Source organism: Coregonus clupeaformis, unplaced genomic scaffold (genome assembly GCF_020615455.1).
Source record: "Coregonus clupeaformis isolate EN_2021a unplaced genomic scaffold, ASM2061545v1 scaf0290, whole genome shotgun sequence".
NCBI classification, from domain to species: domain Eukaryota; kingdom Metazoa; phylum Chordata; class Actinopteri; order Salmoniformes; family Salmonidae; genus Coregonus; species Coregonus clupeaformis.
In genome coordinates, this window is record NW_025533745.1 from 286,608 (window position 1) to 358,696 (window position 72,089).

Here is a 72,089-nt window from a genome sequence, read left to right on the forward strand (position 1 = left end):
AGCAAAGGACCTTGTGGAGATGCTGGAGGAAACAGGTACACAGTATCTATATCCACAGTAAAACGAGTCCTATATCGACATAACCTGAAAGGCCGGTCAGCAAGGAAGAAGCCACTGCTCCAAAACCGCCATAAAAAAGACAGACTACAGTTTGCAACTGCACATGGGGACAAAGATCGTACTTTTTGGAGAAATGTCCTCTGGTCTGATGAAACAAAAATAGAACTGTTTGCCCATAATGACCATCGTTATGTTTGGAGGAAAAAGTGGAAGGCTTGCAAGCCGAAGAACACCATCCCAACCGTGAAGCACAGGGGTGGCAGCATCATGCTGTGGGGGTGCTTTGCTGCAGGAGGGACTGGTGCACTTCACAAAATAGATGGCATCATGAGGAAGGAAAATTGTGGATATATTGAAGCAATATCTCAAGACATCAGTCAGGAAGTTAAAGCTTGGTTGCAAATGGGTCTTCCAAATGGACAACGACCCCAAGCATCCTTCCAAAGTTGTGGCAAAATGGCTTAAGGACAACAAAGTCAAGGTATTGGAGTGGCCATCACAAAGCCCTGACCTCAATCCTATAGAGAATTTGTGGGCAGAACTGAAAAAGCGTGTGCGAGCAAGGAGGCCTACAAACCTGACTCAGTTAAACCAGCTCTGTCAGGAGGAATGGGCCAGAATTCACCCAACTTATTGTGGGAAGCTTGTGGAAGGCTACCCAAAACGTTTGACCCAGGTTAAACAATTTAAAGGCAATGCTACCAAATACTAATTGAGTGAATGTAAACTTCTGACCCACTGGGAATGTGATGAAAGAAATAAAAGCTGAAATAAATAATTCTCTCTACTATTATTCTGACATTTCACATTCTTAAAATAAAGTGGTGATCCTAACTGACCTAAGACAGGGAATTATTACTAGGATTAAATGTCAGGAATTGTGAAAAACTGAGTTTAAATGTATTTGGCTAAGGTGTATGTAAACTTCCGACATCAACTGTACATACATGCTATAATTCAAGTCCTCTGAATTAATTAAGGCTGGGCAAAATGCAGATTGTGGGATTGTTTGTTGTAACTAAAACCTATAGAAATATAAACCTATATAAATATAACCCATATAAATATAACCCTATAGAAATATAACCCTATAGAAATTTAAACCTATAGAAATACAGCTTTTTTGCTGTGCAAGAACAGCAGATATATGAGTATGCAACCCTGTCTGGATGGTTGCCATACCTATCAGGAATGGAATTATTTTCTAGCCACCGTTATCCATTTGTTGACTGAGTAAAACTCAAACATTCTCAGTAATTACAGGTTTAGCTTGATACTGGACTCAGCAGCAGCAGTTTAAGCAATTAATGTTGTTTGGGCAGCTGGGATGCAACACAGCAAAGACCATTAGCAAACCATTAAAAAGTCATAACCACTGTGATCACCACCAGAATGCTGACACACTCGTTTGAGGACCTGGGATAAGGAAGCATTATTGTGAGATGTCTTGCTAAGACATACAGTGGGGGAAAAAAGTATTTAGTCAGCCACCAATTGTGCAAGTTCTCCCACTTAAAAAGATGAGAGAGGCCGGTAATTTTCATCATAGGTACACGTCAACTATGACAGACAAACTGAGAAATAAAAATCCAGAAAATCACATTGTAGGATTTTTAATGAATTTATTTGCAAATTATGGTGGAAAATAAGTATTTGGTCAATAACAAAAGTTTCTCAATACTTTGTTATATACCCTTTGTTGGCAATGACACAGGTCAAACGTTTTCTGTAAGTCTTCACAAGGTTTTCACACACTGTTGCTGGTATTTTGGCCCATTCCTCCATGCAGATCTCCTCTAGAGCAGTGATGTTTTGGGGCTGTCGCTGGGCAACACAGACTTTCAACTCCCTCCAAAGATTTTCTATGGGGTTGAGATCTGGAGACTGGCTAGGCCACTCCAGGACCTTGAAATGCTTCTTACGAAGCCACTCCTTCGTTGCCCGGGCGGTGTGTTTGGGATCATTGTCATGCTGAAAGACCCAGCCACGTTTCATCTTCAATGCCCTTGCTGATGGAAGGAGGTTTTCACTCAAAATCTCACGATACATGGCCCCATTCATTCTTTCCTTTACACGGATCAGTCGTCCTGGTCCCTTTGCAGAAAAACAGCCCCAAAGCATGATGTTTCCACCCCGATGCTTCACAGTAGGTATGGTGTTCTTTGGATGCAACTCAGCATTCTTTGTCCTCCAAACACGACGAGTTGAGTTTTTACCAAACAGTTCTATTTTGGTTTCATCTGACCATATGACATTCTCCCAATCCTCTTCTGGATCATCCAAATGCACTCTAGCAAACTTCAGACGGACCTGGACATGTACTGGCTTAAGCAGGGGGACACGTCTTGCACTGCAGGATTTGAGTCCCTGGCGGCGTAGTGTGTTACTGATGGTAGGCTTTGTTACTTTGGTCCCAGCTCTCTGCAGGTCATTCACTAGGTCCCCCGTGTGGTTCTGGGATTTTTGCTCACCGTTCTTGTGATCATTTTGACCCCATGGGGTGAGATCTTGCGTGGAGCCCCAGATCGAGGGAGATTATCAGTGGTCTTGTATGTCTTCCATTTCCTAATAATTGCTCCCACAGTTGATTTCTTCAAACCAAGCTGCTTACCTATTGCAGATTCAGTCTTCCCAGCCTGGTGCAGGTCTACAATTTTGTTTCTGGTGTCCTTTGACAGCTCTTTGGTCTTGGCCATAATGGAGTTTGGAGTGTGACTGTTTGAGGTTGTGGACAGGTGTCTTTCATACTGATAACAAGTTCAAACAGGTGCCATTAATACAGGTAACGAGTGGAGGACAGAGGAGCCTCTTAAAGAAGAAGTTACAGGTCTGTGAGAGCCAGACATCTTGCTTGTTTGTAGGTGAACAAATACTTATTTTCCACCATAATTTGCAAATAAATTCATTAAAAATCCTACAATGTGATGTTCTGAAAATTTTTTTCTCAATTTGTCTGTCATAGTTGACGTGTACCTATGATGAAAATTACAGGCCTCTCTCATCTTTTTAAGTGGGAGAACTTGCACAATTGGTGGCTGACTAAATACTTTTTTTCCCCACTGTATTTAGCCAATAAGACTCAGCAGCAAGGTTCACTATAGGTCTACTACTGGTATAGAGGACGCAGATACAGGCCATGTCCGAATACCCTTACCTACAGTATACTTGGGTTCTAAATACTGTAGTAGCCAATTTCGAAATTTGAGTATGCTTTAAATCCAATGATGTGTATAAAACCTGGATTGCTGATGCTATGTATTGGTCAATGAGAGGCTTTGAAGCCACTGGCCGCCATATTGGTAGTCCTCAGAAGGAGCAGTCCTCCATAGGAATGAATGTAATGCTATAGTTATCCATAAAACATTTCAAGGACATAATTACATGTATTTAAGTATTTCTTTGTTGTAGTGGGTACAAGAACATTAGCACTCTCTAAAAACTACTTTAAGGAATATGATTTTATACATATATTTTTTAAATGTCTTATTCACATAATGTAATTTTAAAGTATGCATTAAGGTGTCTGTAATAGAATATACTTGGCAAAAACGACTGTAGACATTAATAAATGCATTTCCATAGCTTCAGAATTTTTTTTTACAATGGAGGAGTACCAAAATGGCTGCGTGGTGACTGCAAAACAGCGCCCCCCCTGTCAGTCATTGTTTAAATGCCAGATGTGAAACTCATTTGGGCCTTTCATCTAGTATAATTGGCTGCATGCTATCGAGGAAGAGAATCATCTTCTCAGACCCATTTGTGTTTGACAACAACTGATAATCCGATGACAGGATGGGTTGTACCAAAATGAACGAATGGCAGGAAATGCAATCGCGCATTAGATGATGAATTCTCAGTATGTGTGAGCCCTAGTATGTTGATATGTTTTGCTTACTGCATCATTTTTACTCCAGTACATTCTAAATCGTGTGTACTACGATTAGCAGCCTATACAGTATGTCGTTTTAGTAAAAAGTAGGCAAGACAGATTTCGGACATTTAGTATCACTTGCTGAATTCATGGGGAAATAAATATACGCATGACTCTGGCTGCATTTACACAGGCAGCCCAATTCTGATATTTTTTTTACCACTAATTGGTCTTTTGACCAATCACATCAGATCTTTTTCAGAGCTGATCTGATTGGTCCAAAGACCAATTAGTGAAAAAAAGATCTGAATTTGGCTGCCTGTTTACATGCAGCTAAATCCTTCTTTGACTGGCTGGTTTAGGTTACCATTGGCTCATCCTGCAGTTGTTTAGCATGCATTTCACTCGCTGGGCTCATCTGAGTCAATATTTGTCAGAAGTTCAGGTTTAATTACAAACTCCCCGAACACACTGCCGAAATTCCACGGATTATCCAATTACCATTTTATTTCCGTGCTGACAAACAAGAGGGCTTCTTTGCGTTTCGCTAATTGCGGTAAGAAGTGGAAGCGGCGCTCAAGGGAAAAGGCTACGAGGAGGAATTGTTGAAGAAAGGAGAGAAGAAATAGAAAAGTAAATGTGTGGTGTGCCGGCGGCAGCGGTCGGATTTCCTCTAGTTTCATCATGAAACCACAAACTGGATCCCCCAGACAAATGGCTGGTGTGTGTGGGCGGGTTGCTCCCAACCACAGTGAAGAACAAAAACATGCTGGTCTTCTAGCAAGTTTCCACTTTTACTCAACCACTCACTCCAGACTGCTCTGCTACACTCTGCTGTCACGGTTCGTCTGTCCCTGAAATCACTCAATCTCTCTCAGGCTTTCCCTGACAATCACGTCCAAAATATTGTTTGCCAAGCTAGTATAAACTTTTTACCCATTAATATTGCCTTGATTTTTATATGGCAACACATTGGCACAAATGTATCACATTTTTCCCTTGACAATTTATGAAAGGATTCATCACAGTGCTCCTACAGGTGTTAGGGGTCAAAGGTCATGATTGGGTGTATTTTTTTCATTGCTATTTACATACAAATTAGTAGGAATTTAGACTTTTTCAACCCCTGTGGCATTTCATTTGAGAACACGAGTTTGTCTAGGTGTTGCGAAAACAAAGATTTGGTGTGTGTGTGTGGGGGGGGGGGAAATAGCAGTGCAGATGAGCAGAAGAAACAGAACGGTACAGAAGGTTGGCTGAATGCATAATTTATTCATCAATTTGCACCATTGAAAATATGAAAGAAAACAAATGAAGAACGGCAACAACACAAAACACAAAAGAGCATTATTTATTGCAGGAAAATCAGTCTGCCAGGAGATAGATTATTAAAAGACAGAGATGCATGTATATACATACAAACACTTCATATTAATGCATCAACTAAACAGACAACAACACACACCCTCAGGCAGTGAATCCATTGGCAGTAATCAATTTCAACATATTCTCCCTGAAAGCTCTGAGGTCTATATAAAACACTGTCAATAATTGATGCTCCTATCATGTGTTGTGATGTAGATTTTATAGTGTGAACATTCATGTACATTAGTGAGGGTGTTGAATTATTACACTTCAGCTATGATGGCAGCTAGCAGTAGGTTTTATTTGTCATCATAATAAAGCACATAGAACAACATTTCACGCTTTGATTCATCTCAGGATTCTAATGTTCAGCAAACTCACCTCAGTTTAGATGGATGTAGTGGACCTACGTTAGCCTTGAAGTGTTCCATCCATTTGTTAGCAGAGAAATGTCTTCCCTTTTCTTAAGAATTTCTTGAACAAGGTTGTTTGATAACCTGTGAATTACAGACTGGTTTTGGACGATATCTTAGGACCTTCTTTGGCTTTGTTACAGCCTTTAGTACTGGGCCTTCATTGGTGGGTCTTTGAGAGATGCCACTGTTTAGGCCTATGTGTTTGGCATTTCTGTTTAGAAGTCACTTAATGGTTACATGTAGGCCTAGAGTTAGACAGTAAACTCCACCCTAACTTCACCGCAGGGTATTTGCTCTGTGTGAAAAAGGAAGCCTTGGCTCTACTGGCCTGCACGTTGACCTCTCACCGTGTGTTTAGTGGCTTCAATCCCTACATGAACACATCTACCCTCACGTAGGAATAAAAAGCCATAAGACACAGCAGCAATCTCACAGGAGGAGGAGGAGGAGGAGGAGGAGGGACGGACGTTAACCGAGTCCTCACCTGAAGGAGGGTGAGGAAGAAAAGAGGGGGAGGAGGAGAGGGAGGTGGAGAGGATAAACTAGTGGAGGAGGAGAAGAACAGTGGGGCAGCAGGGACGGGGGTGGCAGGGAAATGGAACTGAGAGTAGGGAGTCGGGACATTAAGGGAACTAGCTACTAGCAGGAAACGGTCAACATGGACAAGTTGAGGCTTGGCTGGACCGTGTGTGCACGACTGCGCATGTAGATTATCAGTAATACACTTCTCATCAGATCTCAAAGTGTAACTCATCTCCCCTGTTTGCGTTTGAGAAACTGTCTGTTTATGTGTCGAGTTTGTCAGGTGATTGACATGTAGATCTCACTGACCATCCTCACTCAGGACCTCTTATGCTCAAACCATTAGGAATGCACCTCGGTTTCCTCCCTCACTTATGTACCACGACTAAGTTATGCCTGCGTGCGGGTTATTGTGCGAGTGTATTCATGCGTAAGCCAGGCACACGGCGATAAATATGCATGACTCTCTGCCGCTGATATCCTGTTTTGTATGGAAATGAGCTTGTGTAAGTTTAATAATGCAATCGCGGTGAATTGGAAAGCCGACACGTCGCAGAGCGGAATATTAAACCGGGCTCTACGCCTGCGGTCTCCTCATGGCTGGGATCAGACCTGGCTCTCCATACAGACACCCTGAGAGCCTTCGCCGGGGGCGGGGCAGACACCCTCTACAGCCCAGAGCTCTGACATGGGGGCCAACGTTAATGAGGGGTAAAACAGAGGGAAGGTCAACTGGATTCTCATTGAAAGCCACTGTTACAACTAGACCGCTGGGTGAAAACAGCAGGACTGAACAACAAGGGACTGGAGTCAAGTTGGTGATGGGAACTGGAGTCATGTGAGGTTGAGTTCGAGCGGGATTGGAGCTTTTAAACTCCTAGGGCATGATGGGATTATTGGGATTCATGGAGGGTGAACCTAGCACATCATTTGACCTGTTTTAGAAAGACGGGGGATGGGGGGGTTACACAATTGCAGGTACAATTATGGACGTGGTCAATGCGTAAAGACAAAAGAGTACTATATAGACCGATAACCTCGCTCTATCTCTATAATAGATGTCTTCAGAAGACATTACTTACCTGTATGTGAGATGGTGGCAATTTAGCCGACCCACCTGTAAATGTGCTAATTGCTGAAACAACTTCTTCCAAATGATTGGATGTTGTGGGGCCCTGAAAGAAGAATGGAGGGATGGATTATTATAATTATTATATAAAATAATATAAATGTAATGCTGTGACAGTTACTATCACCATTGCTAAACATCACTATTGTTAATGGCAGCAGTAAAAATAGAGTTAGTAGTACTGCCATTGGCAGCACAATTGAAGCCTCCTATAAGACTCTATGGACCTCATTTGATAGATGTGCAAAAAATAGGTTTTCTTTTCAAAGTGTCCTATTTTTTACCCCTCTCAATTTTGTTCCAAATGGTTCAGTATTACATGGCACACAATGAGCAGTGACATATTTATTGTAAAATGATCAATTGATCTGCCTCAAACTGGCGCTATTGGAGAGACAGATTGCTCAAACATTTGAGCTCCAGTAGCACTACATGAGAAATGGGCTATACACAACAGATGAATAATGACTCACTTTAACCATTAGAAGTGGACTCTGGAACTACCCCAAACTGCACAAAGGCCTTGCCATCTATTAACATGTTGTACATGAATAATTCAACCCCTATAAAGTGCTAATTAACGTGTAATTTATGTACTATCCACAGATTTGATTGGGCTCTGGCTCTGATGGATCTTTGGGTGCGATTTCACAGTGGGAACAGATGTATACTCGTGCATCTGAGAGAGCTAGGGTTGCCAGTGATCATTCCCACCCCACTGAGAACAAAATAGCCCTCATATATCCCTGTAATCTGCATTAGCACTGGAGCGAGAGCCCCGAGACAGCAGCTAGGAGGATGAGTAATGGGCTACTGCTGTAATGGCTGCCCCTGAGCCACACCCCAAAGCCAAGCCAAACTGCATGCAAGAGAATAGGAGATGTTAGGAGAAGGAAGCTCCCCTCAACACTGTTTCCAATAACCAGCAACTCCCCAACTATTAGGACACGTTTCACGATGATACACATGTTGAGCTAAAGACCAAAGAACACATCCAAGTCAGAAAACTGCCATAATACTGTAAGTCCCAAGAAATCATATAGCAACTCCTCACACAGACTACTGCACTCAATTCAACACAACCAAGACCTGGCCTGAAGACCCCTTCCCAACTTAGCCAACAATTCTCTGAAGAGTCCTTCCCTGCAGCAAGATAGGACAGCCATATCTGATGTTGGAGAAGCCAAAGCCAGCATTTCACCCTTGAGGATGAAATAGCCTTCAAAATGACATGATAAAATGCTCTTAAAAATCAAATCTTCCATTCAGCTACTTCCTCGTTCTCATTCTACCTCTCGTTCTCCATAGCACTCCCTCTCCCTTTGACTCCCCGATAAGTGAAAAGATTTTAGAGTAGGCAATAAAAGGCTCATCAGGACAAGCTGAAATTATTTCTTAATACGATGGCTTTTTAATGAGGACTGAACGAGTCGGACGCGTGGCTGATGGCAGGCCCCTCTTTATCTATGAGGGAAGGGCAGGAGGACTGATGGCACTTAAACACTCTGGCTGGCAACCCTCTTCACGGCGAATGTGTTTATGTGTGTGTGTATGTGTGTGTGTGTGTGTGTGTGTGTGTGTGTGTGTGTGTGCATGTGGCTGTGGATCATTGATTGGCCTTTATTCAGCCTACTCTAGTCATTATTCTTCACTCTGAAAACCATAGCTCTGCTATGATAGATCTACCATATGATGACAAACAATGTTATGAAAGACAAAAATATTGCCGTTAAAGCTGTAATATGTAACTTTTTGGGCGACCCGACAAAATTGACATAGAAATGTTAGTTATAGATCTGTCGTTTTAGCTTCTTTTACTTTCGGTTTTGTACACCAGCATCAAACAGCTGAGAATACTATATTTCTGGTTATGGAAAATATATTTTACAGCGGTTTAGATGGTACAATGATTCTCTACACTACAATTGCTTGTTTTGTCACATAAACTGAAATTAGGCAAACTATTAGAATTTTAGCAACCAGGAAATGGCAGAGCGATTTCTGCATAGTGCACCTTTAAATTGCTCTGCCTTTTGGTGAATGACTCGGCAGATGTATAGCAGTAGGTTACAACCAACATATTTGATTTTTTTTACCTTTATTTAACTAGGCAAGTCAGTTAAGAACAAATTCTTATTTACAATGACGGCCTATACCGGCCAAACACAGACAACGCTGGGCCAATTGTGCGCCGCCCTATGGGACTCCCAATCACGGCCGGTTGTGATACAGCCTGGAATCGAACCAGGGGGTCTGTAGTGATGCCTCAAGCACTGAGATGCAGTGCCTTAGACCGCTGCGCCACTCGGGAGCCCAGTACATAACCGTACGTACTGCATTGATTCCGACTGGAATTGTAAAACTTTGTTTGTAGAATTTTTTTCTACACCACTTTCTTTTATTCTTCCAGCATTCCTGTATGTCTGTCCTTCCTGTATGTCTGTCCTTATTTTACGTTCTTTCTTATTCTCTCTCACATCTCTCTCGTTCTTTCATTTCTCTCACTCTCTCTTTTCTTTGATGGCTCTCACGGTGGATTAGTGGTCAGAGTTGGCTGACTTTGCCATGAAACCTGGAGGTCAGATTAGAACGAAGGCGTCACAAGAGGAAGAAGGGGTGAGCAATAGCAAGATGGAGCAGAGGAGGAGAGAGACTCCCTGCTAGGCAGACAACAAACGAGCTTGCGAATCGCCCGCCTGGGCGTCCCGCCAAGCCGCTCCCCCCTCACATAATCAGAGCCTGGTGCGGACACAAGGTCGTTTCAACACCGGCTACGCCTCCCCAATTAGCATGCAGCCCGTGGCGCGGCCTGTCTGGGAGCAAACACGTGCATGGTGCATCGCTGCCCTAATGAGCTGCCAGTCAGCGAGGTACAGGCGGAGGCGCAACATAAAAACTTTCCCGGAGTGTTTGCGTGTGGACTCAAGGGCGGAAGAGGAGACTCTAACCTTGATAATACCGTCCAGCCATGTGCTCTACAGGTCACCCTGTCAGCTCCCTTGGAGAACAAGTGCTAAACTTGTGGTGCATTTTACTCCACAATACTGCCCAAAGATCCTCAGAACTGTGTCTGAGCCACGAGAGCACTAGAACTTTCAAAACTCTGTCAATATTGCTTATACATATTTGCAAAGGCCCTTTCCAAAGACACAAACTATCTTAGCATGTTCTGTCCCATTGACAAATAACAGTAAGCATTTCACTGTAATGTCTACACCTGTTGTATTCGGCGCATGTGGCAAATAAAATTTGATTTGATTTGATATTAAATGTCCGTTTTCAACCGAAAGTGACTCTCTGTTGTGAGCCAGATATACAGAAGTTTTCCTGTTGTGTTTGAATCTGTAATACTTTACATATTTCAGAATACTGTCCTTCAGCAGTTTATTAGTCTGCCTCAAGTGATGATGTGGTCTACACAGAATAACAGTAATAACACATTCAGGCCAAGTACACCGGAATGCCTCTGTAACTGGGTCTGTCCCTAAGAGACATTATTTACACACAACAAAGAACAATATTTCGACCCGAGCCGTCTCTCTCTGTGCTGAGGATCGATGGTAGGAGGCAGTGGGGGATCTTTACTAGATAGCAATGTTTTTTTGGCTAAGTGAGGGTCAGCTTTCCTAGAAGCTCTGTAAACTGTCTGGAGCGTTCATGATTCAACATTTTGCTAAACAAACACACCACATATTGCCCATTATTCTGTTCATGTTTTATGTTAGACACCTACTTTTTTTAAACCCTTACCCTAAAAGAGTTATCTGTCTCAGAAAGTGTAGCTTAAACCATTTTTAACGAAGTATATATCAAACCCTCTGTAATGCGTAGTGGTACATACAGTATATTCCTTAACTATTCATAATGGTTGGTAAAACAGGTCCCTAGTCTGGGACTTTGCCAAATGTAGCATAACCCTTACGTCACCCTTTAGTATGACATACAATATATACTTTGTTTAGCTTTTTATTCCAACAATGATCAGTGACTATAAAACTTTTTTTTAAAGTCTAAAGAAGATACACTGTAACTCCTGTTATGGGATCAATTCGCCAACCATTTGACATCATTCGGCGCCCCTGAAATTGATTGAAGGGTACGTTTCAGTTTTGCCATCGCTAGAGACATTTGCCAATTCAAACAATGAAAACAAACATAACAACAGCTGTTGGTTCATCAACATGCCGTGGCATGTTACAAGCATATTGAGAGCTGAATGCAAAGCTATGGCTTGCAGGCACACAAAGTGTATGCATGGTATATTACACTGATATATTTTAGTAAGTGAGGGGCTTTAAGGGGGATAATTATCCAACAGAATTTTCTGCATCCCACACGTTTGTTCCAGATTCATCCTCCGCACCAATCTGTCAAGACAATCTGTTTGGTTGCCTTGCCCAAAGTGTGATCAAACAGCCTGAACCAGCAGACTTGGAAAGGAAATACAAGAACTCACTAGTTTGATAATCCTTTGAACTCTCAATAAAGCACAGTGTCATTCGCAAACATAATAAGTGATTTGTTTATTTGGGCATGAATGACTTAATTCATTAAATAATTTCTTAATCCACCCCACTGCAGACGGAGGGATGTTGGAAGATGGACTGTTATCTAATGGGACCATCTCTGATAGAATGCAGCAGGTTTATAACATGCTGACAGCACTGAATAACAAGAGTACAACAACACAACGAGTACAACATTAAGGTGCATGCAACTTTTATGTATGGTATTATTAAGGTGAACATTATGCTATGCTTAATGTACCCTACGAACCAATGTGTTGTGGCGTTTACTGCTTCAAATCCTCTGTAACAGTTTCCCATCATTACATAATCATACTACTGAATGGCACCTCTACAATCAAGGCTATGCGAAAGCCAGTCACGCCTCGTAAAGCCCCAACGGAGTTCGCTAACTGTCTTTTTTATCATTGCATCCGCATAGTGCCGGTCCCCGTCGGCAAAGGGGCGTTCTGTTATTGCTGAGCCAATCACCCTGCTAACTGTTTTCTGGCCCCTATTTCCCTGCCACTAATCTGCCACCTCCCTGATGCAGCCACTAAATCAGCTTTCACTCCTGAGCTGCCACCCCATGACGACGCAGGGAGCATTCCAGGGAGTCTCGTGGAGCAGCCAGAGCCCAGGGTTTCCATGGAGATGTGAGCGTTAGGACGTGGATGGGCTAATGATGGCGCTATCTCCACTCTAATGGTTCTGGCAAGAGGCCAGGGTTATTAACACCATGAGATGACCCTAACAAGGAAATCAGCCAATGACGGAGGGCCTCTGCTGTCCAAATACACCTGCTGTATACTACATGTTTTGCATGTGTGAGAAAGAGATAGCCGTTTTAAGGAATGCAGAATGTTGAGGCCTTACAGCTCTCAGAATATATTACAACTTATGTGTTACAAACACAGTAATCTTTGATGTTATACCAGGGTTTCCCAAACTTGGTCCTCTGGACCTCAAGGGGTTCAGTTTTAATGGTATAACACAGGGTATCCCAAAATCGGTCCTCGGGACCCCAAGGGGTGCACGTTTTCGTTTTTGCCATAACACTACACAGCTTGATCAAAGCTTGATGATTAGTTGATTATTTGAATCAGCTGTGTAGTGCTAGGGCAAAAACCAAAACGTGCACCCCTTTGGGTCCCGAGGACCAAGTTTGGGATACCCTGTGTTATACCATTAAAACTGAACTAAGGAAAACTTTACCATCCTCAGAACAGAATTTAGAGTGTCCATTGGGCTGTAACAGTGTGAAATCTTGTTGGTAAGAATTACTCCACAGGATCGAATGGAGGGCTTCTCTCACCACTTGAGAGTGACAAGTGGTGAGAGATGTAGCTAAGAAGTAAATAAACTCAGTGGAAGGTGATATGAGTAATGTGTGACAAGTTACGGCTAGCACACAGACACACTTAGCCCCCCGTTATCGAGCAGCACAGACGTGCACAGCCACTTCCAAGCCCCCCCCTCAGCCACATCCATCAGAGAAATGCACCTTGGGAGATTGAGAGGATGGCACCGACGCCAAGCCCACCATCTGCCGTCATTTAGAAATAAATGACGGCAGATCTAGGGGGAGCGCTCCATCCGCCTGTCTGGTTCTGCTGCCAGCCCCCGACGTGGTGACGGATCCGCCCAACCTTCCCTTCCAAAATCGATGTCTGAGACCCTGGCTGTCAGAATGGAATGCACCTCGGAGACTGACTTTGGTTGGCCGAGCACAGTCTTTTTCTCTGGAGGGTGGGCATTTGGAACAGCTGCACTGCCACTGATGCCACTTTGTAAAGGTACTCACTAATACCTTACAATTGGTCAGGTTTATCAAGGCAACATGATAATATTTCGTGAACTATGCATCTAAACAGCTGTATGTTAGAACTGTATGTAAGGAGCACCTTGGGGAACATCATTGCTCTAGGAACATCCTCTCTTCCCTGGGAAAAGCACTAAAGTTCCAGTTAGCTAAGTTCACACACTGACACTGAGCCTCTATGTCACGGAGCCACCAAGCCATAGCAGTCTGCTGATGGGAGGTTGGCTTTATTAATTTCATGGATTTGGAAATGAGTCGTGGTGATAAGGCTATCGCTCCCTCATCTGGGGCTGACGGGGGCGTAATTAAACAGATAGCCAAAGATGATGAGGAAGTGGTCTGGAAAGCCTGGGAAATATGAGGGCGGAATCGTCGGCTCGTTTACGCAGGAGGATGATTAGATTGGCGCTTAATTGCCGCCGATGCTATTTTTAGGGGATCTGCTCACTTGAAGCGTTCCCCCACTCTGTCATCTGAACGGTCAAGGTCAGCCCACTGCTCCCCTACTCAATTGTTAAGGATGGGTGGTAGGCGATATTGAGAAAAGGTGCCCACGAATCTCCACCCACCTCCCTCATCACGTCTCTGCCGAGATGTCTCTGAGATTGGGGTCATGGGTGGGTGAATCGCAGCCTAATGGAAAAATCCTGGATGATGGTTGGAAATGGCATGGTGGTGCCTAGTGAACTTAAAGCACCCCCTGGAGAAGTTATCTATAGCAGAACTGTGCTTATCAGTGGTGCTTATTGATCTCTGTTATCGATCTCTGCTAGAACTGGTTGACCCCCCTCTCCTCACTAAGAGTCTCTATATCCCTATACCGCAGTGGGCCTAAGCAGAATCACCTCTGTTTCTCTCTGAAGCTCTTTCAGAATGCATATAACAGTGTTCCTAGGGTTGTAGATGCAAGATTTGGTCTAAACTTAGTCTTCATTGGTTTTTCTTCCGACCTTATCTGATACATAAGTTGTGCATTATCTTGATCAGCATTTTCCTGATATATGTATATTATATGTCCTCTTACCCTGGTCTGTTCTCTTTCTAAACAACCAGATATATTTCAAGACAGGCTGGTGAACTGCTTGCTCTTACAATAGAGGTAGAGCAAGTACATTATCAAGCTCCTTTGTGGTGCGTAGTCAATAGAACTTTAGCTACCTCTGGTGCTGAACCACACCTTTCTGCAAGCCAGAGAACAGAACAAAAAGTTACTTGGGTATTGGAGCCACACAATAGCACTTATTTGCAGAATAAACAGTTCCTGTAGTGTTGCATGAAACAGAAGGTTTGGGTGGTATTACTGAAAGAAAACATTTTGATAAATTGTCCCCTGGCTAGATCAATATCATAGCCTGATTGTTGCGACATAGCATCGAATACTGCGAGACAGAGATGGATAACTGGATAACAGCATAGATGCCATTGTGTATTTTTCACAAAAGATATTGGATGAGAGCTTCTTGAGCAAAAAGTCTTCAGGAAAGGTTATTGGGTGAGGTGATTCATACATACGGACACATAACACGATTGGAGGGTGTGAGTCTTTCGAGAAACAGAGAGGACGATTGGATGAGACGGATGTGAAAACGTGCTGTTGACGTCTGTCTTACGTTCACACTGTCTGCCTGAACGGCCATGGTGTCTGTATTGCATGCCATTCTCCAAAAGGCTCTGCGAAACGCTAAAGCCGTCCATAAAACCATAATCCCGGGTCTGCAGACACAGAAGACAATAGAGCTTTATCGCTTTGGGTGACACACTCTGTGTGTTTCCCAGCATCCTCCGGGCTTATCGCGCCACGGCACCCATCGTATCATCCCAATATCCCAAGCACCGGGGCAGCCCTTACAGCTGGAGAATGAGCCGACTTGTCAGACAGCAGTACAAAGAGATTCTGTAGAGCCATGGATTAGAGAGAGAGAGATAGATAGATGCAGGGAGGGAGAGAGAGATGCAGGGAGGGAGAGAGATGCAGGGAGGGAGAGAGAGAAAGTCAGAGGGAGAGCGGTTCCTAGAGAGAAAATGAAAAGGATGTTGAAAGCAAGTTCTCCCTTGTACCTTTTGCAGTCGTTCAGTGAATTCTGGGCTGACCAACTGAATGTTGCTACAGGTAGTAACTGTCTTTAATCAGTCAAACAAACAAGCAAGCATTCAATCAAACAGGATGAAAGAGAAAACACTTTATTTGTGCAATAAAGAAAACACCTCCTCACCCGTCCACAATCACACTCACTCACACACACCCGGACGCCAATGCTCGTAGAATCCCAATATCACCAAAAAGCTTTATGGTGCAGACGAGCACGCACGCCATCCCAAGATCCCACACTTCATTACGTGCCCAGCCAACCTTGACAGGAGTAAATCGATGCAGGATAATAGCCAGCAGACACCTCCTCCCTCCATCCCACCCGCTGGTTTTATCAGCACTGCAGATCATTCTGCTTATCAGGCTGGGCCAGTAATAATTATCCAATATAAAGTCTGTTGTGATCACTGACAGCTTGGCTCTGCTCTGTGTGGTTATGTTAAGCTCACTCTCCTGGTCTGTCTGCCGTGTGTCAGACTCCTTTCCGTTTGGGGCTGTTCTGTTTTATGTATTTTCAGTTTGTTGAGATGTTTGTGTCTGTGAATGACAAAAAAAGCCCTGCACACGGTTAATGCTACCCAGTCTCATGCGCTCCATTTTTCAACAATGACATGGGGTTGGGTTTGGATGCCCAGTTGGCTACAATTACAATTATAAAATGCATGTTTATAACTTAGCCTATATCGGGACATATCAAATTCTTGTCATATTGTGGTCCAATCTCTTTATCTCCACTATTAACATTATGCATCATTCAATGTGTGCAAATTTCTTTGAGTGACAGTTAAGGCATCTCCAATAACCAAACACAGGGGTTTTGCTGTGGAATTAAAAGTGAACAAATCAATTATCGGGAGCTTGAGATGTGAAATGGGAAAGGAGGTAGAGCAGAAAAAGACAGGGTCAAAGTTCAATATCGCAAAGTTTTGCAAAGTTTAGAATTAAATAAAGAAAATATCTAGTGTGAAGAACCAGTCAGCTCTGTCAAACGAACCATTTCAACATTCTTAACACATAATACAGTAGTGTGAAAGAAAGGGAATTCAGATATTTCAAAGAGCTGTCAAAAAGCAAGGTTGGCTCAGGTGATGATGACCTGTCAGCAAAGTATTGATCAGAATTGTGATCAAAGACGGCATCCTTTCACTTTACCAGTGGGAAGCAAAATCCCAACTGAAGGTCTTATCCATAATGGAGAGATCACAGTTGGTGAGGTTTTTAAAATATTTTTGTCATTTTTAGCAGACAGTCTTATCCAGAGTGACTTACAGGAGCAATTAGGGTTAAGTGCCTTGCTCAAGAGCACATTGGCAGATTTTTCACCTAGTCTACTCGGGGATTCAAACCAGCAACCTTTCGGTTCCTGGCACAACCATCTTAACTGCTAGGCTACCTGATATCCAATCTCATGGTGTCTCAAAACTCTAACATTTCTTCCTAGCCTCATTCCATTCCCTGGTTGGAGCCTTGTGTGAATACATTTAAAAATGCACTCTTCCCTTTTCCTTTCCCTGAGGTAATCACTGATAGGCATGACTGGATTGGTGAAGAGCTCTTTGAGTGCCTGCTGCTATAGCTAACACCACTATCTCCTGACAGGACGGGGACTAAATAAATATCAAAAGACTTACAAATAGTAAAATACCACGTCGAAAGAAAATTCTACTATGAATCCACTGAAAGTCTAAAAACATGTTAAATAAAGCCTACAGCACATAAATGTACTGTAAAGTCAATTCAATCACTCTTCAGCTGTTTAGTAAGTAAATTCCACTGCAGTTGGGCTAGATGTAAAGTAAACCTATCCGAGGCTGGTGTTGTTACAGAGTTAATATTGCAGCAGCTGCAACTCTCAGTGTGGCGGCCATTAAGACGGGGGGTGATCGAGGGGGTTCTCCAGAGAGGTATCTAATGAAGGAACATCGCTCCTCGACATCTGCATCCCTCCATCCCCGTTTACTCCCCTCCCTCTACCGCAGCATCACCATCGCCTCCCATCTCTTCCTCTCCCTGGCTCTGCAGCTGGCGCCTGTTAGCTATGTTTGTTTTCAGCCGTTTTTCGGTGGGGGGTCTGGAGAGTAGGAAGGAGGGGTGGTCCCCCCTCCCCCCAACACCTTCTCCTCAGGGCTGCTCATAAACCCTCCATCCATCTCCATTATGCCCCAGAAAATGCTATTTGTCACTTTGCGGGGGAAAAATAATCAATATGTCTTGTGGGGGCAGCGAGCGCATTAGAGGAAGCAAATTGATGTCTCTCGCACCATCGCGCCTCTCCAGCACACTGCACCCCAACTAATGGGAAACCTCACAGGTCTGGCAGACAGGGACACACGGCCAGTATGTGTGTGTGTGTGTGTGTGTGTGTGTGTGTATGTGTGTGTGTGTGTGTGCACGTGACTGAATAAGTGAGTTAGTGAGCATGCCATAAGGAACTGGTAAGTAATGCATTTGCCCAATGTTTTTGGCTGTGTGGCTATATAACTGTATCTCTGTATGTGTGTGGCTCCTTCTTCCCTAAGCCTTATATCTACTAGCCATCTGGTACCAGGTCTCTTGGCCTGTCTCTTTCAGTCAGAAGCAGATAGCCCTGTCACAGGGCCTCCACGGAGCACATTAAAGAGCACCTTCCAAATGGACACTGTGTCAGTTTGGGAGGTGCTCTTTAAGGTGCTCCTTAACCCCCTCCTCTGATTAGTGCCTTGCAGACAGGAGTGACTCCCACTCGAGTAGACACTGCCAACATCTTTTAGAATCTACCATAATAAATCTCTCTCCTCTTCCTGGAATGGCAATGGTGGTTCCAGCCAGCTTAAGACACTTGTCTTTAACAGCCCCAACCCTGGGTAGGTTGAGACAAGGTACGTGGTTGGGTGTCTCAAAGATAAAGATTGGTCGCAAAATGAGAAAAGACACACACACACACACGCGCGCACACACATACACACACACCCACACAGAGAGAAAGAATCATTCTCAGAATCTGTCAGAGCTCAGAAGGCTATGTGTCTCATTCCAAGCTCTGGATGGGGGCTGGCACCACAGGATATTCTATTATTCATCTATTCGCTGCTGAGGGCTTTAGGGCCTGTCAATCACAATTTACCTGGGCTGACCACACACTCCCACTCCCGCCAGCTCCCGCTAGTTCCCCCCTGCTCAGACACACACACACACAAACACGCGCACACACACACACACACACACCAGCTCTGACCACCTCCATCTTGCACATTAGATGTAGCCCTTGATCCAAGGAAGGTGATCTAGAGATTACGTCCGCCTTACAATACACATTTGTTTGCCTTCGAGCAGCCAGCAAACAAATTCATCACACAGACTCACAAAGGGTTGACATTGCAAGGACTTTTGGGAGGCATGTTATTGAGAGGAAATAGGATTTTGTATATTTATGAAGCATTCTCTTGAGTATTTACCATTATAAATGGAATATTTTTAATGTTTTAAGCACCATATTATCCAATGACTTTCAGAGATTAGACAATTAACAACTTTACTTCATTAGAATTTCTAATTTCATGCAGCAACAAGAACACAATTCAAAGTTGAATATTTTAAAAGTTTACAATGTATGCACACATCTCTACTGAAAAATATGTTTTTTAAGTAAGCACAGATCCACCAGGAATAGGTGGATACTTAGGCTGTGTTTACACAGGCAGACAAATTCTGATATTTTTTCCACTAATTGGTCTTTTGACCAATAACATCAGATCTTTTCACATCAGATCTTTTTCAAAGCTGATCTGATTTGTCAAAAGACCAATTAGTCATTATAAGATCAGATTTGGGCTGCCTGTCTAAACGCAGCCTAATCAAACCTTCTTCACAGTTAAAATGAGTTAAGACGATGCAGTAGGTAGATAAATATAGACTAATGGTTTCAGTATTGATGCACACAGACACACACATGATGACACACCTATGGTAGAGCTGAATGGTCCTCAGGGCCTGTTCTGCTCCAGTCAATGTCAGTCTGTCCCACACACCGGCCATAGTAGAATATAAACTTCAGTCTACCTGCATGACATAAACAGAAGAGACCCATTATCAAAGACAGTAAGACATCTCTTATCTTTGTCATAAAAAACGGTATACTGTACAATCTTCTCAGTCTCACACATTTAAACACCTTCCCTTCCATGTAAATTCAGAACACGTTATCTAAGCGCTATTATAAACTGGGTGGTTCGAGCCCTGAATGCTGATTGGCTGAAAGCCGTGGTATATCAGACCATATTTTTACTGCTCTAATTATGTTGGTAACCATTTTATAATAACAATAAGGCACCTCAGGGGTTTGTGATATATGGCCAATATACCACGGCTAAGGGCTGTGTCCAGGCACTCCGTGTTGCGTCGTCCATAAGAAGAGCCCTTAGCTGTGGTATATTGGCCATATACCACACCCCCTCAGGCCTTATTGCTTAATTATCCCACCATCTATCTCAAAGGGATGATGCGAGCAGATTTGGATCTCATTCTTTTGCTGGTCTCTAGTTGATGCTGACAGCATGTTTGCATGGCCATTTGTCTGCCTGTCCCTGCCTGACTATGGCAATATGTTAAGACTGTCACATAGAAACCTGTGCCTGATTGATGATGACAGCATGTTTGGTTTCTCGTCTGTCTTTATGTTCATTGCTGATGATGATTAATGAAAAACAGTTGAATGTCATGACATATATGAGATTGTAAACTGGGTGGTTCGAGCCCTGAATGCTGATTGGCTGACAGCCGTGGTATACAGCACATTCGGAAAGTATTCAGACCCCTTCCCTTTTTCCACATTTTGTTACGTTACAGCCTTATTCTAAAATTTATTAAATACAAAATATTATTCATCAATCTACACACAATACCCCATAATGACAAAGCAAAAACAGGTTTTTAGAAATGTATATATATATTTAAAAAAATAAGAAATACCTTATTTACAAAAGTATTCAGACCCTTTGATATGAGACTCGAAATTGGCTCAGGTGCATCCTGTTTCCATCGATCATACTTGAGATGTTTCTACAACTTGATTGGAGTCCACCTGTGGTAAATTCAATTGATTGGACATGATTTGGAAAGGCACACACCTGTCTATATAAGGTTCCACAGTTGACAGCGCATGTCAGAGCAAAAACCAAGCCATGAAGTCGAAGGAATTGTCCGTAGAGCTCAGAGACAGGATTGTGTCGAGGCACAGATCTGGGGAAGGGTACCAAAAAATGTCTGCAGCATTGAAGGTCCCCAAGAACACAGTGGCCTCCATCATTCTTAAATGGAAGAAGTTTGGAACCACCAAGACTCTTTCTAAAGCTGGCCGCCCGGCCAAACTGAGCAATCGGGGGAGACCCGATGGTCACTCTGACAGAGCTCCAGAGTTCCTCTGTGGAGATGGGAGAACCTTCCAGAAGGACAACCATCTCTGCAGCACTCCACCAATCAGGCCTTTATGGTAGTGGCCAGACGGAAGCCGCTCCTCAGTAAAAGGCACATGACAGCCCGCTTGGAGTTTGCCAAAAGGCACCTAAAGGACTCTGACCATGAGAAACAAGATTCTCTGGTCTGATGAAACCAAGATTTAACTCTTTAATCTGAATGCCAAGCATCACATCTGGAGGAAACCTGGCACCATCCCCACGGTGAAGCATGGCATTGGCAGCATCATGTTGTGCAGATGTTTTTCAGCGGTAAGGACTGGGAGAATAGTCAGGATCGAGGGAAAGATGAACGGAGCAAAGTACAAAGAGATCCTTGATGAAAACCTGCTCCAGAACGCTCAGGACCTCAGACTGGGGTGAAGGTTCACCTTCCAACAGGACAACGACCCTGAGCACACAGCCAAGACAACGCAGGAGTGGCTTTGGGACAAGTCTCTGAATGTCCTTGAGTGGCCCAGCCACTCTAGGGAGACCTGAAAATAGCTGTGCAGCGACGCTCCTCATCCAACCTGACAGAGCTTGAGAGGATCTTAAGAACAATGGGAGAAACTCCCCAAATACAGGTGTGCCAAGCTTGTAGTGTCATATCCAAGAAGACTTGAGGCTGTAATCTCTGCCAAAGGTGCTTCAACAAAGTACTGAGTAAAGGGTCTGAATACTTTTTTAGATGATGAGGGAAAAAAACGATTTAATCCATTTTAGAATAAGGCTGGAATGTAACAAAATGTGGAACAAGTCAAGGGGTCTGAATACTTTCTGAATGCACTGTATCAGACCGTATACCACGGGTATGGAAAACATTCATTGTTACTGCTCTAATTACGTTGGTGACCAGTTTATAATAGCAATAAGGCACCTCGGGGTTTGTGGTATACGGCCAACATACCACGGCTGTATCCAGGTACTCTGCGATGCCTCCTCCCTAAGAACAGCCCTTAGCCGTGGTATATTGGCCATATACCACACCCCCTCGGGCCTTATTGCTTAAATGGAGACTGATGATGACTAGGAGAAGTTCTCACTGGCTGCAAATCCAGGATGAGGGAGTCAGCTTTATCAGCAACTTACGAATGAGTGCATATGAAAAGGCGTAGGTTAATAGCTACATATGCCCTGGGCCAATTGTGTATGGGTCTCCCGATTTAGTGGCACAGCTAGCACTTACATTATGCACCATAGTAGTATAAGCTGGATTGTGATAAACTAAGTACAATGTAAGTATTATATAGCAATTTGCAATATGCAAGAGGTAATGTATAATCAATGATGTGCAGTTCAGTTCCAGTGGTAGAGGCAAAGGGGTTTCAGTGAAAGAGACATGGCAGTGTCTGTAAAAGTTTAGGTGAAAGAGACATTATCGTTCTAGTATAAAACGTAAGAAGCTTCCCTCATGTCAAGTCATTGTCATTATATCCCCATAATCGTTCCGTTCTGATGGAATAAGGAGCAATATTTGGCAAAGGTGCCATTTTCAAAAGAAACATTTTTTCACGTCACAGACAGAATGAGATCGAGACGCCGTATGGTAAATCTCAGCTTTGGCTGATGCCGACAGTGAAACTGTGGCAATTAGAAAAAAACAGTGTGTGAGTTGGCTGGTGCATGCAACCGCTGGGCACAAATGAGTCTAGCAGCCCGGGTGACACAGGCAGGCTGTACGCAGCAGCCTAAACACGCCTAAGACCATTGTGCCGCGGCTAATCCATTTCCACTCTAACAAGCTGCTGCCTCCGACTGAGCCATCCAACTAGTCGTTTTTCTCTCGTCTGTTGGGCCTCGTTCCGGTCCAAACTCAGGCTGTACTGGGATCTGTGTCAAGCTAACATGATGGCTCGGTTACAAAAAGCGAAGTCACTTCCAAGTGAAACAGTTACTGGTTCAGGGACTGCCCACGTTTATTGCTAATATTACAAGTTCAATGAAAAGCTTTACGACTTGTGGTGATGTGTAATATTCGAAGCAGAGCAATGGATGTGCCATGCAGACTCAATAATAGTACGTTTGAACTGATACCAGCGCAGTGAACATTCTTTTGATGACTGAAATATCCAAATGTGCATTTCTCCAGCATAAGAAGAACATACTCTGTACCTCAACTGGGAGTTGTGTGCGGTTACTGACTTTCCTCTCGACGTTTGATGCTGACAGGTGGCAAATCAACTACAGCGCAACCTCAGACGTTCTGACACATAGCAGCATCAAGTACCCTGCAGCCAATGTGAGATGATGGGAGTTTCTCTCTAACCAGTCGAGCATGAGCATCAAAGTAGCCACAGTAAACCGCATATATTGTACAGACAATGAAAACCGCCCTTTCAATTTAACACCATTATAACTCCCTGGAGAGACCGTAGAGAAGATATTAGCACGTCTCCAGTCTGGTATCATAAATGGGATCATGCGCTTCATTTTTTTTTATTATTATTTTTTTTTTATGACATGTAAACCCCATTTATTCATTCTTTCAAACGCTGTCACAAAATCTATTCTCTACGATTCGTTTTGGTGATGGAGTGGATTTTGTACAGACAATCTGGTCATAATCGGTAGACCGACTGTCCAAATCAGTAGTTCCTTTTCACATAGTTTAATAATTCATATGATTGTATGAAAATGTATGCACTCACTAACTGTATAAGAGCGTCTGCTAAATGACTAAAATGTAAATGTAAAATTGTGGCAAATACCAATCTGGATGTTAGTCCAACAGAGGCAGATTCTTAGCAAGAGCAATACCTCCCATGAATGAACTTCCCTCACTAGAGACAATCAAAACGAGCAGAAATTGTCCCCCTCTAGATCGTGGGGTCTCTACAGCTGGTTTAAACAGTCCAGAGCAAGGGGGCTCCCAAAGCCAGGTGGAGGCTTGAAGAGACCTTACAAGGACTCACAGAGAGGAGACATGAGGCTCTCCTAATGAAGCCCCTAGAGACCGACAGGAGTGACATACTGCCTTTAAAAGCTCCCATCGAGACTGGAGGTAAGTCCTCCACTTCATTTTTTCTCTATTTTTCTATTTTCTCTGCCTCTAGCCGAGTCACGAAATAGGCCCGTGACTCTGGAAATTAGAAGAAAGTGTTTATTAAAATAAATTTAAAAAGGAGGTCCTTTTTCAAAGAGAAATATGTTTGGGCCAATTTCGGCCTGTCTCTGTCTAAGATGGTCCCACTTTACAATAAGTGTCCCTCAGACCATGTTGAGTGTAATTACATTGTGAGTTAATTTGCAGATCCTTGAAATAGGATGCATGCTGCAAACAGGTATAACTGTGTAACAATGTGTAACTAAACTGTAGCTGTCTATGACACTACCATGTAAATACATACAGTAGTTAGTTTTATTTTGGTTTATTCTCTTAAAGTCAGCAGCAGACCTTGGTTCAAATACATGTGCATTTGATGATTTGTCATTTAAATACTTATTTTCTGTGTATTTGATTATTTTCAAATAATGTGACCCAAATCCACTACTTCTATTGGAAGTATTTGAACGTGTTTTCAAATAATTTGCAATAAATAGCATACTATTTTAAAGTATTTTAAAATACCACATCAACAATCACCACATCTCACATAACATCAAGTCATAGGCTACGCTACACCATCAGCTATTGTTTGCTTTTGGATGCAGTGACCCCTCCCCCTCCTCCACCCACTCCCTGCCAGGGTGTTGTGATATGAGATTATAGATTACAGGCTGTTCAAAGTGACTGCTGCTTGCAACTTTTCTGATTGGCAGAGGGAAAATCAACAAAATAAACCTCCAGCCAAGGACAAGGCATGTCAATAACTGCCAACCTCAGCTTAGAGGAGCTTATAACAGGGTCTCATTTCCTACGTTAAAACAATGAGCCTGGCTCAGTGCAAACAACAGAACAAGAAGCCAAATCCCACTCACCTTCATTTTGAACAAATACAGTTGGTGTTTGAGCCACAGCAAATATTAGCATTACAACTAGTGATATGCTAGCTGACTGTTTCCCTGTCGTTTAGTTTCCAGAAGCCTCTGTTAACAAAAGTGGAATAGACAAAGAACTGGTATTTATGTGTATTCCATTTTTAAAAGTAACTACCTGGAATGTGCGTCAATGTTTAAGTAAATCTGGACAGGTCCTTTTTGTTGTCTGATGCGATCTGGTATAGCCTGCTAGTAACAGCAGTGTTGTATGACATTGGTAATTTATAACTAAGTATGCTACAGCATATACTATGAAAGCAAACTCTACATGTGCTGACATTATGTGGTCACCAAACACTTGGGATATTGCAAATACCAATGTTGGTGTTCTACTTGTTTAGTATCCTGGTGGCAAGCTCTTCCTGTGTGGTATACTAGTAGTTAACATAGGCTAGAAAGGCTACGCCAGTGTGGCTTTGGGTATAGCACGCCTCGCTCTAACCCTAGTTCTGCCTCTGGTAGAGTTGCTTCTCTGGTCCCCCACACATTGTGGAAGGATGAGTTTCTCGGTGGTAATGTGTGCAGTGAAGCCTCTATCTAGGGAGCGTAGACTTCTATTAGAGCCATAAATCATGTTAGTGGGAGTGGAGGGTGGACAGGGGGAGGTGGAGGGTGGACAGGGGGAGGCAGAGGGGGCTCAGGGTCGTACATCTCATTACCTGAGGCTGTTGCTCCCCGTTCTCAATCACTCCCATTATCAGCTGACCTGGACCAGCAGAGCAGACACTACCTCAATCAGGCCTGGGGAGATGTAATGTTTGCGTGTGTTGTGTGTGTGTGTGTGTGGTGAGAGAAATGACAGAAAGCATATAGTGCCTTCAGAAAGTATTCACACCCCTTACTTTTTCCACATTTTGTTGTGTTACAAAGTGGGATTAAAAATGAATTTAGTTGTCATTTTCTGTCAACGATCTAACAAAATACTCTGTAATGTCAAAGTGGAATGAAAAATTAAACACTAATATACTGCATCTTGATGTGATAAGTATTCAACCACCTGAATCGACATGTTAGAATCGCCTGGACGATTACAGCTGTGAGTCTTTCTGGGTAAGTGTCTAAGAGTTTTGCACACCTGGATTGTGCAAGATTTGCACATTATTCTTTAAAAAAAATATTCGAGCTCTGTCAAGCTGGTTTGTTGATCATTACAGTAGCCATTTTCTTAGAGTCTTGCCATAGATTTTCAAGCCGATTTAGTCAAAAACTGTAACTAGGCCACTCAGGAACATTCAATGTACGTCTTGTGGTAAGCAAACCAGTGTATATTTGGCCTTGGTTTTAGGTTTTGTCCTACGGAAAGGTGAATGCTGTCTCCCAATGTCTGGTGGAAGAAGCAGACCAGGTTCCCTCTAGAGTTTTGCCATTCTATTTATTTTTATCATTAAAAAAGTCCTAGTCCTTGCCAATGACAAGCATACCCATAACATGATGCAGCCATCACCATGCTTGAGAAATATGAAGAGCGGTACTCATATGTTGTGTTGGATATTGCCCCAAACATAACTGTTATTAAATCCCATTGGCCTCATGGTGAAATCCCTGAGCGGTTTCCTTCCTCTTCGGCAACTGTTAGGAAGGACGCCTGTATCTTTATAGTGACAGGGTGTATTGATACCATCCAAAGTGTAATGAATAACTTCCACCATGCTCTGGGAGGAGCTTTAGCACATCAATAGGTGCCATTCTTCTTGCGAGGCATTGAAAAAACCTCCTGGTCTTTGTGGTTGAATCTGTGTTTGGAAATTCACTGCTTGACGAGGGACCTTACAGATAATTGTGTGGGGTACAGAGATGAGGTAGTCACAAAAATCATGTTAAATACTATTGTTGACTAGAGGAGTCCATGCAACTTATTATGTGACTTGTTACTATCACAAATAAGTTCACACTCTCCTGAACTTATTTAGGCGCCATAACAAAAGGGTTTAATGCTTATTGACTCCAGAGACTTTTCAGCTTCATTCATTTTGCAAGTTTCGAAAAACATAATTCCACTTTGACATTTATGAGGTATTGTGTGTACGCCAGTGACAAAAAAATCTTAATGTAATCTATTTTAAATTCAGGCTATAACTGAAGGTACTGTATGTCTGACTAGGTCCAGGGTCATTTAACCTCCATACAGTATATCCATTAGTTCTAATGTGTCCATGATATTCATGGATCTCCTTAAGTGCACGAGGGTCATAGTTTGCAGTGTGATTTCCTTCTACGGTCCACTGAAGTACTTAAAACCTTTTTTATACGTCCCACCACAACAAAATGTGGAAAAAGTCAAGGGGTTGAATAATTTCTGAAGATACCGTATATGTGTGTATTATGTTTGTGGGGGTTCATGTGTTAGAGGAGTCTTATGCTGGTTGTCATACAGATCAGCTGTTACGATGCTCATAACGTCAGTGGGGCGAATGGATTTGAACATGAAATGTGTTCATTCTTCTTAATGTGTTTCTGCATTTCCATGTACTGTATGTTGCATTTCAGCTCGTTTAATCCTTTGATACATTTTTTGTCTTCTCACTCCAATTCTCTCTATCGTGTTCGCTGACTTTCTCCATCTGTCGTCTTTATTGGGCCTCTCTGACCTTTTCTCAGTCTCTGTCCTGTGCTGTTTGCTTTTCTCAGAGTGGAGCTGCAGCTGTGTGGCGTTGCCCTTGGTTTCTCTGTTGTTAGAGCACTCCTGCCATCAATCTAACAGCGGGGAACACAGACTAAATGAATGTCTGGATTCCAAAAAGAGCAGAGAAGCCAGTCTTGTGTTGCTTACACACATGCACACACGCACACACGCACACCACAGGAGGCTGCGGAGGGGAGGACGGCTCATAATAGTGGCTGGAATGGAGTGAATGGAATGGCATCAAACACGTGGAAACCAATGTGTTTAATGTATTTGATACCATTCCACCACTTCCACTCCAGTCATTACCACGAGCCCATCCTCCCCAATTAAGTCAACCTCCTGTGACTTAAAAACACACACACACACAAACACACACAGATCTGTATTCACAAACCCAATCTCTCTATTTTTCTCCCCGCTGTTGGCTACTTGCTACTTTATTGACATTTTAGCAGACACTCTTATCCAGAGCGACTTACAGTTAGTGAGTACATACATTATTTTTTTATTATACTGTCCCCCCGTGGGAATTGAACCCACAACCCTGGCATTGCAAGCGCCATGCTCTACCAACTGAGCTACATCCCTGCCGGCCATTCCCTCCCCTACCCTGGACGACGCTGGGCCAATTGTGCGCCGCCCCATGGGTCTCCCGGTCACGGCCGGCTCCGACAGAGCCTGGATTCGAACCAGGATCTCTAGTGGCACAGCTAGCACTGCAATGCAGTGCCTTAGACCACTGTGCCACTCACGTCCTCTTTCAAGCACACAACAATTAATTACCAGGTGGAGGCAAACCGCACTGCAAGTTCACTTAGAATGTTTATGCTGTATCAGGGGTGTTGACGGCATTCAGACAACATACCCTGCAAGCTGTCCACCAACAATGTCAATGGATATTGAGGCAAAACAACACCTGTTCTAACAATACACCTTGACAAATATTTTTAGTAAACCTGCAGTGAGGTGTATGTTTTTGGGGCTATAGTCACCTAGAGCGCGCATACACACACACACACAGGTCTCGTTAAAGACCCCTGTAGGGTCAGAGTGCACCGTACCCGGGCCACCCAGCCATCCCACAATACCCTGGGGCCTCAGCCCAAACACAACAAATCACTGCACAACGCCTGCTGCCGGCATCCTAATGCCTGGATCTTTACACTTCAAAAACACAATTATGCTAATGCCAGGAATCATTTGCCATTCCGGGACTGATTTAATTCACCCTTTTAGCGAGGAAAGCTAATTAGAGGGTTTAATTAACATGTGCGACACAAACCGAGAATGGGGCGGCGAGCCTGTCGATCGTAGAGAGCAACTGGCACTACTGAAGACGAGGGAAGAGAGAGAGAGAGAGAGAGAGAGAGAGAGAGAGAGAGAGAGAGAGAGAGAGAGAGAGAGAGAGAGAGAGAGAGGGAAGTCTGAAACCCATGCAAATGAGGAAAGGGAGCGCCATAGGGAGTACTAAGTGAAGCTCCTCCATCCATCTGCCAGGGAATCAGAGCACTGTCCTGTGATATCTACTGCTGCAATGGTTTGGTAAATATCACAGTGTGACTGAGCCAACGGCCGTTTCAGTAACACACTCTGGGTGACATTTTACACTAGCAGTGCAGTCTGGCCAATGAGCAACAGGGGGGAAAGAATCGCAATACAATATAGCATGAAACAAGTGGTGACATCACACCAATGGAAAGGAGGCATCCTAGTTATGCAATCTAACCCAGGCCAACAGGTGATCAAAGAAACCCTGCTTTATAATCCCATTGGGGACATCTCAGTCACACACCATAATGGAGTCTTAAAGGCCCCACAGTAGTAGCTGTGTAATACATCGGCTGGAGTCATCACAATGACACCCTACGATCCTGGCTGAAGGATATTTGACAGGAGGGAAAATGGCACACCTTTGTATGCATTGCATTCCACTCAGCCTGGGGCAGGAGAACGTTTTTTCCTTCATCTTCATGGCACAGAACAGCTCCTCGTCTCCTCCACCTGAAATGACAATCATAAAGAATACATTAATGAAGGAATAACTTCACTTTATCATTTTTTAATGAAATGACCAATAGGGGTTTTCAACATCAAACCAAAAACCAACTTGACAATGGCTCAAGATGTGCCACTTTGGGCACATTATCATATGGTACACTCTTAGAAAAAAGGGTTCCAAAAGGGTTATTCGGCTGTCCCCACAGGAGAACCCTTTTGGGTTCCATGTAGAACCCTCTGTGGAAAGGGATCTACATGGAACCCAAAAGGGTTATACCTGTCCTGGAACCAAAAAGGTTATATCTATAACCAAAAAAGGTTATTTAAAGGGTTCTCCTATGGGGACACCCGAATAACTCTTTTAGGTTCTAGATAACAGGTGGTGCTCTGTCACCAACACAGCCCAAAGATGAACAGCAACAGGAATATCTTCAACTGTGAAGTGCATCACTGTAGTGATCGACTTCAACAGTTTGTCATTTTGATAAGACTTGCTGGGGTCTTGCTATCCGTCAAAACACGATTTTTATATGATATCATTCACCGGCATTCATCCCCGTCTTCAAAGAACTGTGAACATGAAGGCAATGGGAGAAAAAAAACCTCTGATAACTTCAATCGACAGTCTGCACCATGCAACGCTCATTAAAAAACAATACGAGCCTAGAGGAATAGAGCAGCGGCAACAATGGCGGTATAACAGGGTGGTTGGATGTGAGGGCTTTGTAGTGAACCTGATTAGAGGGAAATTGTTTTCTAACGCTCTCAGCTAGGGTCTGCCTCCCCAAGTGGGAAAGCTCTTGTCAGCAGTAAAGGTAGAGTTTCAGAAACTATTCTGTCAGTCAGAGATGCCCAACATGAGGTGATGCTCCTGAACTTGTCTGCTGGAGTACAAAGAAAGAGGAGGATCTGATGATGCATAACAGGATGATGGGTTAAATGGCTGTTGAAGAGGGGGACTTTGTTAGAGTTCATATCCGCTTGATCGGGTTGATGTTTCACTTGGCACTAACACAGGCAATCCAAGTCTCCTCGAACATCTGGGAGGTTTCCTCCAATGAGCCTCAACTCCTGGTGGTCTAACGTCACTGACAATTCTTCCCAAAAATAATGTCGGCAACTTGGGCTATCAAGTTAAGTTCAGTTAATTAAGATGCAAGTCAAAGGAGTATTTGGTTGATGTTTGATTGATGTCGTAGTTAAACTGAGTGAGCACTCGGACCCTTGTCTGTATTGCATTTGTGTCTTTGCATTCGTTAGACTGTGTCGACTAGGCTCTAGACAGGAGATATGTCAGTGACCGAACCAGGACAGGAATCCCCTGGCAACACTCATCCCACACGATCGATAACCACTGTGACAACCGCCGCATCCGCCTCGCCTCGCCTGCGGTCGCAGTCCACAGAACAAGCCATCCTGTGGCCTGAGACTGACGATAACAGCCCCGGAGAGGCAGCTTGATTTACGACCGGAGTACCAAGATTGAGGCACCCCCATCCACCACAGCCGCCCCCACAAACGACCTGCCTCCAGTGGGGCTTAGCCTGATGCTCACACCAGTCTCCCCGCCTCCACGCTTGTCCACCCTCCAGTGTCTGTCTGTCTGCCATTTAACAAGGCTAATATGCAACATAGCTCAGGTTAAAGTACCTGCCCTGGAGGTGTCTGGGTAATCAAACTGTAATTTTCTGTGTTAGAATGGACGTCACATAGTGCAGATAAGAAGACTACATTTTAAACGGTAAACACGAAGGAGGAATTCATATATCCCTCACCTAGATTAACTCGACTCCCCAAGTTTAGGGTGTGTCAGTCTGTCGGCCAAATGGAGATATTCGCATACCTCAGCCCCCACCATTGTCCCATACCTCAGCCCCCACCACCACCACCCCCTACCCACCGACCCCCCTCTCCTGTTCGTCAGTGGAGGTTGATGAGCGATTGAAGACGCTCTGCCTCTATCTCTCTCCCGAGCCGTATCAATATTCATGGGGCTGTCGGGCGTGTGTGCGATGCCTGTCTCATTACCCTTTGATCCCCCTGCGAAGGCTGTCGGAGGCCCAGCCGCACTAACAACACAGGCAGCGTTTGAAGTGAGGAGAGAACAGCTGCTCACATTCATCTCCAAACACTCTCTCTCTCTCTGCAGAACACACACACACACATACAAAACACATACGAAACACATACGAACACATACGTTCATTCCCACCCGCAGGCATGCACAGCTATGCATGAAGTAGATTGAGTCTGTGATAAAACATCAAACACAAGTGAACAACCTCTATGTAGACACCTCACTGTGCCAAACAGTAAAATAAACAGTACAGCCATGACAAGTGCCTTGTTAATTTACTCTTCCATCATATTGTCACATAGAACTAATCAACAAGTTATCACAGTAACGAATTACCGTAGTTGCGTGGGGTCATTGCTGTATTTAAATACAGTAAAGAAAAAGCAGGAAAACTAGTTGCTCATAAATCATTTCAGTTTAGTTCATATCAATGGTATTATTCAGATCCCCTTGGATTTTCATTACAAATGCAATTCCACATCTACATATATTATGTTAGTTTCACTTACTTCTTTATGCCCTTTCAACTTCGTAATATCTAGCAATTAAATGAAATAAAAATGGGGAGAAGTTGGCTTATTTGAATATTAATTGGTTTGACAGAGTAAATGTGGATTTTTATTGCAGTGATTGGTTATTTAAAATTAAACTCTTAATAGAGCATGCCAGCTTGTAGTCCTAAAAACCAGAAATTAGTTACCTCTGGTTCGTTCAGCCATTGGGGAAAGAATGGGGTTTTGCGATAAACATCAAAAATAAGGTCTGAGGTTAACAAAGGCTTAGGAGATAATATCAGTCATTTAACATGACCTTTATGAATTATAGCCTTCAATTGCCTTCAAGCCTTCAATTGTTTTTTTGTTTTTTTTTACATAAATGCGAAAAAATTCACAAAAAGTGACGTGATGAAGATTATCTCATAGAACAAAACTTATTAGATCTCTTAAGCCTGTGTTTACCACAGACCTTATTTTCGGTGTTTATCCCCCCCCCAAAAAAAATCCCCATATGCTTTGTCCAACAAGCCATGGCGGAGTTAGTGCCTACAAAAAGACGCCATTACTATTGCTCTCTATTGCAGTAAATTTTACTCTAAAGCTTTTTTAAGTTCATCACACAAATTTCAACCTAGAATTTAAATAGGTCTCTGACCTCATTTGTAATTCTAACCAACCCAAACTATGATGAGAACATCTACAAAAAAAACATGAAGATTCAAATAATAAATCTATTATAATCCTATTAAATTTGCATGACTCCATTTTATACTCAGTACATTCTCGTGCTCTCTTTATACCTCATAACATACACATTGGCAAATTAGTGGTGTGGACTACATAGGAACTAATATGTCCCATTGTTGTAACCATCAGTTGTGGTGTTGATAGGAATTGCTTCATGAAGACTGAACAGAAATAAGAGGTCAATAAAATTTGACAAGCCTAGAAACAAATCAAGGTTTTAGTTGAGAACACCCTATGAGAACACCCTATGAGAAAATTATATGAAAACACCCTATGAGAACACCCTATGAGAAAATTATATGAAAACACCCTATGAGAACACCCTATGAGAAAACCCTATGCTGATTATGTTCCAGTGACCAAATAACCTCAGTAAGTCTCGTTAGTTCATCAAATTGATTTTTCGATTCATGATCATATAATTGAATAAGCTAATTATTTCCCCTGGGCCTGGCTCACTAAAGTAAGACGATGCACCCTTTTCAGCCTTGTATGTGAATGTTAGACAATAAAACACAGCTATTTGTCTGACATTCTCGAGAGAAATGCAAGGACAAATCATGGGTCTCCATGTAATATTGACTGCACAGTCCCATTCACTCAGAAGCAAAGCAGAGAGCTGTAAAACACATTTTACCTATTCAAAAAGAGGGCATTGTAACAGTGCTATGGTAACCATGCTGGTAATATTAAATGTAGCTCAGCTGGTAGAGCACGGCGCTTGTAACGCCAAGGTAGTGGGTTCGATCCCCGGGACCACCCATACACAAAAATGTATGCACGCATGACTGTAAGTCGCTTTGGATAAAAGCGTCTGCTAAATGGCATATTAAATATTAAAATAAATATTAAATAAATTAAAATATTTTCTACTACTACTGGAAATGCCCATTAAAATCAAGACAAGTACAATTTCTGTAACTGCAGTACATTAATCTGAGGTCCAGGCCCTTATCGCAAGAGCGGAGTTGTTAATCCGTGTCCTGGCTAAACTCAGAACCTGGCCCCTCAGTCCATCGTGGCCATATAGCCTGGTCTCCAGTGTCAAATTAGCATAACCACTTCGCTGTGACAGTGGATATGTGGCGAGAGTGCTGGCACAAAATGGCTGCCATGCATCACCCAGGTGGGTTCTACAATATGTTTAGTTTCTCCATTCGACAAATCCTGAAGAGCTACTGGGTGTGCAGGCCTGTGTTCCAAGTAGTATGAGTAAATCTGATGATCTCATGAGTTGGACTAATAAGGGCAGGGCAAGGCGGGGCTACAGTAGGTTTACTAAAAATGAGAATACTTTGTTGACCACACTCTTTTTTTCTGTCTCTAATACAGCCTGCTAGGAACAATTCTGTTTCTAGAGATGGTACAGTGAATAATGAGAACGATAGGAGATGGTAAAGCATCAGCTCTGAGGAATACACCCCAGCTGGAAGTTATCCCTAAGTACAGATCTAGGATCAGATCTGAGGTATACATCCCAGGTGGAAGCTATCCCTAAGTACAGATCTAGGATCAGCTCTGAGGAATACACCCCAGGTGGAAGTTATCCCTATGTACAGATCTAGGATCATCTCTCCCTACCCCAGCCCTACTCTTTAAACTCACCAATTGATCAGTGTGTTATTAAAAGCAGCTTAACTCATTAACACAATATATGACACCAGGTTTGTTTAGATGTTAAATCGAGAATTACTGAACAGCTGCTTTCAGATCAGCCGCTGCATTGTCCATTGCTCCCAGAGGGAGAGGTTGGAGATCGATACAGCCGATCTTCAGAATAACGTTAGCCACTTCCTACTGGCGCTAATGAAGAGCGCTGTCTACAGAGAGCGAGGTAAACCTTTCTCAAGGGACCCACCGTTACCCATGATCACATTATGAGAGACGGGCATTGAAACAGATGTAGCAGATTGAGCAAACACACACCTAAATACAGTACACACATTCACACGCACGCATGCACGCACGCACACCTAAATACAAACTCATTACAAACACTCACGCAAACATAAGGCAAATTGACCTTCCCACTGTTGTAGTATACCTCTTAAAGAATTAGATTTAGAATTAGATGCTCATAATGTTTCAACAGTAACTCATGTGATAAGCTCTTTATAGCACTATATATAATACTCTTCCAAGGCACTCGCATCTTCAGTGCTCTTCTCTCTTCTGAATTTCAAACGTGCATTGATTCCTTTCCGTACAGCTATATTCAACATATTCCTCAGTGTTTACATGACCTTCACAGGGCTAATGATGTGGTTTTGTCCCAGTCTGATCACTAGAAATAGACTTCGATTTCGGACGTTTGAAAAGGTCCTGAGAACATCGATATATGCCTTCCTCTGCACTCACCCAGCACTGGGCGTGAACTCACGATGCTCAGAGCCGGCGTGCGCTGCTTAGACCACTGCGTCACCGCAGTTCACAATGCTCTAGCAAGCCGTGAGAATACTTGATGATAGTTGATGGAAACAGGGCATTGTTTTTTATTATTTTGTTTTAAGCCTTCCCCAAACCATAGCCCTAACCTTAACCACTCAGAATGAATGCCTAAACTATTAACCTTTGAGTTGTTTCTGTTTTAACTCTGTAACCACACGGAATTAACCCTGTAACCACGTGGAATTAATGCTTCCAAAATAGACGTTCATCCATAATACGTCGAATTTCGAAGGGAAACTGAGATTTGGTTGTTTTGTCCACCTGCTGAATTACACTGTGCCCTATGGTGACTGTGGGATTGGCCCTATGGTGACTGTTGGCAAATTATTTGACTGCTTGTAAAACAGTTTCCATATTGACTGATAGAAAGGTATCATGACTATATTAAAATAAATGTTGCATTTAATATTACTCACTCTGATATAGAAACTTGATATACTGCAATATTGCAACAACATGAAAAATAATTATTTGACAGACATTTGAATTTTATTTCACAAAGTTCAATCAGTGTCCATTTGGAAACTGTCACAATGATTTTCTTGGACATATAGTTGGAGCTAATAAATAAAAATTGAGAATAGAGCTGATGAATAGATTATACATGTAAACTCACCCACACTTTAGGTAGAACAACATGTAAGGATAGCAACCTGGCCGCAGGATGACGTTTCATGTCAATGAGCTAGCTATGTGAATAGCCTCACTCCGCAAATATGTACATCGGTTAATTCATTATTTTTTTCAAATGTTTTCGTCACTGCTCAACCAACTTTATATGAAATCGATCAATGTATTTTACCTCAGACCACAAAGGAAACAACCATGTGGACTATTTAGTAATATAGGCTCCACCAATATGTTTATTATTATATATAGCAGCATTCGTCCTGTTCGTATTAAAATGTACACCAAATATATCCACAATCACACAGGTTGTAAACCAGCAAAAATAAATTCTCTCTTGGCTTAGAGACGCAGAGACACCGCTGACGTAATGTTCGAACTTACCAATTCTCTCTTGAATACAACCCAACACAAAAGCTCAAAATGATGCAGACACTCACAAAACCTACTGCAAACCTACTGCAAACCCTGTGTTTCCTTTGTTGTTGACATAATGCAGTAAGTACATACATTCTGGTATCTTTTTTTAGCCGACTCAAATTGTCTCCTAAAAAAGCGCACATGACAAACTTTCCTTTATGACACACGCGCACACGTGGACACACACATACACACATACACACACACACACACAGTTTCTTCACTTGGGTCACTATCACCAGCACATTTTAGGGGTTTCATGCAGATGTAGACATAATAGTTGCACAATACTCCAGGTTGAATAAAGCACCTTCTCTTTCCTACACACACACACACGTGCACGCGTGCGCACACACACACATTCATCCAACCTGCCATTGACTAGCCTGCTTTGTACTCTGTAGAGTTTGTCACTCCCTCGCTATAGAGCTAAGCACACAAGAGCCCGTCTGATCTGAGCTAAGTGTAGGCAGTCAGGACAGCTGAGGGACGTGGTGGAAACACTGCAGAGAGGGTAGAGAGGAGAGAGGAGAGGGTAGAGCGGAGAGGGTAGAGCGGAGAGGGTAGAGGGTAGAGGGTAGAGCGGAGAGGGTAGAGAGGAGAGAGTAGAGGGTAGAGGGTAGAGAGGAGAGGGTAGAGAGGGAGGGTAGGAGGGTAGAGAGGAGAGGAGGGGGGAGAGCGGAGAGAGGGAGAGGGGAGAGGAGTGGAGAGGGTAGAGAGAAGAGAGAGAGGGGAAAAGGAGGAGGAGAGGGTGGGAGAGAGGAGAGTGGAGAGAGGAGAGGGTAGAGCGGAGAGTGGAGAGGGTAGAGAGGAGAGCGGAGAGAGGAGAGAGGAGAGGGTAGAGAGGAGAGCGGAGAGCGGAGAGAGGAGAGAGGAGAGCGGAGAGAGGAGAGAGGAGAGGGTAGAGCGGAGAGTGGAGAGGGTAGAGAGGAGAGCGAGGAGAGAGGAGAGAGGAGAGAGCAGAGAGAGCGGAGAGAGGAGAGAGGAGAGAGCAGAGAGAGCGGAGGGGGACATACCTACAAGGCTGTGCCGAGGCTGTGGAGTCACAGTGGTGAGATTCATCTTGACGAGCAGGACGGATGGATCAGTGCTCCTCAACGGCTCTCAGCTGAAGACTTGACATCCTTTAACGGAGAGGAGCGCTTTCCTCTCTTCTCTATCTCTCTCTCTCTCTCTCTCGCTCCCCCACTCTCTCTGCCTTACGTCTCGCTCCCTCCCTTCCCCTACTCCCCTCGTTCTCTCCTCCCCTCATACTACCACCTCTTATTCCCCCCCTTTTCTAACCCACTCTTTCTCACTCTCCTACTCTGCCCACTGTTTCTTTTTAACTTGTCTCTCCCTCCCTACACAACCCTTCCCCTCTCAAATTTTAGAAGCGCTTTTATCCCAATGAAATTCTGATGTTGTATGAATATTTGAGAATTATTTAGAGTGGGTCCTGAATGGAGGGAGTTGACTAAGTATTGTTTGTCCCTCTACGTACGTAGGATGGACCCCCTTTTTCCAGTCCTGAGTGTGTTTGATTTAGGAACAATGAACTAAGTGTAGAAACAGGTTGAGGTGTGTGTGTGTGTGTGTGTGTGTGTGTCACGATCGTCTTGAAAATGAGCAGACCAATACGCAGCGCGTTGAGCGAACATGCTTGACTTTATTCACATAAAGTACCAAAACAAAAGACGAATCGTAAAGTCCAACGTAATCAATGACTAACTGGAACAAAAACCCACAACCCACATGAGAACACAGACAGAATAAATATGGCTCCCAATCAGAGATAACGAGCCGACAGCTGACACTCGTTACCTCCGATTGGGAGTCACCACGACACCACAATTAACACACCCAAAACACAACCAACCGAATACACCCTTACAACCAACCCCACAACAAATAACCAACAAAACAAACACACCCTGGTTCATTCACAACGTCCCGAACCAGAGCGTGACAGTACCCCCCAGTGCGAACCCCGGACGCACCAACATAAAGACAAGGGGAGGGTCTGGGTGGGCGTCTGTCCACGGTGGGCTCTGGGCCCCGGTCGTGATCCCCACCCCACCACAGTCACAAACTGCTTAATAGAGCACCGGACTAAGGGACAGCACCTGACTAAGGGCAGCACCGACTAAGTGGCAGCACCGACTAAGTGGCAGCACCGACTAAGGGGCAGCACCGATAAGGGGCAGCACCGGGCTCGGGCAGCACCGGGCTAAGGGACAGTACCTGACTAAGGGGCAGCAGGACGAGGGGCAGATCCGGCTGGCTGGCTCAGGCGGATCCTGGCTGGACGGCTCTGGCGGATCCTGGCTGGCGGAAGGCTCTGGCTGATCCTGTCTGGCGGAAGGCTCTGGCTGATCCTGTCTGGCGGAAGGCTCTGGCTGATCCTGTCTGGCGGGAAGGCTCTGGCTGATCCTGTCTGGCGGAAGGCTCTGGCCGATCCTGTCTGGCGGAAGGCTCTGGCTGATCCTGTTAGGGGAAGGCTCTGGCTGCTCCTGTCTGGCCGGAAGGCTCTGGCGATCCGTCTGGCGGAAGGCTCGGCTGCTCCTGTCTGGCGGAGAGCTCTAGCGGCCCGGGTCTGGCGGACGGCTGTGAAGGCTCATGGGAGACGGGCGGCTTTGCAGGCTCGGGGCACAGACGGGCAGTTCCTGCGGCGCTTTGGCAGACGGACAGTTCAGACGGCGCTTGGGCAGACGGGCAGTTCAGGCGCCGTGGGCAGACGGGCAGTTAGACGGGTGGGAGACGGACAGTTAGGCGTTGGGCAGACGACCGGCTCTGAGGCGCATCGTAGGCCGGTGCGTGGTGCCGGAACAGGAGGTACCGGGCTGAGGACACGCATCTCAGGGCTAGTGCGGGAAGCAGCAACAGGGCATGCTTGGCCTGGGGACGCACCGTAGGCCTGATGCGTGGTGCCGGAACTGGAGGTACCGGCCTGAGGACACGCATCGCAGGGCTAGTGCGGGAAGCAGCAAGAGGACGCACAGGACTCTGGGGACACACAGGAGGCTTGGTGCGTGGTGTAGGCACTGGTGGTACTGGGCCGGAGCGGGGAGGTGGCGCCGGAAATACCGGACCGTGCAGGCGTACTGGCTCCCTTGAGCACTGAGCCTGCCCAACCTTACCTGGTTGTATACTCCCGTCGCCCGACCAGTACGGAAGGAGGGAATAACCCGCACGGGCTATGTGGGCGAACCGGGACACCATGCGAAGGCAGGTGCCATGTAAGGGCCCGAGGAGACGCACTGGTGGCTTGATGCGTAGGACCGGCTTCATGACCTCCGGCTCAATGCTCAACCTAGCCCGGCCGATACGTGGAGCTGGAATGTACCTTACCGGGCTATGCCTGCGTACAGGAGACACCATGCGCCTACTGCGTAACACGGTGTCGCCCGTACTCTCGCTCTCCACGGTCAGTCCAGGGAGTAGGCGAGGTCTCCTACCTGACGCCACACTCCCTTTTAGCCCCCCCCAAGAAATTTTTGGGTAGTACTCTCGGGGCTTCCAGCCTCGCCTCCGTGTGCCTCTCATACCACCTCCTCTCTGCTTTAGCTGCCTCCAGCTCTTCACGAGGGCGGTGATATTCCTCCGGTTGTGCCAAGGACCCTTTCCAGCCCGTATCTCCTCCCATGTCCATGAATCCTTTGGAGGCGTCCATAAATCCTGTGTAGGCAGGTCCTGTTGTCGCTTGTTACGCTGCTTGGTCCTCTTGTGGTGGGTTTTTCTGTCACGATGTCTTGAAAATGAGCAGACCAATACGCAGCGCGTGAGCAAACATGCTTGACTTTATTCACATAAAGTACCAAAACAAAAGACGAATCGTAAAGTCCAACGTAACAATGACTAACTGGAACAAAAACCCACAACCCACATGAGAACACAGACAGAATAAATACTGGCTCCCAATCAGAGATAACGAGCCGACAGCTGACACTCGTTACCTCCGATTGGGAGTCACACGACACCACAATTAACACACCCAAAACACAACCAACCGAATACACCCTTACAACCAACCCCACAACAAATACCCAACAAAACAAACACACCCTGGTTCATTCACAACGTCCCGGAACCAGAGCGTGACAGTGTGGGTGTGGGTGTGTGGGTGGGTGGGTGGATGTGGGTGTCTGGAGGTCCTGAGAAGCTGGTCAGTATGATCAGTAGTGATCGCTAATCGCCCCATCCTTCAGAATAGCAGAGATGCTGATCAGTTCTTGCCAAATCCTTGAAATCTGCGGCTTAGTGCCTATTGACTGTCACACACAAACACATTTATTTTTTTGCCAATGCTGCAATATACTGTGGAAGAGGAAATACAAACATTACACACACAGGTAAGCTTATGGCCACTGTAGCAGTTGAATGGTAGAGTAGTGGAGAGGTCAATTCACATATACATGCACTCACACTCAGAGGATTGAGCTGATGATGGCAGAAAACGTGAAGTGCTCTCCCTGCCATTATCAGTGCCAGAGGGAGAGTGTGTGAGATCATCTCTGGACTCTGACTGCAGTCGGTGTTCCACCTTCCACCCCCCTCTGTTTGTGCTCTTCCCTTCACTCCCAAAGAGAGCTCTCACACACTGCCTCATCCCATGTTTCCATAGTTACTCTTTCCTCCTCGCATAATCAAGAGCAAAGGAGTGGGGGGGAGATGAGGGAGGAAGATAGGAAAAGGAGAGAGGAGAGAATGAGCGTAAAGGCTAGAGAGAAAGGGAGAGAAAGGAGAGGGAAAGAGCTGGCTGCAGAGGGAAAGAGAGAAGAGAGGGAGGAATGGGGAAGGTGAGGGAGCTGAGAGAAGGGATTTTGTAGTTGAGTGGGAACTAAGGGAATGTAGTTGAGAAATACTGTATGCAAAGATTGTTTTGACTTGTTGTGTTAAAAATATTTGCTAGCATTTTCTCTGGCATCAATTTCAAATGTAACAAAAATAGACATGCAATACCAGTTATGTAAAATAAACTGTTGATGTACATTTAAATGTCCAAATCCTCTCAATGAGTATCTTAATCTCTACCTTTGAAATCTGAAAAATATTGTTACTGCATTTATGACAGAATGTCAGACTGAACCACCACAAGGCAATCTGGATCAGAGTGATCCCAATCTTATCTTGACGTTTTTAAACACCTAATTGGAACATATAATAAAAAATGTGAAATCCCACAAAAGCTTTAAAAAAAACAGCCCCTGGGCATTAAAGGTATATCCCACCTGCCTTAATAGATTTTTTAAAAATATTCTCAATTGAAAGCACTTTCTCAATCTAGGCTTAATCTGTGTCTGGGAAACCAGCCCTCAGAGTATGCCTATGGTGGTATCACCCTTGTGCTGTACTCAGAGTACAAAAACCTGTCTGCCTCTGAGAGGATAACCCCAACTCTATCTCTAGGATGAACTTGCTGGACTCTTCTGCTGTTATCCCAGGTATTCGTTTGGCGGCAGGAATGATTGACAGCTGGCTGATTGAGAGCTGTGGTTTCTCTGCCCTAAAGCCTTGGTTATCGGTGAGATTCAGCCAATTATAGCTCAAGGGCATGGAGACAGGGCACGGAGGGATGCTGCCAGTGCAGGTGCTTCTCTCTGCCACCCGCACTCACACAGGAGGGCCATCAGCGCACAGGCACGCACAGAGACAGGACACAGAGTTTACGGGACACAGGGAGAATCTGAAACAGGAACAGAGATTGCAATACAGACGGAAAGAGATGGAAATTGTGTTGAACACAGACACAACATGGAGAGAGAGTCAGACAACACATGCAGCTTTATGAAGACATCAGTTAGGGGGATTTACAGTGAAACAGAGGACAGACACAAACCAAACACACAAACACAGTGAACGTTGATAGAAGATGGACAGAAACGTAGATACGCACAATCAGGCACAGAGATAGGGGATGACGGGAGACGCAAAACAAGGCGCAGAGATAAAAAGACAGACAGTCAGATACGACGTGGAAGAGGGTGAAAAAAGACAAATCCCTGAGAAAAAACGATCTACGTCTAGTGTGTGCGTGTTTGTGCGTGTGTGTTTGCAGGAGCTTGAGTGTGTGTGTGTGTGTGTGTATAATATATACAGTACCAGTCAAAAGTTTGGACACACCTACTCATTCTAGGGTTTTCCTTTATTATTACTATTTTCTACATTGTACAATAATAGTGAAGACATCAAAACCATTAAATAACACACATGGAATCATGTAGTAACCAAAAAAGTATTAAACAAATCAAAATATATTTTATATTTGAGATTCTTCAAAGTAGCCACCCTTTGCCTTGATGACAGCTTTGCACACTCTTGGCATTCTCTCAACCAGCTTCGCCTGGAATGCTTTTCCAACAGTCTTGAAGGAGATCCCACATATGCTGAGCACTTGTTGGCTGCTCTTCCTTCACTCTGCGGTCCAACTCATCCCAAACCATCTCAATTGGGTTGAGGTCGGGTGATTGTGGAGGGCAGGTCATCTGATGAAGCACTCCATCACTCTCCTTCTTGGTCAAATTGCCCTTACACATATTCAATTGAAGTCGGAAGTTTGCATACACTTAGGTTGGAGTCATTAAAACTTGTTTTTCAACCACTCCACAAATTTCTTGTTAACAAACTATAGTTTTGGCAAGTCGGTTAGGACATCTACTTTGTGCATGACACAAGTAATTTTTACTTGTTTACAGACAGATTACTTCACTTATAATTCACTGTATCACAATTCCACTGGGTCAGAAGGTTACATACACTATGTTGACTGTGCCTTTAAACAGCTTGGAAAATTCCAGAAAATGATGTAATGGCTTTAGAAGCTTCTGATAGGCTAATTGACATAATTTGAGTCAATTGGAGGTGTACCTGTGGATGTATTTCAAGGCCTACCTTTAAACTCAGTGCCTCTTTGCTTGACATCATGAGAAAATCAAAAGAAATCAGCCAAGACCTCAGAATAAAATGGTAGACCTCCACAAGTCTGGTTCATCCAATTTCCAAACGCCTGAAGGTACCACGTTCATTTGTACAAACAATAGTACGCAAGTATAAACACAATGGGACCACGCAGCCGTCATACCGCTCAGGAAGGAGACGCGTTCTGTCTCCTAGAGATTAATGTACTTTGGTGCGAAAAGTGCAAATCATTTCCAGAACAACAGCAAAGGACCTTGTGAAGATGCTGGAGGAAACAGGTACAAAAGTATCTATATCCACAGTAAAACAAGTCCTATATCGACATAACCTGAAAGGCTGCTCAGCAAGTAAGAAGCCACTGCTCCAAAACCTCCTTGAAAAAGCCAGATTACGGTTTGCAACTGCACATGGGGACAAAGATCGTACTTTTTGGAGAAATGTCCTCTGGTCTGATTAAACAAAAATAGAACTGTTTGGCAATAATGACCATCGTTATGTTTGGAGGAAAAAGGGGTATGCTTGCAAGCCGAAGAACACCATCCCAACCGTGAAGCACGGGGGTGGCAGCATCATGCTGTGGGGGTGCTTTGCTGCAGGAGGGACTGGTGCACTTCACAAAATAGATGGCATCATGAGGAAGGAAAATTATGTGGATATATTGAAGTAACATCTCAAGACATCAGTCAGGAAGTTAAAACTTGGTCGCAAATGGGTCTTCCAAATGGACAATGACCCCAATCATACTTCCAAAGTTGTGGCAAAATGGCTTAAGGACAACAAAGTCAAGGTATTGGAGTGGCCATCACAAAGCCCTGACCTCAATCCAATAGAAAATGTGTGGGCAGAACTGAAAAAGCGTGTGCGAGAAAGGAGGCCTACAAACCTGACTCAGTTACACCAGCTCTGTCAGGGGGAATGGGCCAAAATTCACCCAACTTATTGTGGGAAGTTTGTGGAAGGCTACCCGAAACGTTTGACCCAAGTTAAACAATTTCAAGGCAATGCTACCAAATACTAATTGAATGTATGTAAACTTCTGACCCACTGGGAATGTGATGAAATAAATAAAAGCTGAAATAAATCATTCTCTCTACTATTATTCTGACATTTCACATTCTTAAAATAAAGTGGTGATCCTAACTGACCTAAAACAGGGAATTTTTACTATGATTAAATGTCAGGAATTGTGAAAAACTGAGTTTAAATGTATTTGGCTAGGTGTATGTAAACTTCCGAATTCAACTGTGTATATATATATACACTGCTCAAAAAAATTAAGGGAACACTTAAACAACACATCCTAGATCTGAATGAATTAAATAATCTTATTAAATACTTTTTTCTTTACGTAGTTGAATGTGCTGACCACAAAATCACACAAAAATTATCAATGGAAATCAAATTTATCAACCCATGGAGGTCTGGATTTGGAGTCAACCTCAACATTAAAGTGGAAAACCACACTACAGGCTGATCCAACTTTGATGTAATGTCCTTAAAACAAGTCAAAATGAGGCTCAGTAGTGTGTGTGGCCTCCACGTGCCTGTATGACCTCCTACAACGCCTGGGCATGCTCCTGATGAGGTGGCGGATGGTCTCTGAGGGATCTCCTCCCAGACCTGGACTAAAGCATCCACCAACTCCTGGACAGTCTGTGGTGCAACGTGGCGTTGGTGGATGGAGCGAGACATGATGTCCCAGATGTGCTCAATTGGATTCAGGTCTGTGGAACAGGGCGGGCCAGTCCATAGAATCAATGCCTTCCTCTTGCAGGAACTGCTGACACACTCCAGCCACATGAGGTCTAGCATTGTCTTGCATTAGGAGGAACCCAGGGCCAACCGCACCAGCATATGGTCTCACAAGGGGTCTGAGGATCTCATCTCGGTACCTAATGGCAGTCAGGCTACCTCTGGCGAGCACATGGAGGGCTGTGCGGCCCCCCAAAGAAATGCCACCCCACACCATGACTGACCCACCGCCAAACCGGTCATGCTGGAGGATGTTGCAGGCAGCAGAACGTTCTCCACGGCGTCTCCAGACTCTGTCACGTCTGCCACATGTGCTCAGTGTGAACCTGCTTTCATCTGTGAAGAGCACAGGGCGCCAGTGGCGAATTGGCCAATCTTGGTGTTCTCTGGCAAATGCCAAACGTCCTGCACAGTGTTGGGCTGTAAGCACAACCCCCACCTGTGGACGTCGGGCCCTCATACCACCCTCATGGAGTCTGTTTCTGACCGCTTGAGCAGACACATGCACATTTGTGGCCTGCTGGAGGTCATTTTGCAGGGCTCTGGCAGTGCTCCTCCTGCTCCTCCTTGCACAAAGGCAGAGGTAGCGGTCCTGCTGCTGGGTTGTTGCCCTTCTACGGCCTCCTCCACGTCTCCTGATATACTGGCCTGTCTCCTGGTAGCGCCTCCATGCTCTGGACACTACGCTGACAGACACAGCAAACCTTCTTGCCACAGCTCGCATTGATGTGCCATCCTGGATGAGCTGCACTACCTGAGCCACTTGTGTGGGTTGTAGACTCCGTCTCATGCTACCACTAGAGTGAAAGCACCGCCAGCATTCAAAAGTGACCAAAACATCAGCCAGGAAGCATAGGAACTGAGAAGTGGTCTTGGTCACCACCTGCAGAACCACTTCTTTATTGGGGGTGTCTTGCTAATTGCCTATAATTTCCACCTGTTGTCTATTCCACTTGCACAACAGCATGTGACATTTATTGTCAATCAGTGTTGCTTCCTAAGTGGACTGTTTGATTTCACAGAAGTGTGATTGACTTGGAGTTACATTGTGTTGTTTAAGTGTTCCCTTTATTTTTTTGAGCAGTGTATATATATAGTGCCTTGCAAAAGTATTCATCCCCTGGCGTTTTTCCTATTTTGTTGCATTACAACCTGTAATTTAAATGTATTTTTATTTTTATTTTATGTAATGGACATACACAAAATAGTCCAAATTGGTGAAGTGAAATGAAAAGAATCACTTGTTTCAAAGAATTCAAAAAAATGTATAACGGAAAAGTGGTGCGTGCATATGTATTCATCCCCTTTGCCCCTAAATAAGATCTGGTGCAACCAATTACCTTCAGAAGTCACATAATTAGTTAAATAAAGTCCACCTGTGTGCAATCTAAGTGTCCCATGATCTGTCACATGATCTCACTACATATATACACCTGTTCTGAAAGGCCCCCGAGTCTGCAACACAACTAAGCAAGGGGCACCACCAAGCAAGCTGCACCATGAAGACCAACGAGCTCTCCAAACAGGTCAGGGACAAAGTTGTGGAGAAGTACAGATCAAGGTTAAGTTATAAAAAAAATATCTGAAACTTTGAACATCCCACGGAGCACCATTAAATTCATTATAAAAAAATGGAAAGAATATAGCACCACAACAAACCTGCCAGGAGAGGGCCGCCCACCAAAACTCACAGACCAGGCAAGGAGGGCATTAATCAGAGAGGCAACAAAGAGACCAAAGATAACCCTGAAGGAGCGCAAAGCTCCACAGCCGGAGATTGGAGTATCTGTCCATAGGACCACTTTAAGCCGTACACTCCACAGAGCTGGGCTTTACGGAAGAGTGGCCAGAAAAAAGCCATTGCTTAAAGAAAAAAATAAGCAAACACATTTGGTGCTCGCCAAAAGGCATGTGGGAGACTCCCCAAACATATGGAAGAAGGTACTCTGGTCAGATGAGACTCAAATTGAGCTTTTTGGCCATCAAGGAAAATGTCTGGCGCAAACCCAGCACCTCTCATCACCCCGAGAACACCATCACCACAGTGAAGCATGGTGGTGGCAGGATCATGCTGTGGGGATGTTTCTCATCAGCAGGGACTGGGAAACTGGTCAGAATTGAAGGAATGATGGATGGCTCAAAATACAGGGAAATTCTTGAGGGAAACCTGTTTCAGTCTTTCAGAGATTTGAGACTGGGACGGAGGTTCACCTTCCAGCAGGACAATGACTCTAAGCATACTGCTAAAGCGACACTTGAGTGGTTTAAGGGGAAACATTTAAATGTCTTGGAATGGCCTAGTCAAAGCCCAGACCTCAATCATATTGAGAATCTGTGGTATGACTTAAAGATTGCTGTACACCAGCAGAACCCATCCAACTTGAAGGAGCTGGAGCAGTTTTGCCTTGAAGAATGGGAAAAAATCCCAGTGGCTAGATGTACCAAGTTTATAGAGACATACCCAAGAGACTTGCAGCTGTAATTGCTGCAAAAGGTGGCTCTACAAAGTATTGACTTTGGGGGGGTGAATAGTTATGCACGCTCAAGTTCTCTGTTTCTTTGTCTTATTTCTTGTTTGTTTCAACGAGCTTCAATGCCATACAACACTCATTCTGTAGCCTCCAACTGCTCTTAAACGCTAGTAAAACTAAATGCATGCTCTTCAATCGAACGCTGCTTGCACCTGCCCGCCCGACTAGAATCACTACTCTCTGCGGGTCTGACTTAGAATATGTGGACAACTACAAGTACCTAGGTGTCTGGTTAGACCGTAAACTCTCCTTCCAGACTCACATTAAGCATCTCCAATACAAAGTTAAATCTAGAATCGGCTTCCTATTTCACAACAAAGCCTCCTTCACTCATGCTGCCAAACATGCCCTCGTAAAACTGACTATCCTACCTATCCTTGACTTCGACGATGTCATTTACAAAATAGCCTCCAACACTCTACTCAGCAAATTGGATGTAGTCTATCACAGTGCCATCCGTTTTGTCACCAAAGCCCCATATACTACCCACCATTGTTACCTGTACGCTCTCGTTGGCTGGCCCTCACTACATATTCGTCGCCAAACCCACTGGCTCCAGGTCATCTATAAATCCCTGCTAGGCAAATCACCGCCTTATCTTAGCTCATTGGTCACCATAGCAACACCCACTCGTAGTATGCGCTCCAGCAGGTATATCTCACTGGTCATCTCCAAAGCCAACACCTCCTTTGGCTGCCATTCCTTACAGTTCTCTGCTTCCAATGACTGGAACGCACTGCAAAAATCTCTGAAGCTGGAGACTCTTATCTCCCTCACTAACTTTAAGCATCAGTTGTCAGAGCAGCTTACCGATCACTGCACCTGTACACAGCCCATCTGTAATTAGCCCACCCAACTACCTCATCCCCATATTGTTATTTATTAATCTTTTCTTTTTATTGGCCAGTCTGCAGGTCAGCATCCCGGAGTCGCCTCTTTTATATTTAGGTCAGCATCCCAGAGTCGCCTCTTTTAGGTCAGCATCCCGGAGTCGCCTCTTTTATTTTTATTTTTAATTTTTAAAGCAAAGCAGTGCGATAAAAACAACAACAACACAGAGTTACAAATGAAATAAACAAAACGTACAGTCAATAACACAATAGAAAATCTATATATAGTGTGTGCAAATGTAGTAAGTTATGGAGGTAAGGCAATAAATAGGCCATAGTGCAAAATAATTACAATTTAGTATTAACACTGAAGTGATACAGTGAGGGAAAAAAGTATTTGATCCCCTGCTGATTTTGTACGTTTGCCCACTGACAAAGAAATGATCAGTCTATAATTTTAATGGTAGGTTTATTTGAACAGTGAGAGACAGAATAACAACAAAAAAATCCAGAAAAATGCATGTCAAAAATGCTATAAATTGATTTGCATTTTAATGAGGGAAATAAGTATTTGACCCCCTCTCAATCAGAAAGATTTCTGGCTCCCAGGTGTCTTTTATACAGGTAACGAGCTGAGATTAGGAGCACACTGTTAAAGGGAGTGCTCCTAATCTCAGTTTGTCATCTGTATAAAAGACACCTGTCCACAGAAGCAATCAATCAATCAGATTCCAAACTCTCCACCATGGCCAAGACCAAAGAGCTCTCCAAGGATGTCAGGGACAAGATTGTAGACCTACACAAGGCTGGAATGGGCTACAAGACCATCGCCAAGCAGCTTGGTGAGAAGGTGACAACAGTTGGTATGATTATTCGCAAATGGAAGAAACACAAAAGACCTGTCAATCTCCCTCGGCCTGGGGCTCCATGCAAGATCTCACTTCGTGTAGTTGCAATGATCATGAGAACGGTGAGGAATCAGCCCAGAACTACACGGGAGGATCTTGTCAATGATCTCAAGGCAGCTGGGACCATAGTCACCAAGAAAACAATTGGTAACACAATACGCCGTGAAGGACTGCAGCGCCCGCAAGGTCCCCCTGCTCAAGAAAGCACATATACATGCCCGTCTGAAGTTTGCCAATGAACATCTGAATGATTCAGAGGAGAACTGGGTGAAAGTGTTGTGGTCAGATGAGACCAAAATCGAGCTCTTTGGCATCAACTCAACTCGCCGTGTTTGGAGGAGGAGGAATGCTGCCTATGACCCCAAGAATACCATCCCCACCGTCAAACATGGAGGTGGAAACATTATGCTTTGGGGGTGTTTTTCTGCTAAGGGGACAGGACAACTTCACCGCATCAAAGGGACGATGGACGGGGCCATGTACCGTCAAATCTTGGGTGAGAACCTCCTTCCCTCAGCCAGGGCATTGAAAATGGGTCGTGGATGGGTATTCCAGCATGACAATGACCCAAAACACACGGCCAAGGCAACAAAGGAGTGGTTTAAGAAGAAGCACATTAAGGTCCCTTAGTGGCCTAGCCAGTCTCCAGACCTTAATCCCATAGGAAATCTGTGGAGGGAGCTGAAGGTTCGAGTTGCCAAACGTCAGCCTCGAAACCTTAATGACTTGGAGAAGATCTGCAAAGAGGAGTGGGACAGAATCCCTCCTGAGATGTGTGCAAACCTGGTGGCCAACTACAAGAAACGTCTGACCTCTGTGATTGCCAACAAGGGTTTTGCCACCAAGTACTAAGTCATGTTTTGCAGAGGGGTCAAATACTTATTTCCCTCATTAAAATGCAAATCAATTTATAACATTTATGACATGCGTTTTTCTGGATTTTTTTGTTGTTATTCTGTCTCTCACTGTTCAAATAAACCTACCATTAAAATTATAGACTGATCATTTCTTTGTCAGTGGGCAAACGTACGGAATAAGCAGGGGATCAAATACTTTTTTCCCTCACTGTATCACTTCAGTGTTAATACTAAATTGTAATTATTTTGCACTATGGCCTGTTTATTCCCTTACCTCCATAACTTACTACATTTGCACACACTATATATAGATTTTCTATTGTGTTATTGACTGTACGTTTTGTTTATTCCATTTGTAACTCTGTGTTGTTGTTGTTTTTATCGCATTGCTTTGCTTTATCTTGGCCAGGTCGCAGTTGTAAATGAGAACTTGTTTTCAACTGGCCTACCTGGTTAAATAAAGGTTTAAAAAAAAAAATTAAAAATAAAAGAGGCGACTCCGGGATGCTGACCTTCTAGGCAGAGTTGCAAAGAAAAGATTGGCCAATAAAAAGAAAAGATTAAGATGGGCAGTCTGAGATATGGCTTATTCTTTGCAACTCTGCCTAGAAGGTCAGCATCACTGTTGACTGTTAAAAATCAGCCGTTTCCAGCTACAATAGCCATTTACAACATTAACAATGTCTACACTGTGTTTCTGATCAATTTGATGTTATTTTAACGGACAAAAAAAAGGCTTTTCTTTCGAAAACAAGGATATTTCTAAGTGACCCAAACTTTTGAACTGTAGTGTATATACAGTACCAGTCAAAAGTTTGGACACACCTACTCATTCAAGGGTTTTTCTTTATTTTGACTATTTTCTACATTGTAGAATAATAGTGAAGACATCAAAACTATGAAATAACACATATGGAATCATATAGTAACCACAAAAGTGTTTCTTCAAATAGCCACCCTTTGCCTTGATGACAGCTTTGCATACTCTTGGCGTTCTCTCAACCAGCTTCACCTGGAATGCTTTTCCAACAGTCTTAAAGGAGTTCCAACATATGCTGAGCACTTGTTGACACCAGCTTAGTGAACATCTAACTGTCCTCATCTCTCTCTCTCCTTCTCTCTCTCTCTCTCTCTCTCTCTCTCTCTCTCTCTCTCTCTCTCTCTCTCTCTCTCTCTCTCTCTCTCTCTCTCTCTCTCTCTCTCTCTCTCTCTCTCTCTCTCTCTCTCTCAGTCTCTCTCTCTGTCTCTCTCTCCCTCTCTCGCTCTGTCTCTCGCTGCTCTCTCTCTCTCTCTCTCTCGCTCTGTCTCTCTTGCTCTCTCGCTCTCTCTCTCACTCTCTCACTCTCTTTCTCTCGCTCTCTCTCTCTCACTCTCTCTCGCTCTGTTTCTCGCTCTCTCTCTCTCGCTCTGTCTCTCTCTCTCGCTCTCTCTGTCTCTCTCTCTCTCTCTCTCTCTCTCTCTCACTCTCACTCTCTACATACTATATGCAGCAAAACAAAATGTCAGCATACCTTTCAAATGTATCATAAAAGACTGCCTTTCACACCTAAACATAATGTGAAGGCTATTCATGAAACATTACAATGTACATGCAATGTACTTTTCACTTTTGGAAAATGCTCCTCATTGTTCAGTTTGGAGTACATTCTGCCCCAACATTGATTTATGGATTTCTACATGCTTCCGATAGCGCTGTCTCTAAAAGCCTCTATATAGAGATGAAAGTATTAGAGTGCCTTGTTTACCTGGCTTGTGTAGAACCCATTGGGGAATGTAATATAGCATATTTGTCAAGTTGAAGCCATACCTAATAACCTGTGGATGGGGCTATCCCTTTCTATTTCTGCGCAGGGATCTGAGTGCTCTACCTTGGGACGGTGTGATCTGTGTGTCTACTGTCCACACAAGGCTGTTCATTTTACCTCTCCTGCTTTTCATTTTATTCTCTCCTCTGTTCGTTGGACTTATGTGACTGCCTTCCTCTTAAATAGGATAGATGATGGTGGGGAGAGGGCGTTCGGGGACTGCCACAGGGGTAGCTAATGGATATCCAATTGGAATGCAGGGAATTCGTTTGGAGGGATCAAATCATGAAGGCTTAAGCCCATAGTTCAATATTTCACGTCAGATAGTTTGGGTTTGTGCCTGGATTTTTAAAGGCTGTCAAACATACAGTAGTTGAGGGGAATCTCTAAACAGATGTGAGAAAAACAACCACAATGAGACAAACAGGAAGAATATTAGAAAGATATCGTCTGTGTTTGAGAGGATCAAAACCATAATGTATCATGGGTAAATTGTGACTGACTGACTGATCTACAAATAATAATATAAGTAGTTATTTATGATGCAAGGTTCTCTGTAGATCAGTCAGTCGTCTGCACTGTCGGCCACAATGTCAAAAACGCACACAGACAAACTCAGACACATAGACAAGCAAGCAGTCAGAACAGACTTTGTGATACCAACACAAAAATCCTACAGGTAGGCAGACAGACAGAATAACACCACATGGCTAATAGCGTTCGCCTCATCTCCGGAGCCAAGAAATTCCAGAGAAGGCTCTGAGGAATGGAAAGGTCATTGGCGCTCGCTTCTGGTGTCGAGACCCTCGCCGAGACCCTCGCCGGTGCCGGCAGCTTCATTAAGTCTGCTGGATTATACGTCCCTGCTCCTGGAACGGCCGGAGCAGCAGGAGAATGGGAGAAACAACAACGCAATAATAACGTTGACATTTACGAGGCGTTGTGTATCATATCTGATTTCCCCTGCACGCTCTTAATTCCTTTTTAATTGCCTGTTGTGTTGGTCCCTGATTAAGGCTGTCCCTTCTCATTTCTCAGGATGGAGGAAGCTAGGGGTGGATGGGTATAGGTGGTGGGGTGAAGGGATGGAGGGTGCATCAGTGTTCACTGACAGGGCCTGAGCAAAATGCTCAGAGACGTCATTCCTTCACTTGCTGTATTGATAAACAGTCCGATTTAAGAACTTTTACTATGTACAGGCAAATGTATTTGATAATACTGTACTGAAAGTCCTCAATAATTTTAAGTCAGAGCGCATCATCATTCAGATACTACAAACCCATTGTTACTTGACATGTGTCCTAATATTGCACATACTATGACCTGGGGTTGTTTTGGGTCCCTCAATTCAGTGTAACACTTTATGTGGATAGTCCATCTGTAGATGCTCTACAGACTATCAGTAACATTTCAACTATCTACTAACCCTAGCCCTTATCCTAACCCTACACTTAACCCTAACCTTAGCCCTAACCCTAATCTTAACCCTTACCCTTATTCTAAACCTAACCCTAACCGTTACCTTAACAAGACGTTGCTTATCAACAGATAGTTTGTTGATAGTATGACCATTTGTAGAGCATCTACAGATGAAAAACCCAGACCATCCAAATAAAGTGTGACCCAATGCACTTCTTCCTAGTTAAACTGTGAGTATTAACGTCTTAACGCACGGCCCCGGCAGCTGGCACCACGTTTGGTTTCTACCCCCGTTCTCAGTCAGCTACATAGCCCATAGGGTCACTATAGCCCGGTTCCCTCCACGGCTCAACAACCCATGACGGCCTGCACCCCTCAGATGATGCTCTGTGATCCAGCCCTGTGTGTAGTGGTTAATTAAAGCCCCTGAATTTCCATAATTCATGGATGCCCATCTGTTTGCCACCACCCCTGTGCCCGGCAGAGAATAAACAAACACAGGAGTGGGGCTGAGGGGCCATTTACTGACAGCTCCAGACTCAGAAAGAGGAAACACACACACGCACACACACACACGAGCGCATAGACACACACAAACACACACAAATGCACATCACAAACATTCAATCCCTGGAAACCCTAAACACACACACCCCGACACAGACGAGCAATTACATTTGGCGAACACAATCACCTGCTCAAAGAAACATAGTCAATCATCTGCACTCAGTTCTCATGAATACAAACCTTGGATGGAGGTTGGTGAGGTACACCCATGTGGAAATGCTAGTTTAATGTACATTGAGACCGTTACATCATTATTGCATTAGCTTCAGGCTCAGGGTTGGCAGGGTTTGGGGGATGGGAGTGTGTTCCATCTTCATACAGAGAGATAGTGATGGATGAGCTAATAAGCCTCAGCTATTCGTATCAGGGCCATAACATACAGGCAAACATACTACCGCCTGCAGACATGGACACGATACTGTAGCCTACACATAGAGATGCACACAGTGTTTCTTATGGTGTTCTTAACAAAATAGTAGCAGATGTTATTTTTAGAGGGCAGGTGGATCACTGGGACTCAAGGTGAGCTTAGGTCAGACTTGCAGCTCACAAGAAATGACCTGCCACACAGACCACTGCAAACCCCGAGCTTGTTACTGGGACATTGGATCACCTATAGATAATTGGCACAGGGTTTAGGGGTCTCCCTCCCGTCTGGCCTGCAGAAGGTCATGGTTTAATGGAGGGAACACTGTTTTAATTTTGTGGGTGAAGGAGATTAAGTAGTCTTTTCAGAGATCTCACACCTGTCTGCCTGCCTGTCTCTCAACTTTCCCCGTAGATAAAGAGAGATAGGTGAAGGAGGGAACAAGACGGAAAGAGTTGGTGGAGGGGAAGAGAGGGAGGGTGTGAGAGAGAGCAAGAAGGAGGGATGTCGTGGGTAGGTGTCGTCTTGTAATGAGAGAGAGAACAGGAGGTAGGCAAATAATTTAGAGGCTTTAATATGCCATTTAGGTAACATGGGCGATTTCAAAGTATCTGTTTTCTCATCTTATCATATGTTCACACCTCTCCCACATACAGCATGTTCTCTTCTCTGGTTATTAGTTTTGACCCCATTCAAGAAAAACCAGCCCAGTAAAATGCATGCAGGTGTTCCTGGTCACTGAGCTTGCAGTATCACCATTTCTATGGAGAAGGCTTCTTCAATATATTAGCTAGGGCCTTGACATAGACATAGACGTAGTTTGGCTGAAATAAATAGTTCTACTTGTGCTGAGGCAGGTTCTACCTTCTTCCTGTTGAAGTAGTGAAGGTGATATAATGGAGGAGAGGGGGGAGTTGGTTCTGAGGTGTGAGGAACGTAGTCTATTCATGGCCACGGCACAGTTGACCCTCGTTCCCTCAGTAACACTTGATTTGGAAAGTCCCTGCTCTACAGACTAGCAGTAACATTTCAACTAACTATCTACTAACCCTTATCATTATTCTAAACATAACCATAACCTTAGCAAGCAGTTGCTTATCAACAGATAGTTTGTTGATAGTATGACCATCTGTAGAGCATCTACAGATGGAAAATCTGGACTATCCAAATCAAGTGTGACCGTTCTTTCCCTTTCAGGGACTGATTCAGACCTGCATGGAACGTCGGGTGAATGGACTCTCTGGCCATTCAAGAATATGAATCTATGTATTAACTCCCAGGTAGAAATAAAAAATATCATTAGTTCAGGCCTCAGGGAGCGGAATTGAATTGCCCTGAACTAAACACACATGGGTTTTATATAAAATATCTTGACTGAGCTATTTCCCCTTGAGCCTTATAGGCCTAACTATCTACCTGGGAGTTAAAAGAGGTAGAAATCCCTTGCCTCCTCAACTCACAGAACAATTACAGTATTGTAATGTCCCACTGCCAACCATGTCATAGTTCCCACGACATTCACTTGAGAAAACAATGTTTACATTTACATTTACATTTACGTCATTTAGCAGACGCTCTTATCCAGAGCGACTTACAAATTGGTGCATTCACCTTATAGCCAGTGGGATAACCACTTTCCAATATGTTTTTTTTTCTTTCTTTGGGGTGGGGTAAGGGGGGGTAGAAGGATTACTTTATCCTATCCTAGGTATTCCTTAAAGAGGTGGGGTTTCAAGTGTCTCCGGAAGGTGGTGAGTGACTCCGCTGTCCTGGTGGGGAGCTTGTTCCACCATTGGGGTGCCAGAGCAGCGAACAGTTTTGACTGGGCTGAGCGAGAACTGTGCATCCGCAGAGGTAGAGGGGCCAGCAGGCCAGAGGTGGATGAACGCAATGCCCTCGTTTGGGTGTAGGGACTGATCAGAGCCTTAAGGTATGGAGGTGCCGTTCCCCTCACAGCTCTGTAGGCAAGCACCATGGTCTTGTAGCAGATGCAAGCTTCAACTGGAAGCCAGTGGAGTGTGCAGAGGAGCGGGGTGACGTGTGAGAACTTGGGAAGGTTGAACACCAGACGGGCTGCGGCATTCTGGATGAGTTGTAGGGGTTTAATGGCACAGGCAGGGAGCCCAGCCAACAGCGAGTTGCAGTAATCCAGACGGGAGATGACAAGTGCCTGGATTAGGACCTGTGCCGCTTCCTGTGTAAGGCAGGGTCGTATTTTCCAAATGTTGTAGAGCATGAACCTACAGGATCGGGTCACCGCCTTGATGTTAGCGGAGAACGGCAGGGGGTTGTCCAGGGTCACGCCAAGGCTCTTCGCACTCTGGGAGAAGGACACAACGGAGTTGTCAACCGTGATGGCGAGATCATGGAACGGGCAGTCCTTCCCCGGGAGGAAGAGCAGCTCCGTCTTGCCGAGGTTCAGCTTGAGGTGGTGATCCGTCATCCACACTGATATGTCTGCCAAACATGCAGAGATGCGATTCGTCACCTGGTTATCAGAAGGGGGAAAGGAGAAGATTAGTTGTGTGTCGTCTGCGTAGCAATGATAAGAGAGGATATGACAGAGCCAAGTGACTTGGTGTATAGCGAGAATAGGAGAGGGCCTAGAACTGAGCCCTGGGGGACACCAGTGGTGAGAGCACGTGGTGCGGAGACAGATTCTCGCCACGCCACTTGGTAGGAGCGACCGGTCAGGTAGGACGCAATCCAAGAGTGAGCCGCGCCGGAGATGCCCAACTCGGAGAGGGTGGAGAGGAGGATCTGATGGTTCACAGTATCAAAGGCAGCAGACAGGTCTAGAAGGACAAGAGCAGAGGAGAGAGAGTTAGCTTTAGCAGTGCGGAGAGCCTCCGTGACACAGAGAAGAGCAGTCTCAGTTGAATGACCAGTCTTGAAACCTGACTGTTTTGGATCAAGAAGGTAATTCTGAGAGAGATAGCAAGAGAGTTGGCTAAAGATGGCACGCTCAAGAGTTTTGGAGAGAAAAGAAAGAAGGGATACTGGTCTGTAGTTGTTGACATCGGAGGGATCGAGTGTAGGTTTTTTGAGAAGGGGTGCAACTCTCGTTTTTTTGAGAAGGAGTGCAACTCTTTGTTAAAGGGAGAAAACCGCAAACATATACTCATTAACCATTAAACTATCTTGGGGACATGATATATAATTATAAAAATGATCTTACTGCCCAGTAGAGAGATGTGTATTCATATTCCCATGCATTCCCCGATGGCCATTCTACCCTTCTAAGAGCAAGGGGGGTAGGGGTGGGGGTGCAAAAATCCCTCATTATCCACAACAGCCAATTCATTTCTCTGTACCATGTTCAGACAACAACCCAATTATCACTGTCAGCATCGGCCACAGAGGCACGACTCATTTCAGTGATCTTTGGTATTTCCTCATATTAGCATGCATGCAGTGTGGTGGTTTCACTATCGCCTGACAAAATGTCAATACAATAGAAATATAACGAAAAGGGTGAGATAATGAGAACGTACAGAGAGGAAGTCAAGGATAATTTGGAGAGAGAGAGAGCGAGAGAGAGAGAGAGAGAGAGAGAGAGAGAGAGAGGCCACATTAGCAAAGTATATTTCCACAAGCCTAGACTGGTCAATTATTTCAGGTGGTAAATCTATTTTTTAGGGGAAAATATAGGCAATATGTTTTTATTTATTCGTTTTCTCTGTGAAGTGTGTTGAGACATTGTTATTACATTATTATTATATGCCATTTAGCAGATGCTTTTATCCAAAGCGACTTACAGTCATGTGCGCATACATTTTTACGTATGGGTGGTCCCGGGGATCGAACCCACTACCCTGGCGTTACAAGCACCATGCTCTACCAATTGAGCTACAGAGGACCACATTGTTAAATGCACTTTAAATAAACTGAGACTTGACTTGGCTACATAGCATCATTGATGAGAGGTATTTTTGTAATTGGTCCTTATGTTAGTCAGTCTATTAAAATTGTATAGATATAGCCTTCCCTTAGGTGTCCTGTCTGAATCCGTTTTCATTAGTGCGGTATATAAAAATCATATGTTACACAACCCTGCTTTCCTGCTGTCATCCACAGTTGAATCAATAGTGCTCCTGAGTGCCGCAGTGGTCTAAGGCACTGCATCGCAGTGCTAACTGTGCCACTACAGATCCTGGTTCGAATCCAGGCTCTGTTGCCGCCGGCCGCGACCGGGAGACTCATGGGCGGCGCACAATTGGCCCAGCGTCGTCCAGGGTAGGGGAGGGAATGGCCGGCAGGGATGTAGCTCAGTTGATAGAGCATGGCGTTTGCAACGCCAGGGTTGTGGGTTCGATTCACACGGGGGGCCAGTATAAAAAAAATATGTATTCACTAACTGTAAGTCGCTCTGGATAAGAGCGTCTGCTAAATGACTAAAATGTAAATGTAATCAACAATGAGCCTCCTCTTCATCTTCTATTGGGAGTCTGACCCACTAATGTATACTGCTAAAGTTGCCCTCAGAGTTTTTTCCTGGACAAGACCATCACCTGTCCTGCTGTGGTTAGCTCTGGATGGCTGGGACTGTTGCCTCTGAACCAGCCTCCCATCCTCACTGGACAGCTGTCTATACCATGCTGGTAATGGTGACTGAGCACTCTGAGCCCTCCAGAGCGACCGGCTAGCCTGTGGTTGCTGGACCAGAAAGACAGGCCGATGTCATGACAGTCAGCATTTCTATATTTCTTAGTACCTCAGAAGTTGTTTGCTTTTTATGGCACAGTTCAACCTCATTCTACAGTAGGATACACACATAATGGAAAAGCACCCAAGAAAGAGGAAAGATAGTTTGTCTTTAGTCAGACTACAGCCTAACAAGCTAGGACTCCTTCAATCTGAAGAACTTCAATCTACTTTCCCTGTCAACATGGGTTTTGCCTGTAAGGCTATTCAGCAAGTGAGGAATCACTCCTCAAAGTATTTGTAGAAACCATGGCAGCACTGCGGGAAAACAGGCTATGTTTTTAGGCGTTTTTCTCAGTGAGAGGGTTGTGGAAGGGATGACAGAGGGTTGGTGGAGGGTTGTGATCACACATCAAAGATATGTCCCCTCTAGATCTGACTCTGTGATGAAACACAAAGCAAATGAAGCGCGGGCTGAGAGGGGAGGAGGAGAGAGGAACGGAGGAGGGAACTGCAGCTATGGAAGTGTGTACTGTCTGTGCCCAACTAAAAGGATGGAACAGTGAAGAAACAGAGCACACTGTGCTCCGAAACACTAGTAGGCCAGAGCTACATGCATAGTGTACACACTCAGACAAACACAGCATACAGTTGAAGTCGGAAGTTTACATACACTTAGGTTGGAGTCATTAAAAATGACGTTAAAAAAATGTATGCACACATGACTGTAAGTCGCTTTGGATAAAAGCGTCTGCTAAATGGCATATTATTATTATTATTATTATTATTGAAACTCGTTTTTCAACCACTCCACACATTTCTTGTTAACAAACTATAGTTTTGGCAAGTCGGTTAGGACATCAACTTTGTGCATGACACAAGTAATTTTTCCAATAATTGTTTACAGACAGATTATTTCACTTATAATTCACTGTATCACAATTCCAGTGGGTCAGAAGTTTACATACACTAAGTTGACTGTGCCTTTAAACAGCTTGGAAAATTCCAGAAAAAAGCTTCTGATAGGCTAATTGACATAATTTGAGTCAAATGGAGGTGTACCTGTGGATGTATTTCAAGGCCAACCTTTAAACTCAGTGCCTCTTTGCTTGACATCATGGGAAATCAAAAGAAATCAGCCAAGACCTCAGAAAAATATTTGTAGACCTCCACAAGTCTGGTTCATCCTTGGGAGCAATTTCCAAATGCCTGAAGGTACCACGTTCATCTGTACAAACAATAGTACGCAAGTATAAACACCATGGGACCACGCAGCCATCATACCGCTCAGGAAGGAGATGCGTTCTGTCTCTTAGAGATGAAAGTACTTGGTGAGTAAAGTGAAAATCAATCCCAGAACAACAGCAAAGGACCTTGTGAAGATGCTGGAGGAAACAGGTACAAAAGTATCTATATCCACAGTAAAACGAGTCCTATATCGACATAACCTGAAAGGCCGCTCAGCAAGGAAGAAGCCACTGCTCCAAAACCACCATAAAAAAGCCAGACTACAGTTTGCAACTGCAAAGATCGTACTTTTTGGAGAAATGTCCTCTGGTCTGATTTAAACAAAAATTAAACAAAAATAGAACTGTTTGGCCATAATGACCATCGTTATGTTTGAAGGAAAAAGGAGGTTGCTTGCAAGCCGAAGAACACCATCCCAACCGTGAAGCACAGGGGTGGCAGCATCATGCTGTGGGGGTGCTTTGCTGCAGGAGGGACTGGTGCACTTCACAAAATAGATGGCATCATGAGGAAGGAAAATGATGTGGATATATTGAAGCAACATCTCAAGGCATCAGTCAGGAAATTAAAACTTGGTTGCAAATGGGTCTTCCAAATGGACAATGACCCCAAGCATACTTCCAAAGTTGTGGCAAAATGGCTTAAGGACAACAAAGTCAAGGTATTGGAGTGGCCATGACAAAGCCCTGACCTCAAGCCTATAGAACATTTGTGGGCAGAATTGAAAAAGTGTGTGTGAGCAAGGAGGCCTACAAACCTGACTCAGTTACACCAGCTCTGTCAGGAGGAATGAGCCAAAATTCACCCAACTTATTGTGGGAAGCTTGTGGAAGGCTACCCAAAACATTTGACCCAAGTTAAACAATTTAAAGGCAATGCTACCAAATACTAATTGAGTGTATGTAAACTTCTGACCCACTGGGAATGTGATGAAAGAAATAAAAGCTGAAATAAATAATTCTCTCTACTATTATTCTGACATTTCACATTCTTAAAATAAAGTGGTGATCCTAACTGACCTAAAACAGGGAATTTTTACTAGGATTAAATGTCAGGAATTGTGAAAAACTGAGTTTAAATGTTTTTGGCTATGGTGTATGTAAACTTCCGACTTCAACTGTATATCTAAAGTTAGGATATCATCAGTTCGATCTGTGACAGTATCCACGAGTGTTAGAACCAGTTTTTTTGTGAGACTTTGGTTTGACCAAGTGTGGCGTTGCACTCAAGTCTTTACAAAACATTACTTAAACTAAAACCTCAAGGAGCGGTCAGAGGGAGTTGTATGTAATATTTATGGCATATATTGTGGCACATGCTACATCATTGTCCCTAGTCTTTCCAATAAGACTTCCTGGGGCAAAACCTTATTCCATTGCAGACATATTGCAGCACAAGCATAGAGAAATGGAACGGGGGAGAAATGCAATAGGAGAGCATAATCTAGCCTTGTTAGTGAGGAGAATCTTTACCCTAGGGCAGAAAGCTTCTCTCAGCGAAGTTGCTGTGATGGCCAAGAAAAATACTTATTAACCAAGGAATGGAATAACACATGCAGGCACACACACACACCACACTCACATAACACAATGAATGCGTTATGCTTCAATGCAGGAGGTCCTACATTAGAACTAACACATTTAGTAAGCAATACATGACATATTAATAAAACACAACAATTCATAAGTGCTTGTTAGTCAACATCTGGAGGTATGAAAACATGTATACTTAAACTGTAAAGTCCATAGAAAACCCACTGACTGAAATGCTACCATAAAGTCTCTGTGACGTTCATTTGCTGCACAGAAAGATACACAGATAGATGAGACTGACGCACAGTATGAGCAGTATACAGACAGATAATGAGACAGACAGTTCAGGGGTTGCTTTTGATGTTGCTCCCTGGGCACTAATGAATCAGTCGTCTGGGGTCAGTTCAGTTGGTGTGCTTTTCATTACACTTTCAACAGGCGATAATGAGCCGTGAGGGCTTTGGACACTGGAGCGCTCTGATCCCACATCAGCCTTTGGAGTGATTCAAGAGGACCTGACCACATTCTCACCATATCAGAGGGAGAGCACTCAATATCCTCTCTCTCGCTCTCTCTCTCTCTCTCTCTGTCTCTCTCTGTCTGTCTGTCTGTCTGTCTGTCTGTCTGTCTGTCTGTCTGTCTGTCTGTCTGTCTGTCTGTCTGTCTGTCTGTCTGTCTGTCTGTCTCTGTCTCTCATTCTCTCTCTCTCATTCTGTCTCTTTCTGCCTCTCTCTCTCGCTCTCTCTCTGTCTCTTTCTCTCTCACACACACACACACACACACACACACACACACACACACACACACACACACACACACACACACACACACACACACACACACACACACACACACACACACACACACACACACACACACTCTCTTCTCTCTCTCTCTCTCTCTCTCTCTCTCTCTCTCTCTCTCTCTCTCTCTCTCTCGCTCTCTCTCTCTCTCTTCTGTCTGTCTGTCTGTCTGTCTGTCTCTCCTGTCAGAAGACTCAGAACGCTGAGCGAGCCACCTGGACTCTTACGCCATTACCATATAAATGAGGTGCTTCACGCTAACCTCTGTTCTCTCTGCTTCCTGCTCCTCGCGCAAACAATGGCGGTGGCCGAGAACCGGAGACAGCAAGCGAGAGAGAGAGAGTGCTAGGGTATATCAATTCAATTACATTCTGGAGGGGTTTTCATGTTGATGGAAAGAGAAATGTTTTGGCTGCACCAATTTAGCCCTCTGAGAAAACAACCATGCACCAGCTTTCTGCTAAGATAAAAGCCCTGAGGAAACAGCCATGCTACAGCTATTCCAACTGAGCCTGAAGGGAAATAGATAGCTTTTAATGAGTCTTGCTGAGCCATTGCCTTTGGGAGACCTACTGCTATGGTCAGATTTGTGTGTAGGGTGTCTACCAAGTTAAATCCTCATGCAGCAACACAGATATACAGTAGCTATGTTTATTCCTGATGAGCACAAACTAGAGTATAGCTGTGTCTTTGACACCGTTTTATTTGAATGTTCAACTTGTCCTCATCTATACACTAGGTTGTCCTAAACAGTTGACATTTGACCTTACTGTAATGACAATTTACATTGTATGACATTGTACGACAACGTTTGTCACATCTCCCCCATAAACCTGCTAAACCGTGTCTAAACTCTATAGGAATGGTCTGGCTGGCGCAGTGTACCATAGCACTTCATTAAACTCTCCACCCCATTACTTCCCTGTTCTCATTAGACTGCACAGACCAATCAATAGACCCATGTCCCCTGACTGTAGGCTCGTCTCATTCATTTTGTCTGCAACAGACCAGTGTTTGAAGGCTATTATGTTTCAGGGGACCCTAGTCAACCCTTACCTGTTTTCATTTAGCTATCCCAACACCAGGGATTAGAGACTATCCCAACACCAGGGATTAGAGACTATCCCAACACCAGGGTTTAGAGACTATCCCAACACCAGGGTTTAGAGACTATCCCAACACCAGGGATTAGAGACTATCCCAACACCAGGGATTAGAGACTATCCCAACACCAATGATTAGAGACTATCCCAGCACCAGGGTTTAGAGACTATCCCAACACCAAGGATTAGAGACTATCCCAGCACCATGGTTTAGAAACTATCCCAACACAAGGGTTTAGAGACTATCCCAACACCAGGGTTTAGAAACTATCCCAACACCAAGGATTAGAGACTATCCCAACACCAGGGTTTAGAGACTATCCCAACACTAGGGCTTAGAGACTATCCCAACACCAGGGTTTAGAGACTATCCCAACACCAGGGATTAGAGACTATCCCAACACCAGGGATTAGAGACTATCCCAACACCAGGGTTTAGAGACTATCCCAACACCAGGGATTAGAGACTATCCCAACACCAGGGTTTAGAGACTATCCCAACACCAGGGTTTAGAGACTATCCCAACACCAAGGATTGGAGACTATCCCAACACCAGGGTTTAGAGACTATCCCAACACCAGGGAATAGAGACTATCCCAACACCAGGGAATAGAGACTATCCCAACACCAGGGTTTAGAGACTATCCCAACACCAGGGATTAGAGACTATCCCAACACCAGGGTTTAGAGACTATCCCAACACCAGGGTTTAGAGACTATCCCAACACCAATGATTAGAGACTATCCCAACACCAGGGTTTAGAGACTATCCCAACACCAGGGTTTAGAGACTATCCCAACACTAATGATTCGAGACTATACCAACACCAGGGATTAGAGACTATCCCAACATCAAGGATTAGAGAGTATCCCAACACAGAGGGATTAGAGACTTTACCAACACCAGGGATTAGAGACTATCCCAACACCAGGGTTTAGATACTATCCCAACACCAGGGTTTAGAGACTATCCCAACACCAAGGATTAGAGACTATCCCAACACCAGGGTTTAGAGACTATCCCAACACCAGGGTTTAGAGACTATCCCAACACTAATGATTCGAGACTATCCCAACACCAGGGATTAGAGACTATCCCAACATCAAGGATTAGAGAGTATCCCAACACCAGGGATTAGAGACTATCCCAACACCAGGGATTAGAGACTATCCCAACATCAGGGTTTAGAGACTATCCCAACACCAGGGTTTAGAGACTATCCCAACATCAAGGATTAGAGAGTATCCCAACACCAGGGATTAGAGACTATCCCAACACCAGGGTTTAGAGACTATCCCAACATCAAGGATTAGAGACTTTCCCAACACCAGGGATTAGAGACTATCCCAACATCAAGGATTAGAGACTATCCCAACACCAGGGATTAGAGACTATCCCAACACCAGAGTTTAGAGATGTGACATTGTGTTCCTGTTTGGGGACTATTAACTTCAGGTAGAGAAAGTCCACCTTGAAGTATAAATTGTGGTACAGTATAGACACCGTATGTTGTGTGCACCTATGCTGGGCCAGCCTGCCCCCTAGAGGATAAACTAGGTAGGACCAGCAATCTGGATCCCTTTCAGCTCCCTATGAGGCAATATTCTCACATAATGGGTTGACTGGGTTTGTGGGGTATGATAGCATTCCTGTTGTACTGCAAGAGTGCATGTTTGTATTCATGTAATCATTTAAACCATGTCTATTGACTCTAAAAATGCTAACTCTGTCACAGTATGACAGCGCTTACCTCCCTTCCTAGAATAATGTCAAAATACCAATCCTGTATTGTCCATTGGTATATTTTCACTTTCAGTGATGTTTTTAATTCTTCACTGTCACAGGATTCTTGCCAAAAGCCTAAACTACTTTTGTGACTAAAACTCACAGCCTATAGTGCCGAATGCTATTTCCAGCTATGCATGGGACTACTGAATGCACGGCATATCTTCTGTTGTTCCACTCTGTTCCCCTAAGGTGTGTGGGATCATTAGATTTACACCTCTATTAGAGAAGCAGTATACTCATTAGATGAAAAGGAAGACTGCCATCATATATAAATTCAATATCTCTTTCACAAGCAATTACACATGCAGCTCACACACATATACATGCCCGTGCGTACATACAAACACATGTGTACATGCACACACACACACACACTTGTAAACTCAGTTTCTCCTTCACACAAAAAGCACACTCCCACCTACAGTGAGGGAAAAAAGTATTTGATCCCCTGCTGATTTTATAAGTTTGCCCACTGACAAAAAAAATTATCAGTCTATAATTTTAATGGTAGGTTTATTTGAACAGTGAGAGACAGAATAACAACAACAAAAATCTAGAAAAACACATGCCAAAAATGTTATAAATTGATTTGCATTTTAATTAGGGAAATAAGTATTTGACCCCCTCTCAATCAGAAAGATTTCTGGCTCCCAGGTGTCTTTTATACAGGTAACGAGCTGAGATTAGGAGCACACTCTTAAAGGGAGTGCTCCTAATCTCAGTTTGTTACCTGTATAAAAGACACCTGTCCACAGAAGCAATCAATCAATCAGATTCCAAACTCTCCACCATGGCCAAGACCAAAGAGCTCTTCAAGGATGTCAGGGACAAGTTGTAGACCTACACAAGGCTGGAATGGGCTATAATACCATTGCCAAGCAACTTGGTGAGAAGGTGACAACAATTGGTGCGATTATTCGCAAATGGAAGAAACACAAAAGACCTGTCAATATCCCTCGGCCTGGGGCTCTATGCAAGATCTCACCTCGTGGAGTTGCAATGATCATGAGAACGGTGAGGAATCAGCCCAGAACTACACGGGAGGATCTTGTCAATGATCTCAAGGCAGCTGGGACCATAGTCACCAAGAAAACAATTGGTAACACACTACGCCGTGAAGGACTGAAATCCTGCAGCGCCCGCAAGGTCCCCCTGCTCAAGAAAGCACAAATACAGGTCCATCTGAAGTTTGCCAATAAACATCTGAATGATTCAGAGGAGAACTGGGTGAAAGTGTTGTGGTCAGATGAGACCAAAATGGAGCTCTTTGGCATCAACTCAACTCGCCGTGTTTGGAGGAGGAGGAATGCTGCCTATGACCCCAAGAACACCATCCCCACCATCAAACATGAAGGTGGCAACATTATGCTTTGGGGGTGTTTTTCTGCTAAGGGGACAGGACAACTTCACCGCATCAAAGGGCCGATAGATGGGGCCATGTACCGTCAAATCTTGAGTGAGAACCTCCTTCCCTCAGCCAGGGCACTGAAAATGGGTCGTGGATGGGTATTCCAGCATGACAATGACCCAAAACACACGGCCAAGGCAACAAAGGAGTGGCTCAAGAAGAAGCACATTAAGGTCCTGGAGCGGCCTAGCCAGTCTCCAGACCTTAATCCCATAGAAAATCTGTGGAGGGAGCTGAAGGTTCGAGTTGCCAAACGTCAGCCTCGAAACCTTAATGACTTGGAGAAGATCTGCAAAGAGGAGTGGGACAAAATCCCTCCTGAGATGTGTGCAAACCTGGTGGCCAACTACAAGAAATGTCTGACCTCTGTGATTGCCAACAAGGGTTTTGCCACCAAGTACTAAGTCATGTTTTGCAGAGGGGTCAAATACTTATTTCCCTCATTAAAATGCAAATCAATTTGTAACATTTTTGACATGCGTTTTTCTGGATTTTTGTTGTTGTTATTCTGTCTCTCACTGTTCAAATAAACCTACCATTAAAATTATAGACTGATCATGTCTTTGTCAGTGGGCAAACGTACAAAATCAGCAGGGGATCAAATACTTTTTTCCCTCACTGTAGACACACAAACACCAAATAATCAAATTCTACTGTAAAGTATTCACAGGCACAGTTCTGTCAATGTAAAAAAAAAATATGTATACATCTGAAACGCACACAAACACTTTCTCACAAGCTCTCTCTCCCTCATACACACACACACGCACCAACTCACAAAAAGCTCATTATAACTTGACAGGGGATTGGCTTGATGTCCACATCTCCAGTTGATTAATTCTCCATCCCCATTATTAAAGATCCTTTATTAAAATACTCTAAAGAAAGATAATCTGCAGCTCCTCCCCCACCCCCCAACTGTGGACATAATTGTAAATCTTCAAACACTTAGAAGGAAAACTTCCTCTAGTGTGAACAGTGGGCTACAAGGATAGTTCATATATTTTCCAGTCTTGTTACCATTGTTTTAAACTTTTTCCAACTCGGATCGTTTAGCTTATCCATCCAGATTTACAATGGCTTTGGAAGTTGCCATGGCCACAGACAGTCCCTGAGCAAACTGAGGAGTTCACTTGAGGAAATCTACTCAGCAGGCTTGAGGAAGAGGACTGGGCCGTGTTATCTACAGTCCAGTGAGATGGATACCTTGGGCCACATTTTCTATTAGAAAGTCGTTTCACATCCAATTGTCACGCCGACGGCCATTCGGATCTCGTTGTCTGCACTCCTGAGGAAACAATTTCTTTGGCGGGAGGGTAGCCCCGTAACCATGGTTACTGGCGTGTCACGTTCAAAAGAACTGGGCAGGATCGATATAATGTTATTTAAGAAATCCCTCGACTCCAGGGAACCAGACACTATTATCTTACCTGCCTCCTGTCCTCTGCAAATTGCAATCCGGGAACATGATTTAACTTTGCGAACTGCAAACCGCTGAGATAAAAAGAGATGCAACGACAAGCTGTCAATTAGGACCTCTCTAACTCCATCTCCATCTCTCTCTCTCTTTCTGTCTGTCTTTCTTTCTTTCTTTCTATCTGTCTCTCTTCCCCTTTCTATCTGTCTCTCTGTGTGATTCATCAGCAAGCAGTGTTCACTCTCGGAAACAAATATAGAAACCTTTTATAACGGAATAGTTGACCAAAGCTCCAGTCTGCTCCACAGTTGAATCCATTCAGGTGACCTATGGTATGGAGGAAGTGGTTGGGGGTCAAAACATGGCAGCCAGATTATTAATTGATGGACCAAGATTTATTTTTAAACTGCAGGCTTCGTTTATGAGGTTTCCAAGACAATACTAAGTCAATAACAGTTTGAATTCATGGAGACCAAAATGTTTTATTGTGAGAAAAGAAAACCATCGGCCTCCTGATTCAAACACGTCTGTGGAGGATAAAAATGTAATTGCTTTAGTAACCAGATTTAACCAGTTGCTGGATACCAGTTTTTACTGACTATGGTGTTGATGTTGTTGTCACAACAAACTTTCTAATCGTTGATTAGAATATGCAGAGATACTGTATGGGTTATGGGCACATCAATGAGCAGAGGAATACTTTGATATTCAAATGTCCAGATGTCTTGCCAGAGGCTGTCCTTCTTGGTGTTGACAGTTCACACACCCTTTTCATAGTCTGAAATTTATTTCACTGTAGTAAGTTCTGAGACATGTTTTGAATAAAGCCCAAAAATATAAATACCCAAGAAAATAACTTATAATATATTAACTGCTTTGGGGAAGCTTTTTTGACAGTAGTCAGAAGAGGAAATACCAATCATACTCATGTCTATCTGTGTAAACACATAATTTAAAACACTGGCAGCTTTTGAACCTTTGATTGAATACCAGCCTTAGTTTTCCATTAAGTTGTTTATACTTACAGTACTACATTTACATTAAGACATAGTTAAGAGACAGAGTTAAGAGGTCCCCTGCGGTACCCTAAAAATGCTGGAGCTGTGGCCAAATCTAGCAGAGACTTTACCGGGGGATCAGTGACCCGTAGTTTTCCATTTATCTCCTGCAATTGTGGGGGGAGGGGTAGGAGGGGGGCTCAGTTGATGATGAGTTTCGGCTTCCCTGTAGGGACTTGATTAAAGTCACTGCCCTTTGAAAGGAAGGGGGTTGATTTCACTGAGATTCATTCTAAACACAATTTTTTCATTAGATGATCAATATATCCTGACAGCAGATGGTGGCGGTAGCAGCTGCACCGGGCCTAAACTGCCAATCAGAGACCAGGCCAGCAGCAACCGGCTTGCCTTCTGCTAAACCCAATGACCACCTGGACATGGTTCCATAGGTCTGTCCTAGCTCTCAGTTGAAGATTGTATTAGGCAGGTCAAAATGGAAAGATGGAGCCATTGATTTAGTGGGTTAAAGGAAAAGAAGAAGGAAAATCTCAAGTTACAGGCAGAGAGGAAAGATCTGGCTGATTTACACAGGCTTGGGTTTGGATTTAGATTTGGATTTGGGCTATGAACATGGTTTTGTTTAGTACACCCTCGGCACACATAACATATTTTATTCTCTCTCTCTCTCTCTCTCTCTCTCTCTCTCTCTCTCTCTCTCTCTCTCTCTCTCTCTCTCTCTCTCTCTCTCTCTCTCTCTCTCTCTGTCTCTCTCTCTCTCTGTCTCTCCCTCTCTCTCTCTCTCTCTTTCACACACACACACACGCATGCGTGCGCGCGAACACATACACACACCCATCACCCCCTCCTCTCTGAGACTCACAGGGTCCCTCTCCACTCCAACAGAAGAGGCTATAGGGATGGTGGGCTACCAGTCCAGCTGTCTCCATCTGGCCAGCTCACTTGGCAGAGTGTGACACCACACAACTCCTGCCAAACTGTGTCCCAGCAGCTGGAGGGCCACGGCAAAAACCAATCAACAAATAGAACAGCATCGGTCTCACTGTCGCTGGGCCAGCTCCTATACGCTCTGAGAAAAATTTCACTCTACAGTATTCTGTAGGCCTATCCTACCAAAACTAAAGTCCCTGTTCCATTCAATTATTTTCCAACCCACTACAGGGATGCTCCCAAATAGCAGACATTGGCTGGGACATGATGTGCTATTTATGAGTGTTGATTACAGCACATAGCTGGGCTTGGGTGTGCAGTGAATAGCACATCTATTGTGGCTTGTTGCCTCGATAGAACCATTAGCCTGTATCGTTCATTTAGATAATAATACATTGCTTGTATGCCTAGATAGGTTATTAAATATTTCCATTATGGCAAGTTACCACATACTATTAAAAGATCTCGCTCGAAGTTGCATACGCACTCACGTGTGTGTCCACTGTTCATTATTAATTTGCATAACAGACTGCTTTATGATCATTCTCCATTTGCCAAGAGACAGCATATCTAAATGTCATTGAGAACATTAATCAGCTGCTGAAATATGAGGGACCCTGTTTTCTCTTGGCTTGAGAGAATAATAGGCAGATGTCGCCGCAGGTCATAGGTCACTCCTATGAATTAATGTTGATGGTTGAGAGACAGCTCCCCTATTGTGTCCCCAGAAAACTGCAGATGACTTTGACCTCCGTCTGACAAGGCAAGCAGGCTGGACAAGCCTATTGCACAATGATGAGCGCTCTAACTTTCTTGGTAAGACGGCAGGATGACAGTAATGGTTCTTTTGTTGACATTTGAAAAATAAACATTAATAATAATTAATTTGTTATAATTCATTTTTGAATTACTGAAGTGGAGCTGTCCCACAGTTAGGAAGCCATTGCTTGCCTCTTACATTCCTTATGTCTGTAATGTGACATTTCTTGTTGTGATTTTACTGGGCAATATTATAAACCCTCAATTCAACTAAATGATATATTGTAATGACTAGATACAAAGAGATTCATATTTGAAATTCGCATCTTTCTCTTTATTGTGAACGAATTACTTTTTTTCCTTATCCGTAATGGAATTTACCTTTTTTTGTATATTTATTTCACCCCTGTCCAACTGGTAGCAGCAATACAACATTAGTTGTAGTACGCCATAAAAGCGTCTGACAAAACACATTTCAGTGTATCCTCGCTTAGTTCGGCGTCAACCTCTCCAGTTACATGCTGCTCATCTGATTCAGTTGTCATAGAGTTTACGATTTCCTCATCCGATAAACCTCTACCATAACTTTCTGTCTCTAAGTGGTAGTATTCATTCCCAATATCTTGGGTGTCTGAGATTTGATTGAGCTGCACCACTAACACTCCCTCATATGAACTCTTGGCTACATCAGGATGAAAATTAGAAGCATGTTCTTTATCCTCAAAAGTATGTCTGAGGGTCTTCGCTGGGCAGTTGACATTCTCTCATTTAAACTCTCCAGAGGCAATAGGTTTTGAACCTGAGCCTCATTTACATTCTCTGTTTGTACCATTTTGCTTAATTTCACCTTGTTGTCACTAGCAATATAATGTAAACA

The 72,089-nt window shown here is 44.0% G+C and overlaps 1 long non-coding RNA gene across 1 annotated transcript; it reads right to left on the reverse strand.

Moving 5' to 3' along the window:
* Positions 1-19,550: 19,550 nt before the first annotated feature.
* LOC121543481 lies at positions 19,551-37,832 on the reverse strand. The gene is made up of 3 exons (XR_006658506.1): positions 37,646-37,832; positions 29,726-29,816; positions 19,551-19,817 (listed from the first exon to the last, which is right to left on the reverse strand). It is a non-coding gene; the product is annotated as an uncharacterized LOC121543481 (long non-coding RNA).
* Positions 37,833-72,089: the final 34,257 nt, after the last annotated feature.